The 72,089-nt window shown below is 32.7% G+C and overlaps 1 protein-coding gene across 1 annotated transcript; it reads right to left on the bottom strand.

Annotated features, from left to right (window-relative positions):
• Positions 1 to 33,928: 33,928 nt before the first annotated feature.
• LOC124913199 (brefeldin A-inhibited guanine nucleotide-exchange protein 5-like) lies at positions 33,929 to 56,074 on the bottom strand. Its single transcript, XM_047453801.1, has 33 exons — positions 55,919 to 56,074; positions 55,638 to 55,713; positions 54,560 to 54,749; positions 54,317 to 54,438; positions 54,186 to 54,244; positions 47,817 to 47,874; positions 47,659 to 47,743; positions 47,349 to 47,549; positions 47,159 to 47,217; positions 47,000 to 47,069; positions 46,843 to 46,911; positions 45,986 to 46,108; positions 45,831 to 45,884; positions 45,652 to 45,740; positions 45,412 to 45,508; positions 45,192 to 45,290; positions 44,889 to 45,086; positions 44,665 to 44,775; positions 44,410 to 44,594; positions 43,353 to 43,979; positions 42,608 to 43,025; positions 42,072 to 42,311; positions 41,874 to 41,997; positions 41,636 to 41,784; positions 40,517 to 40,873; positions 39,328 to 39,494; positions 39,020 to 39,255; positions 38,755 to 38,936; positions 37,278 to 37,394; positions 36,616 to 36,752; positions 36,186 to 36,522; positions 34,208 to 34,303; positions 33,929 to 34,099 (listed from the first exon to the last, which is right to left on the bottom strand). Exons 1-33 carry the CDS (start codon positions 56,028 to 56,030, stop codon positions 34,031 to 34,033), a joined length of 5,313 nt encoding a protein of 1,770 aa, XP_047309757.1. The 5' UTR covers positions 56,031 to 56,074; the 3' UTR covers positions 33,929 to 34,030.
• Positions 56,075 to 72,089: the final 16,015 nt, after the last annotated feature.

Here is a 72,089-nt window from a genome sequence, read left to right as displayed (position 1 = left end):
TTGTATACAAGCTAGTTATTACTTGAGCTATTTGCTACAAAACAAGTTTCCATAAAGAGTTGTTCTTCCTGGTATGCAACTTGAGCCACATTTTTTGCTGAAGTTACTTGAGTCACATCCTTCTGTTGCATATTATTTTTACAAATCTTCTGATGATGCCCCATCATATGACACTTCTCACACTACATACCTGGACTTCTCTAGCATCTAAAAGGTGCATGACCTTTCTTCTTACAATACTTACAAGGAGGAAATCTAGTGTAGAACCTCTATTTGTGCTTGGAGAATTTGAACATGCACTTTTCCTTCTTGTTTTTCTAGTTCTTCTTCCATTTTTACTTTGTCTTGATTGCACTTTTACTGGAAATGCTCCTTCTACAAATCATTCATTCCTCATCAATCTTTTATGTTCTTGTTCCTACAAGGCACTCAAGATTTCTACAAGACTGACTTTTGACAGGTCTTTAGTGTTCTCTAATGATGAATTGGTAGCCTCAAACCTTTCGGGAACAGTTACCAGCACCTTTTGAACCAATCTAAAATTAGGAAATTCAGTGCCAATTAATTTTACCTTGTTGACAATTCTAAGTAATCTATTAAAGTACTCCTTAATGGTCTCTGAATCCTTCATCTTCACCATCTCGAATTCCCTAATTAAATTAAGGACTTACATCTACTTAACCTTTTCATTTCCTTCATACTATTTTTTGAGAAAATTCCAAACTTTAAATGCTAACTTTTTGGTCATTATCCTGATGAAAATCTCAGTTAACACAACAGCAAATTAGAGTAGCCCTTGTCTTTGAATTCCTTGTCTTCTTCTCCTTGTGAATCTTTACATGTTCCAGTGTTGGGTTAGCTTGTAATTCTGGCACTAGATACTCCTCCTCAACAATTTCCTAGAGATCATTTGCCTCTAGATGAGTCTCCATTTGGGAAGCCCAAACATTATAATTGTTACCATTGAACACGTGTGGTGCTAATGATGTAAAGGGTATATATGAATCCGTGGAAAAAGATAGATGTCGTGGTAGATTTTTCTCACTCACAGGTCTCTTTAGAAGATAGGTCTAATACCAATTGGTTGGTTATTTGAACTAAGAATGTCTTTTAGCGTAGAAGAAGAGATGGAAGAGAAAACATAATAGTTTTTCATTAAGAAATCATTTAAATAATGACTAGATGATGGAGTTAAAAAATAGAGAAATACATGGACATGATCTCCTAAAAACTTTCCTAGAAATCACCTATTACACCATAAACTAAAACTGAAATGTTAAAAATAAGGAAAAATAACAACAGTTTCAAGCAAACTTCAACAAGCGACTTTCAAATGAGACAGTTAGAGACGAGAAATTTGAGTTTCTTAAATTTAATAAAACTTTTGAAATGGTTTTAGAGTTTAGGGTTTGAGTTTCTTAAATTTAATAGAATTTTTTTATGATTCTAGTGACTTTAATTTTGTTGTGACATCCCGATTGATTTGGACTACAATCATTTTTTCTGTGACCAAGTTTTATTTCCCTTATTTCTTGATATTTTCAATTGTCATTTATGAGGGCCTTAATGGTTTTTGGAGACATTTAAGCGTTCACTCCTACTATTTTTTTTATAATTATAAGAAATATGTAATAAATGAGACCTTTAAGACTAACAATTAAAACAATACTAAAATATGAGTGTTGAAAGTTGCATCAAACACACCCGAATCACAACCAAATTAATCATTTGGGAAACAACAATAACATATAAGTCAAAATGCTTACTAACAAACAACATAAAAAAAAAAACTAGTGGTAACTGATACTAATTAAAATCGTTGTGATCATTTGAGGTTGTTTATTTTTCTTTTTGGCTTCAAATTGTTTCATGTTTTCATAGTTTGCAGGAGTGGTATCAATTCTTGAGATAAGATAGACTTGTATATATTCTCTTTGATTTATCAAGAGTTAGTTTTCATTTTCATGTTTGTGATTTTTTTTTTATGTATTGTGTGTATACTAATTTGAAACATTTATTCACGTAGTCGAGATCTATTGACAATTTAAATTTTCAAAAAATCCAAGGAGTAAATCAGTAAGAAAATAGTGAAATCTAACACTAAACACACATTATTAGAACACCTTCGATATGGGCTAATTTAGCTAAAAATCAGTAAAAACAAAATAGTCACATTCAAGGAACAAGGCAATTAAAACTTAGATCCGCCCTGGGCATCATGCTATATATCACATTCAATATTATTCCCATGTGGACTATCATGATCCATCAATATCTTGCTTCCTATTTGGTCATATCTGTATACACAATTATGTACATAATCCTAGTCTTTTGACTGGTAAATCCATTTGCCATGTGCAACATTTTGTATTTCAATAGATATAGGTTTGACATTAAAATAAAGAGTTTTTTTCATCTATAACCATCACCAATGTTTGTAATATACAATTGTTTCAATTAACTTTATAGATTTATGATATTAGATCATTTTATTTAAGTGGTCACACCCTTAAAAATTATACTCATGATTCACAATACCTATATAAACTAGCAATGGTTCCATGAGTGAAGCACCGTCGTGTTCTGACAATAAGATCTGATTTCACGATTTTTTGCATCACCATTGAGAACATCATCCGTCGTCACGAGAAAGAAATTTAGCATGTAGTAGGGAGTAATAAGATAATTATATTAAAAAAGAAGAAGCATAAATACATGTTTTAAAGAGAAACGCACAAACTTCATATATAGTGAAGTGAATTTTGAAAGGGGAGCAAGACCAGATCATGATTTAGCGACTAAGAGCCGAAATTTCAATCTTGAACACTAATGTAAGCTCTCTTTTTTAATAGTTTGATGGATCTTTTAGGATTCAAATTTTAATTTTGCAATGATTTTCCTTAATCTAGTTTATGTGAACCAAGAAGAGAAGATAATGGCACTTCATAATAAAGAGGAGGAACTAACCTCATATTGTATATATATTGAAAATAGAGCTTAACCAAAGCTAACTTCTATTTAGCAAAAGCTAAAAAGAAAAAGAAGCTAACTTTTATTATCTCCTTTTCTTTGTTTATATTTTATGAATAAATGGTCACTTGTAAAATTCCTCAAACACAACACAAAGAGGCAAAACAAAAACACCCAAAGAAAAAAGACAAGAAAAAAGATGGCAATCAACTATATTAATCAAGAACTAGCTAGTGTAATATAATTAGTCTAAAATACTCCTAAGAGAGGAGATCATTGATAATAAAGGTTACATGTTTCTATTCGAACCAAATATTACAAATAAAATAATAAAATATAATGTCATGCCATTTTTTATAAAAGAATGTCAGACCAAGCTTCTAAGTAACCTTGTTCATGAATCATGACTAGACATCACTTAACCAAATGCTATGTTACTTTACAACTTATCCCAAATCCTGTTCACATAAAGAACAAAGTAAAAATGAGCCACAGACTACGCAGCCTTATCTATATATATATATAATGATGCTTAATTTTTAAAGTATCTGGATTGCCGGGTCGAGAGCTGTGCTTAATTTGGATACTTGGGTCGGATTGTGGGTTGACCCGCCTTTAAATTTAAAACGGTTAAAAATAAAATTAAAAATGCTAGAGATATGTTTCGAACTTGCAACTTAATAAAAACCAGTACAACTTTTTACCAACTAGGCTACTAAAGACTTTATATTTTAAATTCAACACCAAATTTGATGAACGCGGGACGATTTAACATTAATATAAATTCAATTTTTTAACTAACTAATATATATATATATATATATATATATATATATATATATATATAAATAAAATTAAAAATATTATTCATAATTTTTTTCACGGTTTTTTATATTATTAATCGCGCAAATGCACGAGCTAAATGCTAGTTATAGTAATAATATATACCATTTTCATATAAGTTCGTCATTAGTAAAGATACAACCAACCATGAACATTCCATCTAAAACAAATGATCATGATGAAGTCTTAATATTTCACACAATAATAGTTCATATAATGTCTAGAAAGTCCACATATTTAATCTGTTTGCCCTCATCGCACAAATATTCTCATAAGAACAATCCAAATAATTAAAGGTAAATAATTGATCTACCTTTTTTTTCAAAAATAAATTGTAACATTTCAATTGTCATAGTATTGCTATAATGTAGTGTACCAGATTGTCATTGAAGTGTTTGTTTTTCTAAAAAGAAGTCCAAATTAATATTATTGTAAAGTTTTATTTTGCCTTTATTTCAAGTTAAAACATTTTTAGTGAAAATAAAAAATATGATCTTTGTTTTTTCAGACAAAGAATCTTGCACTTGAGTTAACTTAGTAGGCTGCTAATTATTGTAAAGTCTGCGGATAAGATCAATACTTGGATTTTATACTAAATACCCATATCAATTATTATAATCTTTTAGGATTACAAATCTAATCTTTAATGATTTTGTCAATTGCAATTAGCAGCTGCCACGTAATCATGTGCTAGTGGCCAATTAGCTAACTAAAAGCACCCAACACATCACATGCATTAATCAGTTCAGTGTTTGTCAATTACTATTGCCCCATATTCCATTAACTAGCTAGGTTCACTCCCCAAAAGATAACACTTTATGGATTTGTCTAATGGAGTGAATAATTAATGCTAAATTAAGCATATTGTTGTATGGGACAAATATGGCCAAAATCCATCTCTTTCATAACATAATAATTGATTTTGTGTGCATAATTAAACAACTTTAATTTCTACTTTTATGGTTTAGCTTGTATTTAATATTGAACCAGATATATGACATGCATAATTTTAATTTTTATTAACGTAAAAAGTTAGAATAACCCTTAATTTCAATTTATAGTAAGTGAAGAACCGTCAACCAGCACCACAATAATCCACGTCATTAGACTTATATATAATTTAAATACATGTATATAAATCAGTTTTAAGAAGTGGTTTCAAATGAAACCATCTTGTTACTCTAACCAGAGAAATAAACTTTGTTGATCATTCTCAAAACTAATAAGATATTATATTCATTAATTTGGTATGCATAAAACAACGAGTGAACAATTTTGTTTACATGTGATACATTTCGTATACATAACACAAGAATTTAATGATTGAAGTGGTATGTAGACTATATTTATTTTTATAGAAATTAAAATTTTTAAATAAAAGCTAATCTATTGTAGTAGCTATCAAATACCATAAAAAATGAGTTCCGTTTAGATTTTGTTGGAATACCATTTTTTACATTCATCATGATTTAAAAATATATAATCTATATTTAATTATATATATGTAAACATTACAATGATCTAAAAATTAATTTGATCATGATGCAGGAAACATCTCAATAAATAATAGATAAAATACAATATTATACATTAACTTGGATCATAACTAATAATTAATTCATTTTCAGTTAAGCAACAAAAAATTATACAATAATTTGAATTATGTTTCAAAACATAATTAATATGAATCCTTATACAAAATAAAATAATATATATTATGTATATACCAAACACCAGAGAAATGAGAAAATTTAGGAAGAATTGAGAAAATGGGAAGAGTTTTTTTTTTTTTTTAATAAGAGCACATTGTCACGGCCCATTAGAGTCACGACCCAATTCAGGGGATGTCGAGGCTCATTAAAGTCTTGACCTGATAGTGCGCTAATTTTCTTAGCCCAAGGGGAGGCTCAGTTACCTATGTAGACCTAATGAATCTTCTAATTAAGTAAGAGATTAAAAGATATTATAATTAAGGAAGGGATTTGAAGATATATTCTAATCAAGGAAGGGATTAGAATATATATTCTAATTAAGGAAGAGATTACAATTGATATTCTAAATTAGGTAGGGATATTCTTATTATGGAAGGGATATCCTAAATTAGTGTAATTAAATTATAATTAGAAGGCAATTCCTAATTTAATATCCTATAAATACCCTGAAGGTATTCCATTGTAATTATCAAGTATTCTTTCAATATAATCTTATTCTCAAGAGTTTTCTCTCTCTAAGTCCATTGTATTCTTCTTGCATTGTTTAAAAAGGCTTTCTAAGCTAGAATCAAAGTCGATTTAGCTTAATGCCGCACGGATCGAATTTTAGCCCGTAAAAGTGGTATTAGAGCAAGGTTGTACTTCCGCATTCAAGCTGCTAGAAATGAATTCACGTACTACCGTCACTAAGGTTATGACCGACCAAAATAAAGATAAAGGATCCAAGAGGGATAAGTTTGTCGAGAGAGGTGCTGCCATGGAAGCGCGGGTGACCCGACTTAAATAAGGCATGAGCGATCACCAAGAAGCTCTTGAAGTGTTTAGCACGGTGGCCGATATAGTAACGGCGTTGGATGAGAAAGGTTGACAATTGGAGAATGATTTAATGGGGATTATTAACGGTTCGAATCGTAGCATTCGGGACGAAGTGCTGAGATCGGTTCAAGGGGAGGTTAATGATATCTACTAGAAAGTGTTTGATCCAATCCGAGGAGAAGTCCATGCGATGGTTGAGACCCTCAAGAGGGAGATCTTGGGGACGCTAGAATCGATGGAAAGGAGGATTGGGAGGAATGGAGGGGAACATAGAGGTGCGGTACCTCAACGGATGGATGTTCCTAAGCCAACTCCATTCAAAGGGTTGAGGAGTGCAAGGGAAGTGGAGGACTTCCTTTGGAACATGGAGAGGTATTTTCGGGCATCAAGCATACTTAATGATCACGACAAGTTAGAGACGATATATTTCTTCCTACAATAGATGGTATGTTGTGGTGGAGGAGGTGAGAAGGAGATATTGAACGAGGGACCTTGAGGATAGAAACATGGGAAGACTTCAAGACCGAGCTCAAACGCTAATTCTTTCAAAAGAATGCCGAGTATGGGGCTAGGAAAAGGTTGAATCAACTTGTGCACAAAGGGACCATCAATGAGTATGTGAAGGAGTTCTAGGAGTTGATGCTCGAGTTACCCAATCTAACGGAATAGGAGGCACTATTCGCATTTGTTAACAGCTTAAAGACTTGGGCACAGTTGAAACTGCAAATGCCAATGTGCGGGACGTTTCCAAGGCAATAGCGGTTGCAGAAAGACTGATAGAGCTCAAAGTGTTTGTGGACAGGCCGAAGTTCATCAGGGATGATGAGGAAGAAGGTGGGGGAGACCTCCCACAAGACTAGGAGAAAGGTGGGGGAGACTGTCCATCTAAGAAGGGGAATGCACATAAAAACTCATGGAGGCAAGTCGACGAATCGGGTAAGCCAAGAATTTATTATATTTGTGGTGCTCATAAACACATAAAGTTTATGTGCTCGTTTAAGGGGGAAAAGGTTGCAGCGGTTAAAGGAACTGAGTCCTCTGATAAGGAAGAAGAGACTCAAATAGGATCCTTAAGACTAATCAATGCTGTGAAGGCTAGTATTGCGAAGCCGATAAAGGGAACAAGGAGGGGCTCTTTGTTTGTGGAAGCTTGGATCGGGGGAAAGTGCATCAAGGCACTAGTGGACACAGGGGCTACGCACAACTTCATGCGAGAAGGAGTGGCCAAGGCGTTGGGTCTGGGTCAGCCCAACAAGAAGGACGGTAAAGTCCTTCGATGTAGCCAAGCCGGTGAATGGGGAGTCTAGGAGAGTGCACACCAAGATCGGAGGATAGAATGGGACAGTCTCATTTACCTTAGTCCCAATGGAAGACTACGACATAATGTTGGGACTAGAATGGTGCGATCAGGTACGCGCATAATGCCACATTCCGATTCCTTAATCATTTTAGATCACGGGAAGACTAGCGTGATTCCAACAAGGAGAGAATTAGAGAGAATGTGCATTTTCTCGGCAATGCGGTTTAGTCGAGGTCGCAAATGTGGTAAAGAGACATTTGTCACTTTTGCCAATATGGATGATGGGGACGAGTCAAAAGGAAAAGAAGAAGTACCCAAGTCCAAAGAGGGTGCAAAGTCTTCGAGCGACTCTAGACTAAGAGCACAAAACCATCAGATCTACAAGGTTTGGCCATAGGCAACGTGAGCCAAATTCATTCTGCCTTCACTCGCACCAAGTCTGTGGGAAAGGAAGCAGGTCGTGCTCGGGCATATTCAGAGGGAGACACCAAGAATATGAAGAGAGGGGCAGATCTGAGAGGGCGTGCAATTAAGGAAGGGGACGATGGAAAGGGGGAAGTTGCCCCCGCAACTATTGAAGTCTATGCGGTCTGTGCTCAAGGAGTTTGTGTGCAGATTCAAGGGACCGTTTTCAATCGAGAGACGTGTGTGAAACGTCTCATATCGGTTAAGGTTGGCGACCATAAGTGCACCCGATGTCGTGATGTGCAAGGGGGGAGGAAGATCGCTCAGGGGACACTAGAAAGAAGATCACCATGCACCGGTCTAGGGTCGTGCCGAGGACGGTCACGACTTAGGTGGGGGAGTATGTCACGGCCCATTGGTATGGAGTGCAAATGTTAAGACACGAGGTGCATTCCCAGAATGTTCCAGAATGCAAGTCTATGCAATCTGTGCTCAAGGGCTTGTGCATAGATACGAGGGACCGTGTGGAGAATGTTTCAAGGAAGAGGTTGAATAGTATCAGGCCAAGGTCGAACCGAGGACGGCCACGACTAAGGTGGGGGAGTATGTCACTGCCCATTAGAGACACGACCCAATCCAGGGGATGTCGAGGCTAATTAAAGTCTTGACCTAATAGTGCGCTAATCTTCTTAGCCCAAGGGGAGGCTCAGTTACCTATGTAGGCCCAATAAATCTTCTAATTAAGTAAGAGATTAGAAGATATTATAATTAAGGAAGGTATTGGAAGATATATTCTAATCAAAGAAAGGATTAGAATATATATTCTAATTAAGGAAGAGATTACAAGAGATATTCTAAATTATGTAGGGATATTCTTGCTATGGAAGGGATATCCTAAATTAGTGTAATTAAATTGTAATTAGAAGACAATTCCTAATTTAATACGTGTAAGTCCTATAAATATCCTAAAGGTATTCCATTGTAATTATTAAGTATTCTTTCAATATAATCTTATTATCAAGAGTTTTCTCTCTCTAAGTCCATTGTATTCTTCTTGCATTGTTTAAAAAGGCTTTCTAAGCTAGAATCAGAGTCGATTTAGCTTAGTGTTGCACGGGTCGAATTTTAGCCCGTGACAACACGTCACGTCAACTATCTAAAATATGAAAATAATTGTTCTATAATTTTCCATCTCTTAACAAGGAACAAGGTTACTCGTCTTAAAGTTGATGACAACTTCTGGATTGATGATCATCCGACAATTTATAATCTGGTGTGTTCATTTTTTTAAAATCTTTACTCTAGTGAAACACATGTAAATTGTTCACCGGTTACAAACATTGTGTTAGATATTTTGTCTTGAATAACAGAAAAATATATATACATATGATGTTACAAATAAATAAAAATAAAATAAGATATACGAAGAACAATATCACCGTATTTGATGGTTGATTCGAGGCATGTGTTAAACACATTTCCCTTAAAACAGTTCCACCGTCTCCCCGTGTGCTAGAGCTTGTCACAGATGGCTGTCTCCTAGGGTACAACGAATCTAGTAGTGATTCAGCACCGGAATCACTACACAACGAGCTTGATAAAGTACCTGAACTATCACCGGGTTTCAACGAAAAATATCGAGCGAAGAACTCGAAGAACTCGAAGAACACTCACAAAACAAGAAGAAGACTCTTGGAATTCTAGAGTGAGAAAGAATGAAAATGAAGAAGAAATTTTTGATTAGAGATAAGAGGTCTTATATTGTTGAAAGTTAAACCATTAAATAAAATAATCATTTGATCCAACGGTTGACATTGTCTGCCTCTTCATTACCTTAACGTTTTTCTCTTCATTATAGAGTAATTGTTTGCCAAAACAATTAAGGCATTTACAATTCAATACTAACATTACATGGTTTTCCAATTTGTTAATAATAATATAAATTATCATAACAAATAATAATAATAATAACAAACTCATGTAAGTTACACTACAAATTAACAACATTTTGTTAATTGGTCATCAAGGCATTTTAGATCAATTAATTTAAATTAATTGACTTAAATTATACATTTGGATCGAATTTTACCCTTTAATTCACGTTTGAATTTCATGTGAATTTGATTTGATTTTATTATCCATATTCTAATTTCCATTCATTAATGGAATTTATAGAACTAGTTTAAAAATTCCAACAATCCCCCACATTAATGGAAATTGAAAGATTAACCCGGTGAAGGTTCAACAGTTGAATTCTACATAGGATAGGTAGGTGTAACCCTTTGAACCTTCCCTTGTGAAAGCATATAACTTTACTAGCTGATTAGTAGACTCGATGTCCTTAAACTATTCTGCCTTTTGTGTAAACGATTACACACTTTCACATAGAATTCTCCCTAATACATGTCAAGCTCTCATGGTTGTGTCCATTTTGGCCATGGAACACGCGCCTGGTTCTGTGAGAGGGTCTAGAATTGAGCCGTGCAATTCTTTCGAAGCGGCCCCACTTCTCCCTCACATAGGTGATCTCTTTGCTCACAAAGAATCATTAAAAGCGATATACTTATCCTCGTCAAAATATTATTGTTTTGTTATAGGATTAATCCTCAACAATAACTTTCCAAGTCAGTACAATTAGGTTGTCCCATTGAACCTAGTTCTTGGGATCTCCAGTCTACATAGGTTGGGTTTTCCTTTATACCAACTTATAGTAGGCTAATGTCTCAAAAAACTTCAAATTATCTCTCTATTCAATAATCTTATTAGTGGATCCACAATATTATCTTTTACTTACATAGTCAAATTTGATAACTCCATTAGAGAGTATAATCTAATGACATTATGTCTAAGACGTGTATGTCTAGACTTGTCACTGACTCTAAGTTTGTCCAATTTCTAATTACTATCACAATAATTAGAAATTTATGTTGGTACATTCTTAGTTAACCTTGGAACATCTTCTAATAAGAAGCATAGTCATTCGTACATGCTTATCATTTAATATTTTATGAAAATATTGTTTACTTGGCTAAATAGTAGACAAAATATCTTTGAACTATTCTTCCTTCGTGTAAAGAAGCATAGTCATTCGTACATGCTTATCATTTAATATTTTATGAAAATATTGTTTACTTGGCTAAATAGTAGACAAAATATCTTTGAACGATTATATATTTAACATAAAAATATTTTATTTTTCGACATAAGTCAAAAATATAGATTATAACGTTTAATCTATCCATCATAAGTTTCTTAGAAGATTTCCATACGTATATTACACTTCTAAGTGTAAATATATTCACTTTAAGACGTAAAGTCTTTCATTTAATAATATCAATATATCATTTGATAAAAACATGATATTTCGTTTAGTGCAATTCATATCCTTTATGGATTTAATCATTCTTATCGTAATTTTTAACGATAAAAATATCATACAAAAGACACGTAATGAAATAATTTTCATTGTCTTCAAGATATATATAATTGTCACATCCACTTTTTAATAAAAGTATGATCAAATTTTCATATCATTATTATAAAATTTATTATAAGTCATATCAAGACTTTATAAACTTTCCTTTTCATTTATTTCATAAAATCTTTTTGAAGACATTGATTCTTCAAAATTTTATGAAAATAATGTCAAACTATGACACATTTCTTGATTTCAAAATCCTCAAATCTAAAATATCGATTTGAACACCAACTCAGCAAATATAAACAAGACATTTTCTTGTTATTTTATTTCTTTTTATAAAGTTGCGCAACTTTATCTTTTATAGAGAACATATTTCTCTAACAATAAATTATCTTTATATTTATCATAATATACACAATTATTTTTGTGTTATGATCAATAAAAATATTTGCCCCCACATTCGTGTTGGTACCCTTTTTTAAATCGCACACTTATATGATTTAAATCAATGATTTTCAAATCAATAAATTGTCACACAATTCTTTTACAAATTTCTTTTGTTATACTTATCATACAATGAATAAGATAACTATATCATAAATATTTAATTGAATAAAATATAATTTCTATACAAGAGATTAGAATGTTTATTCATATATAAATCATTCTTCACATAATCTTTACATAAGAAATTAAAATATTTAATCAAATAAAATATTTATTTCAACACTTAATTTCTATAAAAGAAATTAGAATATTTAATCAAATAAATATTCACCATATCACATTATTTCTACAAAAGAAATCATAATGTTTCAAGCATCTTTGGCCGAAGCCGCCTAAACATTTATTTTCGGTTGCACGTTTGCATCCCGCAATATCGGCACGTTTGCCACATTATTCTCAAATCAAACAAGACTTTCCTTGTAATTATTTGATTTCAAAATTATCAAATTAAGTAAGTCTTTATGATACAATTAAACAATGTATATCAAATATATTATATTATACCAAATTTAATATATCCATATATATGATATTATATATTATTGCTTCTTTAATTTTAGTCACCACGACAAAAACAAATATATATATATATAGTCAATAACTTAGAAACATAATCAAATAAATAATATGTCATATATTATTTAATCAAATATATATAAACTTTCATATATATATATATATATATAAAAATACATTTATAAAATACATAATAATTAATTAGAATATTAATTATTACACTTAATTAGAATGTTGATCATTTATCTTTAATCGAATATAAAACTAACTAATTATAAAAATAAATATTCATGTTATCAATTATTCGTTTTTTAATTAATTAGATGACCTTTAACATTCTTTAACAATTCTTTGTCCATCAATGAACACAATTTGTGACAAATTTCAAAATTATCTATTAAAATAAAAATAGATAGAAAATAAATCTTAATTTATATATATAAATTTCTAGATAATCATACTTATTATGAATAACATGAATCATCATATTATTAGCTAATATGCATGATTTATAATAATAATAATCAATTAGCACATAATCAAATTAAATATAACTATAAATATATTTTATATTTTAATCGAAGCACTTACATTGCCATGTTTTGAACAATAATCGACATGAAACGACTATGCATGTTCAAAATAAATCTGAGTATATTGTTCTCACCGAGACAATTTCGACTAACACAGTCGTGTCTCTTTAAATGCATGATTAGAATAAGTTTTAAAACAAATAACTTATTTAATCTCATTATACATATGACCTTCATTTTCTGTCATTATGAATCACATAATTTCTATAAAAGAAATCATTAGAATACCCAATTCATTTCATAATTTCTACATAAGAAATTATAATGATTTCAACTTTTATGATTAAAGTCATTTAGACAAATCATATTATATATTTATATATATATTTTATAAAAATCATTATGAACACATTAATCTCATAATTTTTACACAAGAAAATTATAATGATTTCCACATCAAGACTCAGGTCTGATTTCTACCAAGAAATCATTGACTACTCATTCATCTCATAATTTCTACACAAGAAATTAGAATGATTTCAACATACTGACTTTAACAAGTCTGATTTCTACCAAGAAATCAATGACTACCCATTCATCTCATAATTTCTACACAAGAAATTGAAATGGTTTCAACATCATTGACAATCTCGTTTCAACATCATTGACAATCTCATAATTTCTACACAAGAAATTGGAATGGATTTTAACATCAATGACCATAGTCATTTTAATAAATCTGATTTCTATAAAAAGAAATCAAATCACCTCATCAGTTGGATTCGAACACAGGACCTCCCTTCCATCACGCACCATTGCATCTAAACTTTGAACCCCGCTACACCAATGCACCATTTCATTATTGTACCGCTTTTATGACATTTTGTCTTCTTTTTAGAGACAACTTATACATCATATTTAACTAGACTCTGTCAACAAATGGATATATATACATTTAAAACGATAACTTATTACCAGAATAAAATGTAATATATAAAACAATGTATAAATAAAGATATCATCTCTCTTTATTTATTAAATCATCCTACCATATTCTTATTAATTATATTGCTTAATTAAAAGGAAGGTATATATTATAATTAATTATTTTAAAACTGAAACCATATGTTTCAATTATAATTAATTTTAACACCATAAATTTTATAAAAATTGAAAGCTAACATATTAGTTACTTTCTTATTTTCATTCATTATTATTAATAATTTTAATAACCAAACAAATCTTTAAATAAGACTAGAACAAATTAAATTATTATGTTCTAATTTATTTTCTATATAACATTTGTATAATGAATATACAAATTAATGTTTCTTGAGAAAATTTTCATATCAAAATATATTAGCTTATAAAACTAAGCTTTAAAAGCATAAGAACATATGTGTTAATAAACATATTTATATGCAATAAAAACTTATCTTTATTTGTTGATTCCTTAAGATGAATCTTTTTCATTTTTTTCGAAATGAATATCATCTCTTTCGCAACACCGCGACTCGTATTTCTGAAACATCAAAGACAAAGATTTTCGACGGCAAAAGCTACTAAATAACTTAGCACACGAAACTGTTTTAAGATTGTTAGATATTTTGTCTTGAATAACAGAAAAATATATATACATACGATATTACAAATAAATAAATATAAAATAAGATATACGAAGAACAATATCACCGTATTTGATGGTTGATTCGAGGCATGTGTTAAACACATTTCCCTTAAAACAGTTCCACCGTCTCCCCGTGTGCTAGAGCTTGTCACAGATGGCTGTCTCCCAGGGTACAACGAATCTAGTAGTGATTCAGCACCGGAATCACTACACAACGAGCTTGATAAAGTATCTGAACTATCACCGGGTTTCAACGAAAAATATCGAGCGAAGAACTCGAAGAACACTCACAAAACAAGAAGATGACTCTTGGAATTCTAGAGTGAGAAATAATGAAAATGAAGAAGAAATTTTTGATTAGAGATAAGAGGTCTTATATTGTTGAAAGTTAAACCATTAAATAAAATCATCATTTGATCCAACGGTTGGCATTGTCTGCCTCTTCATTACCTTAACGTTTTTCTCTTCATTATAGAGTAATTGTTTGCCAAAACAATTAAGGCATTTACAATTCAATACTAACATTACATGGTTTTCCAATTTGTTAATAATAATATAAATTATCATAACAAATAATAATAATAATAACAAACTCATGTAAGTTACACTACAAATTAACAACATTTTGTTAATTGGTCATCAAGGCATTTTAGATCAATTAATTTAAATTAATTGATTTAAATTATACATTTGGATCGAATTTCACCCTTTAATTCACGTTTGAATTTCATGTGAATTTGATTTGATTTTATTATCCATATTCTAATTTTCATTCATTAATGGAATTTATAGAACTAGTTTAAAAATTCCAACACATTGTAGTACCATATGTCTCATTTGAAATTAACCAGAAACTCTTTGAAATTTATCACCAGCTGAAATTGAAAGAGCAACCAAAGGTCCAGGTGCTTTTAAAGCACTATGACTTGACGGTTTCTCATTTATTTTCTATTATAAAAGTTGGGAATCTATTAAACTCGATATTTAATAAGATCGACTTATTTTTAAGATTTGGTACCTCCCCAACCTTCGTTAATGATACTAATGTCATTTTTATATCAAAGGTGATTAACGCAAAAAAAAAAAGTATCTCAAATCAGACTCATCGGATTGTGTAATTTTATTTACAAAATTCTAGCGAAAGTCATTGTGATGAGAATGCAATATTTTTTTATTGAAATTATTTTCCCTAAGCAAGAGTTTATTCTTTTGTCAAAAACCGACAAATTCAAGATACCTTTTTTTTTGCTTAAGAGGTTTTGATAATTTTAAAAAAATAAAAGAGGGAAATTCTTATGATGTGACATAAAACTCGATATGTTGAAAACTTATGATCGTGTGGAATGACGCTTTCTAAAAGAATGTTGTCCAAATTGTGTTTGAGTCCTTCTTTTCTTTTTGAATAAAGGAGAGTTAGCATAACACCCCTGCTTAAACTCAAAGCACTTCCAGTTGGAATCAAACCCGTGACCTTTTAGTCTCTTGAGCCGACTCTTACCAGGCTACCTTGGTAGGATGTTTGAGTCCTTATTTTTGTAAGTTTTGTTATGCAATGTGTGACTTCAGTAACTCATAATATTTGTCTTAGTGGTAGAGTGATATTCATATTCAATCCACAACTAGACTCATTATCACCATATCTCTATAATTTGATGTCAAATTGGCTTCTTAATCTTTTTCATGATGCAGGAACTAGAGGCCTCTTTCAGAGTATCAAACTTTTTAGAAATTGTTAAGAAATCAAATTACTCATGTTTGTAGATGATCTGTTTCTGTTCACTAAGGCAACAACCACTAATGTTCATGCTATCATTGAAATTCTTAACAAATATGAGTATGTTTCAGGTCAAAAGATCAATCATAGTAAATCAACGATCCACTTTTCATTGAACTGCCCTAATCACGTTATAAGCAGTTTTAGCTATCTCATTGGAATCACACTTGGTGATGGGAAGTTACCTTAGAATGCCTCTAAATTGGGGAGCATAAAAAAAGGAAATGTTGAAATCCATAGAGGATAGAATTAACTCTAAGATGTCTGGATGGAAAAGATATTCTCATTTAACCGGTGGTGCAATCCATATGTCGTTTTTTAAACTCCCTTTTTGTTTTACTAATAATGTTCAAAAGTCTAATTTCTAACTTTTGGTGGAAAAATAACAAAAATTCAAAAGAGATTTATTGGACTAATTGGAATAATCTTAGTATTAGAAAATCTGAAGGCGATTTTCGTTTTAGAGATCTTGCTAAGTGGAATTTTGCTCTTCTTTGCAAAACCAAAGTTGGCGGTTGGCAAACTCACAACTCTATTTACTGTATGGTGCTGAAAGAAATAAATTATCCAAGTTGCAATATTTGGGAAGCCAAGGCGAGAAAACTTAATGAATGAACGAAATTTTATCACGTCAAACTGTCGTTGACAATTTTGTTTTATGATAAGTATGTTAGTATTCTTGTCTTTAAATTACAATATATATATATATATGATGTTACAAAGAAATTAAATAAAATACGATATATATGAAGAACGGTATCACAAATAAAAGGTTATTCGAGACGTGTATTTAACACAATTCCCTTAAAATAGTTCTATTAACTCCCCTTGTGTTGAGCTTAGCTCGAAGAACAATGAAAAACAAAAAGAAATGACTTTTAGAGTTCTAGAGGGATGATGATATGTATGAATAAGAGATATATCAAGAGTTCGAACATGAGATAAATTAAACTTTCACAATAAATTCATTTATGAATCCAATGATTGATAATTTATTCAACGACTACCAATCATAGACTCTTGGTATTTCTAGACTTTTGACATTCAATTTTATCCATTAATATTAAAATTTAATCAAAATTCACATTTGAATTTGATATTAATTTATATTTATTTGGATTAAATTATATTTAATTTATTTATCCAAATTCTCATTTCCATTTAATTAATGGAATTAATTTAAAATTCTAACAATCCTCACATTAATATAAATTGAAAGATTAACCTAGTGAAAAGTTCAACAATTAAATTATACATAGGATAAATATGTGTAACCCTTTGAACCTTCCCTTATGAAAGTATTACTTTCCTAGACGATTAGTAGACTCGATGTGTTTGAACTATTTTTTTATTTGTATAAACGATTACAAACTTTCACATAAAATTTTTCCTGATACATGTTAAGCTCTCATGGTTGTCTTTTTTGACCATGAAACATGCGCCTAGTTCTGAGAGAGGGTCTAAAATTGAGTCCTACAATTCCTTCGAAGCGACCTCACTTATTCCTCACATAAGTGATCTTTTTGCTCAAAAAGAATCATTAAAATCGATATACTTATCATCATCAATATATATATATATATTTCATTATAGGATTAATCCTTAACAATAATCTTCCAAGTTAGTACAATTAGGTTGTCCCATTGAACTTACTTCTTCGGATCTCTAGTCTGCGTAGGCTGGGTTTTCTTCATATCAACTTATAATATGCTCATGTCTTAAAAGACTTGTAAACTAACTCACTATTCAATAACTTGGTTAGTGGATCTACAATGTTATCTTTAACTTACATAGTTGTAAGCACTAAACATCTCCATACCCAATTTATAAAATTAAAATAATTATTTTGATTTATTTTTGAATAAATAAAATCAATATAATTAATCCTAAGGTCAAAAATCAATTAAACAATTAATTAGATTAATTATTTTAATAATTAAAACATAATTAATTAAGAAAAATGGTCAAAACAAAATAAATAAAATTATTTAGGATAAATTTTTACTCATTTATCTTAAGATAATTTAAAAAAAAAAAATCAAGGGATTAAAATAAATAATTTATGATGAAATGAGGTACCAATTTCATCCTTCAAAATTATATATTTAATCCTAAAATATGCAAAAATAAATAAAATAAATTGGTAAAATACTTTCTATATTTATTTTGATATTTTGTGTATTTAAAAAGATCAAAATTAAAGTTAAAAGGGTGCAAGAAAAATCAATTTCAAACAAACCCTTAAGGATTTAATAAAAATATATATATAATCCTGTGTAGCAAAAATTGTGAAATTTGGAAACAGCAAGGACTAAAGCCATCGGATGAGCGCTGAATTATCATTCAACGCTCCCAGGCTGACTGTGTAGCCCACTACTATGGAGGGAACGCGCGCCCACACCTAATCAACTAACGCGGACGTTAGCGTCGTCCATCAAAATGCAACGTAATGCCCATGTTTTGAAGGACCGCTGACGGAACTCCCTGCGAACACTAAAATGTGCCCGAAACGACGTCGTTTCGACCGCCACCATCGTCTCCAACACAGCGCCGGATGGATAACGATCCGCATCCATCTTTGATTTTTCAAAGGTGAAATTTCGGCATTTCTAGACGGATTGACTCCGTTCAAAATATGAAATGATCACCCTACCACGGTGATCATATCCCCTACATCTATAGGCACAGTCAATGCCTATATCATCAAGTTGATCCAAGAACAACCAAAACGCCATTAATGACTTTTGGATGATTTGATCCACATGAAGTCTCCACCGACTCGGGGATGCTATAAATAGCTCCCCATAATCATTCCAAAGGCGAAAGATAACATCTCAAGCTCGAAATCAATGAAATCTCAAAATCCGCCATTGAAGCTCAAAGCTTCAAATTTTTCGATTTTTCTATTTAAAGCTCTAAATCTTGGATCCAGGCATCTCAAAAGCTTCCATATGATCTAAAGAGTGTTCTTCAATCCTTGGTAAGATTCCAATCATCCTTTAATTCATACTTTCAGTTTGAAATTGAAATTTATATTCCAGTTTTTATAAGCTTGTATGTTTTCTGGTGTATGAATTTGATGATTGAAAATCGATCTTATGATTGTTTATGAACTTTCTGTGAAATCCAGAATCGATCAAACGATCTTAATAAGAATAACCCAATTTTGTTTTTGAAAAATCAAAAAAATGGGTTTGTTGTTCTTGGGATAATTCTCTTGAATCACAGGCCATAAAACTTCCCAACATTATTGTAATGATGTTAGGCAATTGTTTTAGATCATGTTTGATCCATCTAAATCACATTTTATCAAAATCAAAATTTTCAAAATAATTGAAATTTTGAGTACTTGATTTGGTCAAAACGAACAGCCAATGTTCTTGTTTTGGTACCAATCAAATATATGAGATATAAGAAAGATATTAGATAGCTCCTTTCTCCTTAAAAACAATTTTAAAATAAAAAATATAATGTTTGATCACAAACTATTTTGAACGATTTAATCATCATCTAGGTCGATTGATACCTTGAGATGATGATCAACATATTCCTAGGAGCTTTGTGAAGCTACCCAAGCTCTTGGATCGAAGAATTCAAGGCTCCATCAAAATTACAAAACCTGAAATTTTGATGTTCTTGAGGACCGAGATATCCAACCGAAAAATCTTAACCTATGATAGAGAGGTCCGACCGTTGTTCTTCAGCTAGGACCGAGAGGTCCGATTGAGGATTTTTATATTCGACCGAGACATCAGACCTAGGAACGAGAACTTCCGAACCTAAAACCGATGACTTTCACCCATAATCGAGAGGTCCAACCGAGAATTCCTGTACCTAGGACCGATGAACTTAACCTAGAGCTAACCCAAAACTGGTGGTTTCTATACCCCAACAAATAATCCCTGCCAAGGACCGAAAGTCCTTAGCTCCTTGACTGAGGCTTCTTAGTCCGGACCGATGAGTTTGATCGAGAGTCCCCGACCGATAAAAATGAACCTAAGGCTTAGGACTCCCGGTCCTAAGGCATGTTTGGTTCTCATTTTCAAAATCCAAAATTATTTTTATAATTTTCGAACCTTAAACCATTTTCTTAAATCCCAAAAAATTAGAAAATTCTTTGAAAATATTTTTGGGATATTTCCACAAAATATTTCGATAAAGGCTCGTTCGGGATTTAAGTTTAAACCTTAATTCCTTTTAACAGCTGATGTTCTTCAAGTATTTCCTCCCTAAGTCAATGTCATCAACAACAAGTACTAGTATTTAAATATTGATGTTACAATATTTTAAATAACACACAAACCTTATGCATGCTTAGGATCAGAATAATCGATAAAACAAAACGTTATACAAGTGATTTTCAAAAGACAAATTTATAAGTAGAGACCATTTTTAAAATGGGTACGGATGATGAAGCACAAAATCTTTCCTGAGTATCACCAAACTACGAACTAAAAGAAACTATGGCCAATACATTTATATACGTACGCCATATTTTATTGATTTTCAAAAATCAATTGGCGACTCTATTTCAAAACAAATAATATTTTTAAGCCCGAATTAATTATTTTTAATTAATTCCAAAGATGTTAGAAATTATTTAACAAAATTTTAAAAATAATGTTTTATTTTAAAAGAAATTTTTTGACATGCAAACCGATGTTGAAATTCTCGAACCTCAAGCTCTCTACGGAAATCAAAACTAAAGGGTTTTCCCGGGGGTTACAAATTTCTAACGACTCTACTAGGGATTAAATGTTTAACTCAAAAATATAAACTTGACTTTAAAACATTTGTATCACGTTTTTAACTTAATATGCTTGTTTTGAAAAGTGCAACACTTAAGAGACGTATAGGTTTTACCCTATTTAAATCTTTTACATACAAAGGGTACACCACCCTATTCTTATTTGCAAAGAAGTACACGCTAAGGATCGGTACTTCTACACTTATGTGCAAAGATTGTAAACGAGAAATGACAACTTGTTATAAACCGAGTGATGTTGTGAGAGAAAAAACTAGAATGCACGGGATCGACCCCACCTTTTGGTGATGAGCCGTCCAATGGAAAGTAAGCATTGTGGAGGTGGGGAGAAATTCTGAATTGAGTTGATATTCCTTGGTTTATGGAGGGGGTTTTACCCCTCCACTATTGGCGAATGATACTCTTTTATGATTCTCTTTAGAATAAAAACATGGATACTATCACCAAGTCAGTTGTTCGTCATGCTTAGATAACCAAAACATTATCACTACAACCCTTATGTAACTACTATATATGTATTATGTGTATGTATGTATAGTCTAAGTGAACATCTCAAACATGTTCCTTCTTTTAAAAAAAAAATCATTTTTGTAAATATTTTGAATTCCAAATCTCAGATAATGTCCATGCTAACGGATGTTGAGCTAATACCATGGATAGAAAGTTTAAGCGAAAATGAGTTGAACCATGTCATTTACGGACTAATCGCCATCATGAGGTTCACAAACTTTAAAATTAACATCACCTTAATGATGAAAATGCAAAGGAGGTGGAGCCATATAGGACGGGTTTATTGTGTGGGAGAAAGGTCTATGTGCCCAATGATAGAAGAATTCTGAGCTATCTTGATGATGGAAAAAAATAATGTTCTGCATCTGAAACCATTTGTAGAATCAATGTCCCTAAGGAAGCTCTTGCAATAGGAATACGGATATACGAAAACAACATCTGAAACAATCATCCAAAAGAATGTCATCGATTTCTAAAAATGAAGAAAGATGAAAATCAAGAATGGATAAGTTCTCCTAACTATAGGATCCTCCCACATGATGAAGACGGTTTTATTGGCCCATTTCTTCATGACTCCAGCGGATGACAAGCCATCCTCCAAAATCATGGAGTTAGAATACTACATGCGTAGGGAAACAAAGACCCCTCAAGTATCATCTTGGCTAAAACGTTGATGGGTTTGAACAACTCGTTCTTTACCTTTACCGTGAGCAAAAGAGGCTCACATCTGATCCTCTACATTTGGCTTCTCGACAAACTAGGACGTCTATTTCCAGTATGTCCTAGAGACATATTATCCCCTTCTCTTAAATACTGAAGGATGAAGAAGGCTTCTCCCGAACCCCTCGTGGAAAATGATGATGACATCACGAATTTTCTCTCATGGTATCCCATCAAGAAAATGGCATACATGATGAATGATGAACCCATGATAATTCTTATGGGCTTAGAATGGGTTACCTCCTATTACACTCATGATCACTACAAATAGTTTGGTCATGACTTCATGCCCCTTACACGGGAAATGTCATCATTATAGACAGACCAATCGATCACAAGGCCTATGTGATATACCTTGAGAAATGGCACAAAGCATCTTAGATAGGTATTCCGAAAGAGAGAAAGAATTACATGAGTGTCATTCTTGAAGAATACGATAGGGTGAAGAAAAATGAAGAGGATGAAGCTTCTAGTGTGGGAACATGCGACAGTAGGACTACAAGCTTGTGACCTCCGTCAACAATTTTTTTCCCTTTTAGACTCTCTCTGTAAAATATCAACAAGAGACCTATGTCTGTAACAAACTTAATGAGTATGCTTATATAATAACTCTATGTTTTCTTTTTGAATAACAATGGAGATGATCACTCTCCAGGATTCATATTATATGCATATGCATTGCATTGTACTTTGCTACAACTATAAATCGTCACCTCTTTATTTTTGCAACAATCCATGACTATGACATCCGATACGACCCCTAGAAAGAGAGATCCCAAAACTAGATGTTTTATACGCCACTAGATTGCCGAAAACTCACAGTACCTGAAATGGTCTTTGTGACCAAATTCAGGGAAATAAAAGCATCTTTGCAACATGTAATGGAACAAATCGCGTTGATCACATCTTCTTTAGCTAATCAGCAAATTCCGTTTACATCCCAAAACATACCTTCTTATTCTTGATTTCCTAACTAGGAAATCCCGGTTATGTTTACCCTATTATCCCTCGTTCTACTAGTCAACAAGCTCAAGAAGAAGTCTCTCTCTAGAAGACTCCGAAGAGGATGTCGACCTAACTACACAGGCACAATATGAGGTGGTAATTAATCCCTGGGATCACAAGAAAAATAAATTTTAACAACTGTCCAATTACAGCTAACGGAATATGAACGTCAGATGGATCAAGTTCAAGCCCAACTAAATAAGATAGCTAATGGAAAAAGCACTAATGATCACTATAAATGGAAAGATGCTATGAAAGATACCGAACGAGGAATTATTCCTTTAGGCGTCAAGCTTCCAGCCATATCCATGTACATCAGAAAAGCGACCCATCAGTCTTTTTCAAAATGTACACTTCTGCAATGACCCAGTTGTGACTTGAAGAACCAACTATTATCTATTTATTCTCCAAGTATCTCGATGACTGTTTTACGCTTGTATCACCAACAAAAAATAGTTTATCTACAAAGCATAGAGGAACTAACTGCAGCGTTCATAAAATGATTCTCAATGCATCTCAACCTCGATCGACCAGAAAAGATGTTAAAAATATCAAACAAGGAGAAAATGAGAAATATTATATGTTTATCGAAATATGGAAAGATGTCACTGAGAAAATCGATTCCCTCCTAAGAGAACAACGACATATCGATATGATCTTGGAAAGTATTAACAGACGATATTCTATTGTATTAGTCATCAAAAACTTAGAAATATGAAGGAATTGCTAAAAGAAATGGTAATAACCTCGATGACGTTATCGAGAAAGAAGGGAGAGAGGGAAAAGTTGTCAAAGCTATCCCACCTCTAAGTCGTTTCCCAAGAAAGGAAAAGACATAAATACACCAGGTAACCACTTCCTAGCAAGAGAAATCACCTCAAAAGACGAGTCCAAGTAAGCCTCCACATCCTAAGGTAAGTACAACCATCCCTACCAAGGCTACACCCCTAAAGGCACTTAGACCTCCTAAAGTCTTTTAAGATCTATGAATACCTTTGAGTCAAGTGATGAAGATTCTCCAAGAAAATAATCTTAGGAAATCCTCTCCCAAAGAACAAATATACAATTCTTGGGAAAGTATAAGAACGCTTGTTGCGAGTATCACCAAGCAAAGGGCCACGCTACCGACAGTTGTAGCGCCCTCAAACAACTATTTCATGACTTGATCGATCAAAACATCGCCAATCTAGAAATAGAAAATAATTTGTTACCGGATCACCAAGTCAACATGCTCGCAATCGATAAAGCATCCTTTAACACCAACCAAAAATCAACATGATTGATCCCTAGCCTAAAAAGAAGTCTAAAACCTGTTCTGGTAAAACTTTTTAGTGGTGGAAGTCAAAAACGACTGCCCACATCTATGCCCTTATAGATATAGCGACGACACATAGTGGAACGGATTTTCAACATAGTTTCATGAAAACCACACCAGCCAATGTATGTTCCACATCCCAACTCCATGTAAGAACTAGAAGGGAAAACAAGCCCAGAGCTATTAACCTAGGAGACAGCCTCCTAAGTCAACTAAAAATGACAAATGTTTACATCTCTATCTGGGAAATCCTTATGTACTCTATCGAGCACATGAAAGCAGTCTTCAATGATTTAAGCATGGATAATGTCTCAACTAATACTACTCATGAAGAACTAGTAGGGATCATATCCACTAGTTCGCAACATAATATGATCGGCTTTGAAGACAAGAATCTTCCATCAGCCAAATCAAACTGACCCTCTACATTTATATGTTGCATCGGTTGCCAGCAGAATGGATACAATCATTATGAATTTCATCTAGGGTAACTCTAACTCATCTAAAATCACTCATTTGGTGAGATGGGACACAACGAAACTTGAAGTTGTTGACGGCAGACTCGGAATCAATGACTTCTCCCTTTTCAACACTTCGCTCCTCTATAAATGGTGGTGGAGATTCCTCAAAAAAAACATAAGTCTATGGTAGAAAGCAATCATCGTCAAGTACGGACTTCAGGATAACGAATGGATTCCTCTTTCTGGGAGAAAGTTTATGGGTAAAAGCCTATGGGGGCGTATCTATAAAACATGGAAGAAGCTTCATCCCCTTCTCATTTTTACAGTTGGTAATGGTAAGAAAATTGATTTTTGGAATGATCTGTGGCACCCTAGTGGAAAATTGTAAGACACTTATCGGGATCTTTTTGAGATCTCTAATAAAAAAGAGGCTAAAGTGGCTGACTATTTTCGTCTCACATCTAACCAAATTATTTGGAGAATTCCTTTAAATATACGACTTTCTACCGAAGAGGGGGGGAGAAGAGTTCTCCTCATAGATGCTCTTACCAACGTTTCGATTGACCTAGAGACTGATGACAAGTTTTCTCTGTATGGCTCTATTGATTTTAAAACTAGCTACATTTATCATGCGTCTCTCCAAAATACTCAATCCCAGTTTCCTTGGAAAGAGGTGTAGAAATCAAAAATTCCATCAAAAATCTCATTTTTGGTTGGGAAGCTATTAATGGAGAAGTCTTGACAACTAACAAACTGAAAAATAAAGGATTTCATCTCGCTAGCAGATGCAAAATTTGTTTGAAGAACGAAGAATCCATTGATCACATTTTTCTACATTGTGACCTTGCCAAGAGCCCGTGGGCTCTTCTGTAGAACCTTCTTTAATTTCATTGGGATACACCATCATAATTCGCTAATTTCTGAGTCAAATAGATTGAATTGTATTCTTGCAACAAAATTGTGGATGATTGGAAACAAATCCCCCTCATCATGTGGTGGATAATCTGGAAAGAAAGAAATATAAGAGTTTTCGAAAGGAAAAGTTATGGATATGAGTGTCTCAAAGGATTTATGTTACACGCGTTCGCCTCAATCCGAAAAAGAAGGGCTTGTACGGAATGATAATTTTTTGATCTTATTGGCATTTAATATTATTATGTTGATTTCTTATTTCTTATTTTTTTTTACTTCCCTTTGTAACGTTTGAACACATCTTGCGTTCTTTAAAGTAAAAGTTGACCTTTTTCAAAAAAAAATCTATGCAAATGGAGGGAATGAATGTTCTGATGGTCTTAGTAGACAATGGATTCTCTCTCAACATATGTCCTTGAGGACTCTTGAGAAGATAGGTGTATTTAGAGACAAGATCATACCATCTGATTTGTGCGTCAGATGTTTCGACAGCTCTCCTCGTGAGATGATTGGTTTCCTTAAGTGCACCGTCCGAGTGGCCGACATATCTTTTCAAATTGACTTTTGTGTCATCAACATACAACCTTACTATAACTTGATCTTAAGAAGACCATGGCTTCATCAAGCCAATGCTTTATCCTCTACACTACACCAAAAGCTCAAGTTCATCGCAATGACCAAGTTATCACAATCAATGACAAAACTAACATTACAGCAGTTATTGGGTCTACCCATATTGACGCCCATAAGGTTGAACTAAGCACGTTCGATATATGTTCAATCCTATCAAAAGGTATAGACTCATCCGAACACCCTAACTTTAGTATGTTTAGTCTCTCCTCCATTAAAATAATGCATAGAATGGAATATTTCATTGGCATGGGCTTAGGCCCAAGCGCCAATGGCATGCCATCATTTCCACAACCATGTTGTAATATGGATCGACAAGGTGTAGTATACATCCCTATAGGATTCAACAAAATCCGCAAGGAAAAGATATTCAAACGACACATAGTTGTTCCACTAACCTTGAATGGACAGTTCATCTATGAGGGACAAAGCACCATATGCTCCGACTTTCCTGAACCCTTCACTAATCCATATTTATAAAGACGTTTTCCAGGTCTCAAAATATTTTTAAATTTTCCTCATAATCTTAACCCTTTTATTTGCATGATTAGGAAAAGAACAGACTAATCGCGCGACGCTCTAGAGAACTTGGCTCGGATTCTCAAGACAGTTGATCCAGCTCAAAAATCTATTCCTCTTGGTTCCCAAGAAACCGATTCCCTTTCATTTGTCGATATTGTGATCGGTGAAAGTAGAACTCTTTCTACTCTCATGTGTAGAGAGATGTTAAATATTGTACATTGTAAAAAATCTAAGAACAATGATCTTATTGGATCATCTTTTCTTAAATGTAATAAACCCTAATATAACACAAGAAGTAGACTTCGAATCTATGAGTAAAAATGAACTTTTCTTTTACTCTAACTTGAACTTCGAAACTAAACACTTCTTAGAATCTGAGTATGAGATTGTCTTTGCAGATGAAAAGACAATCGAAATCAATTTAAACATGACCGACGATCCTTAGATCGTACTGATCGGCCAAAGTTTAAGTCCACAAGAGCGTCTAGAGTTAGTTGAGCTATTAAAAACCAATAAAGACGTTTTTTTCTGGTCATACAAGGACATGACATGCATTAATCCAATAATAAGACCCTAAACTAAGATGTGACTGATCCAATCCTAAAAATTAAAATTAGTCATGTTAGGATTTGTGGTGTGAAAATGTACTTTTTGTCAAATGTTTTTCACCAAAGTGCATTCGATTAAGGCAAGACAATTTTTTATGGTTAGTTTGATATTTTGTGCATTATGAGCCATTTTGAAAATTTCTGTTATCGAGATTAATTTTCGTTGCAATTGATTCTTTCACAGCTCTCCACATTAATTTTTTTTTTAATTTTTGGAACACATTTTAAATCCCAAATACCTTTTCAAATTTGGTTTTGATTTTGACTAAGTTCGATGAAAAAATTTGAGATTTCTACTAAATAACTTATTTTCACATTATATGTTCCTTTTTTGGTGTGTGGCCAAACCAAAATATCTTATGTGTCTTCCTCACTCAACGTAATTGATCAAATTTGATTTGGCAATATTAATGTAAATAAAACTATTTAATAGTTCTTTATCCCATGTCTTAGTTCCTTGAATGAAAAGATTTTTTTATAAATGGTTGTGTATAATTATTTGAATTTTGGAGTGTATTACCCGATGAAAGTCACTATTGTTTCCAAATTTTAATATTTTTACGTGAAATGATTTTTCATTTTTTATTTATTGTAAGAATTGACTTACCCCACATCAAACTTTTCTATATCCATGAGAAGTTTGCCTTGTTAATTGATTTCTAAAAAGTTTTTATTGAGAAATAAATGACTTTAAGTGTTTTGGCCCATAGTGATTCAAGTTCATTGTCAATCTCCAAGTTTATAAACTTTGTTCATATTTTGGATATCCTTAAGACTAATTCCCCACATTACATTTTATTTTAATCATAATTTTTTATTTAACCTAGTGAATACACTTAGTTTCTCTTTTAGTTTTCTACCAGAATTGATTAATCAAAGTTGTAATTCATTTAATAATTGAAACTGAGAATTTGTAGATATTTATAGATAATTTGGTAACTTTGAATAATAATTTTGATTGAAAATTATTATTTTTGTTTAAGATAAAAGTTTTGATTTTCATCATCTCACACACCTTTCAATTTTTCTAACAAAATATTAAATATCTTTTTCTTGAATGTTCTCCATTAAAGTGGAATTCTTAGGTAAATACCAACATATGTACTCAAAGGTATATTAAAAAGTTTAGCTAAATTTGGTTAGATTTCATGGGTGTATTAATAGTAAATGTAATTCATGATTGATTCAAATTAAGGAGCTGACATGATGTTTAACAATAGGGAAATGATATAAGGAACGAATTGGGGGAACGAAACCTTAAACGAATCCACCTGGCATGTCACGGAGGAAAGAGAAAAAAATTACATCTTCTCTCTCTAGCAAACCCTCATCGCATTTCCCGCTCATTATCAAACAAAACCCTCATTCTTCTTCTTCTTCCATTTTCTTCACCCTCGGCATGTTGTTTATCATCTTCTACTTCCATTCTTTAGATTCATCTTCATCCTCGCCGTTTAGCTTCTTCTCCTTCCGTTCTTTAGATTCGTCTCCATCCTCGTCGTTTAACTTCTTACTGTTCTTTTATTCGTTTGAATAGATCACTAATTCTGGATATCTACATTTTTTTAGATTCGTCTTCGTCACTGTCCGACCGTCCTTTTAGCTTCTTCTTCTAATGGTATATCTTCTCTGCCATCATAGTTTACTTTTTTCTTTGTTTTATTGTTCTTCTGTTTGTTTCAAGAGATTCGCGTTTTTCTGTTGTTTTGTGATTGTTATGTGTAGGAACTAACAACCGAGGACATAAATAGGTATATCTTTTTGTTATTTATGTAGCTAGACTGTTAATATTCTATTGTTTTCAAGAACATGTATAAAACTGTTAATATTTTTGTTGTCTTGTGTTGTCCTCTATTTTGTTCTATGTTATCCCGTGTCTTAAACTATGATGTCCCGTGTCTTAATCTATGTTGTCCCGTGTAAATATTTAAGTTGCTCGAAATGTTAATATTCTGATGTCATTTGTGTTATTGTAATATATTGTTCCGTGTTTTAAACTATATTTTTTTGCGTTTTCATGCGTTTCATCTAATATGTCTTCCTGTATTTTATTAATATGTTTTCATGTATTACTGTAATATGTTATTCATGAGTTGTCATGTATTTTTTGTGCTGATTTCTCTTTTTTGTCTTATGTAGCCCTATGAATGAACCATCATCACCATGTACCGAAGACAAAATTCTCAAGGTTGGGATGTCATTTATTTCTGAAAATAACCTACCGACAAATGGGAACATGAATAGGTATATCTTTTTGTTGTTTATGTAGTTAAACTGTTAATATTTTGTTGTTTTCAAAAACCTGTGTAAAACTGTTAATATTTTTGTTGGCTTGTGTTGTCCTCTGTTTTATTTTATGTTGTCTCGTGTTTTAAACTATAATATCCCGTGTCTTAAACTATGTTGTCTTGTATTTTTATACGTTGTTGTCATGTGTTGTAAATATTTAAGTTACTCAAAATGTTAATATTCTATTGGCATTTGTATTATTGTAATATGTTGTTCTGTGTTTTAAACTATATTTTTCATGCGTTTTATCCAATATGTTGTCATGTATTACTGTAATATGTTGTTCATGTGTTGTCATGTATTCTTTGTGTTGATTTCTCTTTTTGTATTCTTATGTAGCCCTATGGATGAACCATCATCACAATGTACCGAAGACAAAATTCCAAAGGTTGGGATGTCGTTTGTTTCTGAAAATGACCTTCGAGAATTTTATAGATTGTATGCCCAATCAATGGGTTTTGGAGTCTGAAAGTTGGAACGAGGAATGCTTAATAATATGTTTCCCAAAGATAACTTTGTTTTGGATAATATATTTCTCGTTTTAATTGTTTTTTAACTTCGATTTAATTGAAAAATAAAACGATACAGAAATGTTATATTCATTACTTTATGAATAAAATTTAATAAATCATTATTTTACATTTAGAAAGAAAAGAAGAAACCAGGTTCTTGAAATAGCGTTAGTGTCGAAAATTATAACGGTTCTAGAAACCAATACTACGTTGTTATGTTGTCCTGTATTTATAATGGTGATGTCCTGTGTCTTATACCATGTTGTCTTGTATTTTGTACTATATTGTCCTGTGTTTATTATTATGTTGTCCTGAGTACATAAATGTTATATTTCTACAACAAGTAAATGGTAAGTACAACTTGTTGCTTCACATTAAAACGTTAAGTACAACTTGATGGTTCACAAAAAGTAATGTTTTAATTCTACTAACATAAAACCATTACATTAATGTTTTGGATAATTTGGTTTCGTACAATATTCTGGTCTTGTATTTTAAAAAAATTACATTACCATTAAGAACGTCAGTGGCCCTATAAAGTACGAGGTTGGTTTCGCTTTCCACTCTATTATACTGTCAATAAGTTCGGTGTATACAAAATTGCACCAATTTAAATTCTTTATTTCATCAACATTCGCCAGAGATTTTAAAATCTTGAACCTACAACATAGTTTAAGAGACAGAATAGTATTACACAGGACAATATAGTGTAACACTACTAACAACTCAATGAAATACACATGACAACATATTGTAATATACGGGACAACATATTGTAGTATACGGAACAATATAGTATAATACACAGGACAACATAGTGTAAAACTAAGGTTTACCTGCATGATTTATTCTGATTGGTGGAAAGAAAAACTCAATACCACGTAGATGACAAAATCATGCTTGTAATTGTCATCTGCGGATAGGTTCTGTTTAATAATATTTGGCATGCTTGTTGTTGAAGGAGTTCCTTTATTCGGTTGCCCCACCCATCTTGACCTCCATGCCCTCAGTACTTTTATATATTCCGGTGATTCGGAGTCTTCATATTTCCCTATCGACTCCTCGATTGCAATGTCACCTCGGGGGAGATTCAGAACGTTATAGACATCATCTTCGTCTATTCTTAGTCTCTCCCCATTACTTAATGGCAACCAACTTTTGTTGGGTTTGAAAATCTTCAAGAGGTGAAGTGACAATTTCTTGGGACATTTAGAGACGCTCAATGAGAGCATTGAGCCGAATCCTATATCCCTCACAGTTTGTTTTTGTAGGTCCGTCAGCTCTCGAACAAGATGATATAGTCCTTTTGGGTAGGTCCTTAACGAAAAAGTTTTTGGGCTCCTTTTACCCCGAATCGAATTTCTTCTCGCAGGTTGTATTGTTTTTGATGGAGTTGTGGTCTTGCATTTAGAAGCAGCTTTCGCAAACACTATTAAGGGGAGAGCGAGTAACCTTCCTGTTATATACCACCCCACTAAATCTTCTGTAAAATAATTAAGAAGACACTGGTACTGTAATCAACATAGGACAACATAACTAAAAAATATGACAACATAGTCTAACACACAAGACAACGCAATATTAACAGTTTAAGCTTAATATTTATGAAATGTCTTTCTTCCTATCTTATTTCATAACAGTTGCTTGATTGTTTAAACTGGAGAATACAAAGTGAGGTTGATAATATATTGACTGTGAGTTTTCTTTACTTTTTCATACCTCCGTTATCTTTTCCATTTCCTTCTACCACTCACCTAAATTTCAAAGAGTTTATCCAACAAATAATTTTCATATATTGAACTACGTGATTCTTTTTGAATGGAGTTGGTTTGCGCAAATCATTTGCTTCATAAAATTGTATATAGATATCGACAGTCAATCATATACCAGAAAATAAAGAACTGATTCAATGAAGAATAAACAAGCGCAGATCTCAATCTCATGAATAAAAACAACCATTGTTTATATTCAAATTATCTAAATCTTCAGATCTTTAATTGTTAACCCCAACAAAGTTAACGCTGCAATAGATCCACAATGAACAAGGGACACAGTAAATGAAAATAGTGCAACAACGATAACTTACCTTTCATCTCTATCTGAATTTTTCCTTTTACCTAAAGTTTTATTGTTTTTCTCTGTCATTGTTTGAGCGGATTCTGTTTGAGCAAAATTGATTATTATTTTACCTACATGGCATGCCAGGTGGATTCGCTTAAGGTTTCGTTCCCCCATATTCGTTTCATTTATCATCTCTCTTAACAATATTTGTTAAGATTGCCCATTAATTTTTTTATTTTCTTTCTATTTCTTTGTCAAAAAAATTAATGCATTGTTCTGAAAAAAAAAGAAGATGTGATACTTTTGATCCATTTCTCCCCCACCTTAATTTTTTTAATTTCACCACATTTAGATAGAAAATTTTTTTATAAGGTTTTCTAAGGCTAAAAAAAATAAATTGGGAAAAAGGATTTTGGGAAAGAGGATTTTCCTCTCTGATTCCTCTTAAAGGTTTGAAAATCGACAATGTTTTTCCATTGAGTATTGATATTGTATGAAACTGTTGTTATACATTGATTGCATGATTAACTTGATACATTTGTTGATAATCCAATTTTTTTCATTATCTTTCTCATAAATTCTCATTTTTTAGTATGTCATATGATTTTGTCAGGTCTAGTTTCAGTGTGAATTCATATCTTTTCCCTTTTTCTGAAGTTATGCATGATTTCTTGAACTATAAATAAACTGTCTTGAATTTGTCTCCTTTAACAAACTCACTTAGTTATTCAGAAATCAGTTTATGCATAAGAGGTTCAAGTATGTTTACTATCATTTTTGTTATGATTTTTAAACAAAGTTACAAAGTCTAAGTTACCAAGTCTACCATGCTTGAAGTTTAATTTTGGGAATAAGACAGATGTTTATAGTGTTAATCTTATCTGGCATCACTTATTCAATGAAGAAATTTACTTGGACAATGTCATTCTCTAATGTAAATAATAACAATTATCTTTTTCATCTTTAATCTTTTTTTATGTGATTTCTTATTCAATTTAAAGCTAACAAATTAATTAATACAAATGTGTTAATGTGTTGTGTAAAAAATAAGAGACTTAGTTCTTCTACATCTATCACCCTCTTATTTTCATTCAAAGTGTTATAACAGATAATCTTGAAATTTTTAATTTGTCCATGAATTGTGTCATCTAAAAGAATACAAGAAATTTCAAATAAATCAACATTCTTATTGGAAATGAATCATGTCAAATCCTATACAAAAACGAAGCAACTTAGAAAATCTTCTCTGTCAATTCATAGAGAAACATCAAAACACAAAACTCGAAGAATTTTACTTTAATGACATGTTAACATTGGATTGAACTGCATGCTGAAGAGATCTGCAAGGGCACATCGAACATCCATCTGTCGAATAACAAACAAACAAACAAAAACATAATCAAGTTTTAGATTTACAGTCAATAATTAAAATATAGATAAAAAAAATTGAGATTCAATTGTGTAGTTCTTTACTTGGTCGCAACAGACTAGTTTAGTTATAAAAGGATAGAATCTCCTCAGGTGTCTTCTAAATATGTGATTGTTCATAAAAGACATGCCCTTGAGCACCTAACAAAGAAAACCACAAACAAAAAATAAGTATATTCATAATACTTAATAGCCCATAATTCATATTCATAAAAAAATACCCACAAAATGAAATGAAATGCATAACCAATAAAAACATAAGAGAAAATCTGAAAAGTGGTTGTGATGTAAAATAAATACACGAACAATCAAGTTAACTAGTCTATGTGATGAGAATGGGGATGAATAATGACTCAAGACTCAACGCCTCCATTTAATCTTCTGCGGTGATTTGGCAAATTTTATTTACTAACTTGTTCTTGCATTTCTTATCTTTTATACATTCCTTGATTGATTTGGTTTGTTTTTTTTTTGCTAAATATGTTAACTTCTTTTATTGATGTTCTTCATACTCAAGTTGCTAATCAAATAAAAAAAAGTCAAATAATCTACCCCTTTGAACAACTACTTAATATAAAAATCCCATGAGGATATATAAATAACATCTTTAGGTTTTGCAGGTTATCCCTAATAATTATGATCCATCTTTGACTTTCGATAGATGTTCGAAAGCATCTCTATCTTTTGGTATTATAATTGAAATCACTAGACATTGACTGGAAGCTTTAATATCATGAATGTTATCAGTTCAATATATTTCTTGATGTAGATGATATCTATATAATGAAGTTCTACATGAGTGAATCTATTTTCTATTTACTAATGATCTAGTTGGTGACCCCAGAATGATATTTCACTCATAATCAGGCCGTTGACCCAATCATGATATCGAAGGAGGGACCTTTTCTGAAAAAATGAAAAAACTCTGAATTTCAGAGGAAAAGACTTGGAGAAATTTGAAAGAGACTTGAAAAATAGTAAAATACTACTCAAATTGATTTAATGATGCCATCAAAGTGTTTTGAAAAATATCTTGTTCCAAGCCTTTCCTCACACCAAGTTTTGTCATTGAACATCCCTTCCAAGGTGTTTGGTTAATTTTCCTTTGTTCACAACCCCTCACTGAATATTTCCAACAATGATTTTGGATAGAAGATTGTCAGATATGAATTTGGTATAGGGGAATGATTAAAGGAAGCGATAGATTGGACTTTGAAACTTTAGGAAGCTAGACAACATACGATTTAAATGAAGTATGTTGTTTATATAATGTCTCCCCACAATGATTTAGGGATATTTGAAGAAAGCATTAGAGAGTGGGTTATCTCGAGTGGGTGTTTGTGATGTGTTTCCCACAATATTTCCAAAGGATTATAGAAGAGTTGTGAGAGAATGCTAGAAACCGTATATATCTTAGTGGTGGAAGGGCGTCGATTCCTTCTTTTTCATATTAGGTGTCAACTGTCATTAGTGCAAGATTAATCGTCAATGGCTCCAGGAGGATGGCAATGACCAGATTAGGGCAATTAGTGCTAAATTATGATATTGCCCATTTGGAAACCTCACTTTATGGCATTTATGTTTTTCAATTTCTTTAAGACATACAAAAACACAATATTTTTATACACTCACATTATAGAAATAGATCACAACAATTATTTTGCACGGAGACTTTCCCGTATGATTGGTAAAAATGAACGCCACTTGTGCTCACAAAAATTATCTTTTGTCATGAAAAGTTTACCCTTTCTCAAAATCTTTATTGTGCACAGCAATATGTGAAATAGGAAACTCTTCGTTTCCAAATAGGCTCATAAAACTTACCTCCAAAGACCTTAAAGAATACTGTTTAGAAAGCTTACATACTTCCTGTGTATTGTATGTACTATTTCTACAGTCAATGCAACTTTCGCGTTGTTTTGTGGTTTTAATGAAAATTTCAAAGTTTCAAAACAGAAAATCAAAAAGGACTTGGAGAAGTGCTGAAATATATTGAATTAGATGAAGTGGGTAAAAAACATACCTTCACAATGACTGGAGACCGTAAATCAAGAACCCGATGTATATCCATGTTCGGAGACTCACCAAGACTTGATTGGAAATCAGAAGCTTCCTGCAACACCTGTTCACAAAAAGATACTAGCTTCCCCTCCGCTACCATTTCAAGTTTCTCTCCTCCAGCATCATGATGTAAATTGGAAGAAAAATTAGTTTTGTTTGATGTATCATCTTCCAACAAGCTGACTTCATCATTGAGTTGTTCATCTCTTTTAGCATTAACTTCAGACGTTGCCTTTTGCAAAATGTCCAAATAAATGCATGTACCAGCTAATTCGTGGCGAAGAAGGTTTATAGGTGGCCTGTACTCAAGATTCAACCATCAACCTTTAAGAGTTCGTGCATGTGCCATTGAATGGGGAAATATATAAAAGCGTAGGCAAAACAAAACCGACCTTTCAGCAGGAATATGATGCATTCGCAATCTGAGATTGGCATATGAATTATATGATGATGCAAACTCCAATGCAGCAAATAATATATCCATTAGAGAAACTTTTTGTGATGCAGTCAGCTTGTTCCAGTATTTTCCCTGCATAATTTGGATATGCAAATATTACTGTATGGCTCTTTACTTTATCCACGAGTTACACTACAAGACTAGCAAATGTGAAAAGTCAGTTATCAAACAAGGTTGATATTTGTCTGTTTTGTTATAAAAAATATATATCATGATTGAGAAAACATTTGTTATGTTTGAAAAAATAAACACAATGATGTAGAAAATAATCTAACGTTGATCCAAAAATAATTTGACAGAGAAAACAAATTATATGCCTAAATGAAGCAAATAATTACATTATCATTTGGGTCATGATCTAAAAAATAATTTGCATACCAATAAAGCAACAAACATACACTATAATTATATGACCATGATCTATAAAAATCCTATACCAAATGGAAAAAAAAAAAAATCAATTTCTCACTATCTATAACAAGAGTTGAATGCACATTCAGAAGGGTGGTAACATATCAAATTTTGAAAGCAGAAACCAAATGGTCAAACAGGGGATCAAAAGGGAAAATTCAATCCAAGCAAGAATAAGATCAATACCTGAATACAGTCAATAGCATCGAGGAGTAGTAGCTGTGTAATGCATTTGCTCCTGATGGTGGCCAATATGGGGCTATCCACCTCTTCTTTGATATCTGAATCGACAGTATCAACTATCTGGAATGGTAGAAGTGCAGGAATGAAGAAGAAACATGAGATTGAAGTAAAGCTCCAAAACAGAACTTTCAATCAGTCATTAAGACAACTCTACCTCAAGTCAGAACAGAATTCATGAGTGTATCTTAAACTAGTTAAGTCAGAAGAATGCTACCTTTCTAGGAAACTCTACTCAAATTCACCCTTCAGGTCCTCAATAAGTAAACATGAAAACCCATTCCAAGAACTAGATAAGAGATTTAAATAGATGAGTTTTCTTAACTTTTTTTTCATCAACAAAAAGGTCAGGCATTTTTCAAGAAAATAACCAATCACTGATTAAAATGAACAAAATTAGTGTAAAATTACATCACGAGGGTTCATCTTATTTCCATCATACATCATCCTATGCACTAAACTCAAATTGTTTACCCCAAGTTTTTCACCAAGTATGTAGAACTTATTCATGATGATTCATAGTCAATTGTCTTAATGACTGATTGAAAATTTGGACCTATTTGATTAGCATATTTGATTATATCTTATTCCCTTTAAGTATGGGATATAGATTGTATAAATATAGGTATGTAATCTATTTCTAATTTCTCCCTACCAGTGGCCCGGTAGAAAGAGTCGACTTAAGATACCAAAAGATCACGAGTTCGATTCCTACCGGACATGCTAGTTCTTCTTAATTCACAAAAATAAATAATGCAATTTCTCTCCTTCTGTGGAGGATGATTTGAAAAGACCCCAACAGAATGATGGAAAGCGGGTGGGGAAGACAATGAAAGGATCAAGGGCGTCTTTCTTCATATGTTCACTTTGATCAAAAGATGAAGAATTTGTACAGAGGGGACTATTTTGATTTGATAGGCATCTAATGTCTCTATTATGCTATTGACTTTTCGATTATTATTTCCTTTACATGCACCTCGCGTTCATAAATCGTTTTAATACAGAGTTAACCCTCTTTCATAAAAAATAATATTTCTTCGTAATATTTTCTGAAACATAGAAAAAGTACAACAAATTGGTATGCTGCTGTCCCAGAAGCATACACTATCAATAGCTGATTAATTCTCTTATAATTGTTTTCATTCCAAAAGGCCAGCTGGGCCATTGTCTGTTTTTCTCTATTTTGTCTGCTTCTGGGATGTAGGGTTATGGGGATATTTAAGGAGTAGATAGTCGAATGTGTGTGGTATGATGTATTTTTGTGAAAACAAACACTGTAACCTATCTCATATTCAATCCCAGTCGCATCTATTTCTTCTAGGTTCTCACCCCATTTCTCTGATTCTCATCTCTTTCTTGTATCCTCAATTTTATAAACGTTACATATACCCATTTTCAACAATTAGTCTCACTAATGTATTACCTTTGATGGAGAAGATGGCACTATGAATTCTGAATCACGATCCTTAGGTTTCGTTGTGAAACTTCTAACAAACACACTGTCCATCATATTACCCATGATCTTTTGACCAAATGTTTGGCTCCTTTGAAGGTTTCCACCACCTTCAACAATTTTCAAAGATCCCCCTGAAGGTGATGATTGGCCTGTATAAACAATCAACAATAGATAAAAGAGTTCATGACAGCTTTCATCACCAAATTAATTTTTGTACAATTCGATAAAATACCATCAGAGATCACTGAGTTCATTTCTTGATTGTTGTTTTCCATGACCATTGCATTAGGATCACGTGTAGTGCCATCGTTTTGGCGGTAATCAACCTCCTCATTTATAGGAGAGGCTGACCAGGGATTATCATCTGAAGAGGCTTCCAAATGTTTGGTTAAACCCATAGGGCCGTGGGGCTGTACAATAGCAGAGGTATTAAGCAACTCAACAGGCTGTGTTGTGTATAAGGCATCACTGATGTAAAACAATAAGCATTAACATTAGTACCATTTCCCAATAAAAATGACTGAGAAAAAAAATACAAACCTTATGCTGTCAAGTAATGCATCCCAATCACTATCATTGAACTGGTGCCCTCCAACTTTGATAAGATGCACTAAAGCACCCAATGAAATTGAAACTACTGACTGATCAGCTTTTTTGGCACAATCTAGTAGAAAACCCAATAGAGGAGGCAGCATGAAACAAACTTCCTAGATCAAATAAAAATTGACACCTTTAAGATATTTAATGCACAGAAATAGACAAAAACAAAATTATCAAATTGTTGGAATTAATAGACAGGCCTAAGCTGCATTGTTTTCAATTTTAACATCGAAGTTACAGCGTCTTACTCTAGCTTGCCTTTTGAAAATCCAAGTCCCCGAAACCAGGAAAGTAGGTTATTATTTATTTTGAGACCAGGGATTTTACTAGAGGTGACTAACATAGCATTTCACCGCCATGACCTCCCACTTCATCAAGGTGCCTTCAGTGGGAATCAAACCTAAGACCTCAACCTCTCAATTCAAGACTCTTACTAGCAACCGTGGATGGATGAGGAAAGTAGATTACTTTTAGTCACTTTATTTCAAAAGAAAATGTAGAACTTTGCCTCTCTCTCCTCTTTATCATCTATTTTTAGATGATAAAAAGCAGAAAGTCAAAGTTCTACAGAAAGTATTATTGTTAGTCACTGAATATCTTTGTCACATGAATAAATATATGATATCAACGAAATAATATGCAGGTGATGAGTTTCCTGAAGGCCCATAGTACATTAGTCTCAGATTATAGCTCCTTACAATCATTTTATACAAGTTTCAGGTCACATGAATACCACGATAACAGAAAAAGAAAACCACAGAAATTCAGGCTTAACTGCATAACAACTTGATGGATCTACTCACATGCTTGAGACATATAACATTCATGTAATGTAGATAGAGTTCAATGTTGGTAACAGAAGCTTAGATACAGTTTTTTTCATTGATTTGATCAGTAATTGAACTCTGAATGGGGGATTTGAACCTGTGACCATATTTAGGAAATGAGAAAATGAACTACTAATTGTTAATCTAGTAGTTCATTTTCTCATATTTAGGAAATGAGAAAATGAACTACTAGATTAACAATTATGTGTATGTAAAACTATCTTTCTGGAATCGACGAAGAAGAAAAGAACAAGGAAAGTGAGTGCATAATTAATCTGATTTAAGTCCAACACAGTGCATACCTTGTAAAAAGTGTTGAAAAGATTGCAAAGCAATTGAAGAGAGTGAATGCTAGTTTCACGGAGCCACCCATCCCCAGATTGGACTGGACTTTCTTTTCCAGCATCTCTTATAAGATCAAAAATGGGAAACAGGATTCGATGGAAAATACTCTCCCAGAATGATGATGAGAACTTTCTACCTCTCTCATTTAGCAAGTCGAACAAGACCTCCAGCGCGCAATTGCTGACCTCTTTTCTGGGGTCTGATGTGAGGACTGATAATCCAGCCAACATAGGAAACCAGTAATGCTCAGTCATATCATAAGTTGCATCTACATTGACATCAATGGTCTTCAAATCACCATCTGTTAGTAGTCCCTGTAACATATATATTGTGGAAATAGTCAAACTAGGTTTATTTTATTTTATACTTTAATTTATTTCTAAATATATAAGAATGAATTAGTTGAGATATTTAGAGATTCTGATTTGTCCTAATTAGGAAAATCAGCAGGTATAAATAGATATAGCTTATTAGGAGAATAATATAATCAAAATCTCCCCTTTCTCTCCATTTTAAGAATCCCACATATATAAAACACACAAGTGTAAATTGATTTGTTCATAGTGATTCAGATAAGTACGGACAAAATAAACAGGTAGGCAGAAAAGAGGCTCAATCTTGACTCTAATTTCAATAGATAGGAAGAAAAAAAACAATTTAGCCTGGAAATTATAATAGATCATTCAAGAAGTAAATATACAGTGTAATCAGTAAGAAAGCCATTTGCTTTTCTAGCAAAAGTTATTGTGTCTCATTATACCAGAGAACCTTCTCTTTGAAACAAAATCTCAGGTTACACCATTCACTGATAAAAAGTAGAGAATCATTACAATGAATTAGATTGTTCTTCAAAGGTTATTGTATAATTCAACAAAAAATTGATATTTTCTATAACATAGTCTAGTCTCATGAACAAATCCTGGATAGCATCACCTTATTCTTGATTGGGAATAAAACAGATATATGCATCCCTACAGGTGATGATGTTTGTGACAAGTTCTCGTGGTGAAAAATAATGCAAATAGCAAGTGTTCAAGTTTCAAGTAATGAGTTTTCGCAAGACAAGAAAATTGAACCTCAGCAAAACGGTCCTCGCATATACGGAGAAGAGCAATGGCCTTCAGACTGATCCCGTAGGACCTTTTGTTGTTGGCAAAACCAATAAGACAGTTGACACAATCCAGGAAGCAGTCCCCCGCAATATTGTTGAAGTGTTCCAATATAACTTCACAACCATACATGTTAGCGCTAATAAATGAATGTCAAATAAAGAAAACATATATTGGTTAACTTGTAAAATATGTTGCAACTAACCCTGTTCCACATTCTCAAATGCACTTTCAATGATTCGTTCCAAGTCATCACATGAAGCAGCTGTAAAAACCATAAACACGCTACGCCAGCCGGATTTGATGCTCCCTGCTTTAGATTTTATCATCTGCATACAAGTCGACTAATAGTTTATTCTCTGCTAAACTAACAGTATGCAGACATTTTTTACGTCAGAGTTACCTGAACAATGCAATCAATAATAAGCCTCCGTATTGTTTCATTTTGACTACTTCGCATCAGAATCACAAATGGATTTAGAATATCGTTTTGAAAAGTAAAGTTAGCAAGTTCATCCCTCTCCAGATATTTCATACCAAGTTGCCGCAGAGAATCAATAGCATAAATAGCAACTCCCTCGTCAAGATGGCTTCCAGCATAAATGAAATGAGTAGATAAGACAGACCATATTCTGGCCCATACCTGAGAAGAGAATTGAAGATTTCAACTTAAAAGTTGCATATTTTCAGGAAATATCCGTAGCTGAACATGAATAGAAGAAAAGTTGTGTTCTACTGTTATCAAGAACCAAAATGTAGAAAAGTATAATCTTATCATATCCAGGGCTTATCATTTCTTAATAAGAAACTACCAAGAAAATGTGAGCCAGATTGCGATATAGTTTAATTCATGTTTTACTGGTATCAAGATTCACAAGATAGAAAGCGGTATAATCTTCAGATCTCATAGGGCTAAAATATTTTGTAATGAGGGATTACCATACGGATGCGAGCCATATTGTAGTAGCTGATCTCAACTAGTTTCTGCAAGCTGAAAACACGAGCCGGATGTTGCTTTAATTCCTCAGCTGAAACATTACAAAGAGCTGTGAAGAACTCCACAACCACTTCACTGGGCAATTTAACACTATTCACGAATAGTTGTTCAGCCGGTTTTCCAGCCAATTCTTTCAATGATTGCACAATGACATCTCTAGAGATCTGGTTTGATGCTTGCATGACAGTCATGGTCATAGTGGGAGTGGATACAATAAATTCGAGGCGAGAAATGCACTCCAGAATTGCATGCCAGGTGTCTTGGAGAGTATCAGTTTCTGTTTCACACAACGATAACAAGGTCTGCAGTGCCTCGACGTTTTTACTCTGCATATCTTTAGGTGCATGCAAGAAATTGAATCTGAGAACATTCATGAAAAATCAGTGACAACACAGAATGGATGACCTATTACTTATATTGATAAGATATATGTCAGCTAAAGTAAAATAGGTAATACATATCATGAGAAATGGATAATTTTAAAGAGAGTGACAGGAAAACATTGTTCAACTAGACTGGTAATTTGAAAATTTCAAACATAATGACAGAAATACAATACAAAGTTCTAAACAAGCTTTGAACATATAAAAGTACTCTAGGTGGAATATATATATATATATATATATATATGTGTGTGTGTGTGTGTGTGTGTGCAGCTAGAGAAAAAGAATATTGTAAGATCTTTACCTAATGAGAGATGTTAAAAATGCATAGCGAATGGTATCCATTCCAAGAACATGAGTGATTTGTATCCCCGCTTTGAATCCTTCCATGCAGAGAATGATCTTTGGCTTGTTTTCTCCTTCACCCATAGTCACAGAAAAGGTCGCAAGCAATGGCCATCCTACAGCTTCAACCATTGGCCTAACAATTTCAATTTGATTTAATGTATAAAATACTCCCCTTTTTCCTCCTTGCTTTCGAATTATAGCCTGTGTTTGTTTAGTGATAGCTTCATTCTCAGACTTAAGGTCAGTTGACAATTTTCCCCTTGGAAGAGCCAAATTAAGAATACGGATAAGTTGACCTCTCTCTTCTACATCTGGCTTTTGTCTAGTGGTTTTCCCAACAATGGTCACATCATCTTTCATTTTTATTTCTTCTTTGACAATAGAATGATAGATCTCCTCCAATAGTTCCGTTGGAGCAGAGTCTTCAGTATCATTCGTTGTATTCATGTGTACAAAATCAGCCTTAGACATTTTAGGCCATACCATTGGGTTGTGCGCATCAGTATTCAACATGATAACTGCATAAGCAAGTACATAAGCAGTGTCTGCTTTCTTGAAAAGACCAGGATTGTTTGCACAATACCTGTTATATAACCCATTCAATACTAAATAAACAAAGAAGCAATAATACTAGACAAACATTTTATACATAATACCATTACATGCAAGCCTATAGGTCCTTAACAGTAGTTCACTAGCAATGTTAAATCAATAAATGGAAACTAAACCATCATGCAAGATATGATATATGGGATTCATATCAATTTGTTAAGGGAATAATAAATGAGCCTACACCGTAAGTTGTGTAGACTTCATATTATCCTTTGATAACAATTCTAGTTGTTAAACTTAATATGTATTTAATATGAGACATTCCTAGGTTTTCAAATTCCAAGTTTTTTTTGTATTTATCTTTAAAAGAAAAAGATATCTTATTTGATTTTGTATTGTTGACATATGATCTAGGCATGGGAAAGAATTTACAAATATTTAATGTGCGAGCATGTACTTACCTCTCTGCAAACTTCTCCATTATACGATCTATCTTTTGAGCTTCTCCTGGAAGTCTGAATCCTCTAAGAAACTCACGAACAGCAACATCAAACTTCATCCCAGAGAAATTCATAGAATCAACAAAAGAATGCATGACAGCAATGGGAAATTCCTCGTGTTGGCCCAAGTAATCTCCAATAACAGCCTGTAATACAAATAGATTATAATTTTGTCTTTCAGAAGCAAACAAGATTCACCAAAAATAAATCACACACCTTGTCTAAAGCAGGTGTATTCCTTAAAAATTGGGCGACCGAAACAGGTGTCTTTTCCACCAAATTATTCGATAACAGGTACTCGATACCCTTTCCTGGATGCCTATTGAACTATGATGTTTACAAATTCAATTCATTAGTTTCAACTGTTAATAAGAATAAATAAATACATCTAGAAGGGAATCCCAAGGACTAGTACTTTGAGTATCAATAAAAGCGCTTACCTCTGATATTGCTGCTTGCAGTGTAGATTTGTGAGCCTTAACCTTTTCGAAATTGTTTGGCAAATCCTCCTTGATATCTGTCTCACTGATTTCTGTGGATGAAAGTTCGTCATATGACTGTTGACCTTTTGCCTGTTTTCGAAATTGCCTTTGAGACTTCTCCCAATCAACCAAAGATTTCAGCACATTTACTAGGCACTACAATGAAGAGACATAATTGACCTGCTATTAATATCGTAATTCAGAAGCAAGCAGTAAATGACTTTTTTTGTTTTGGAAAAAGGTATCTAAAGTTGAACTTACTTGAAGTGATGAACTTTTTATTGAGCTCATCTGGGATGCAGTAACAGATTTGGGATCCATGTTTTGAGTCCCTTGAGCTAGCTTTGACAATGTAGTGACCTACATGAAACACCCATGCCAGGAGAAGTATCATAAAAATAACAAATTCAAATTCAGTGGGAGACTTGTGCAAATAAAAGCATTAGAAATAATACAAAATAGAGACAGATTGAGTATCAACCATGCGCTCAAACAGGTTAGGTGCCTCAAGATCACAGTCGTAGTTAACAAACAAGTCAACTAGCATTTGAGAATCCTTGCAAATTTTCTCTAGCACCCTACAAAACAAAGGTCCTGTAAAATTTGCACACTCCAATATCTAATAAACTTTAAAGCTTCTGCATTTATAACTGTGTCACTGCAGTATCATAGTCAGGAGAAGATATACAAATATCCAGACCACAAGACAACGGCGTCATACCCAAGAACAGCCAATTTTTGGTTCAATGGACATTCCATGCTATCCAGTGGACGCAAGACAATCAAGGGAAAGAAAACTCCATTTTCTCCCTGAGTAAGAAATACACAGAAGCAAGATTAAATTAAATAGTTATTCCTACAATATGCAATAACTAGCAATAGAGAAATGTATGATCTTACTTTAAGACTTTCTCTAAATCTCAACAATAACAAAGAGAATATTCCAGTTGCATACTGTGAACAAAGAAATGGAGAAACATTACCAAAGACATCTATGTACAACTTCCAATGAATAAGACCTTAGCAAAGAGAACCAAAATCAGTCAAAAAACAACCTGAAATAAGACTGGCGATTGAGAAACCGATGCCCTCAACAAGGCATATGAGAGATAAGCTTTCACCGAGTCGATAAAATGAAAGTTTATTGTGAATGAATGGCTAACACCTTCTAATAAGCCCTGAAAAAAATATTATAGTAACTCTCAGTGCATCTTATAAAAGTTCCAAGCATTTATAGTATCAAGGATTATTTAAGCAAAGAAAGTATTTCAGAATATAAAATAATTAAGCTTCAAACTACCATTTCTCATCAACCATTGATATTGCCTTCCATGTCTTTTTCCATACTGAAACATTTTATTTTTGTCCATTCGTTTAAATGTATAGAAAAGTTTATTTAGTGCTTTGCTTTCTTGGAAGGACACATCAAGGTAAACAATAAATAGATGTTAGCCATTTATATTAGGTCATAACTCATAAGTGTCTTTTCGAGTTACATGTTTCTATTAGATTTATAGAGCATGTTGAAAACATCACGTCAGCTGAATGATAGGGAGGTTAGCAGTTGATCCAGGTGTTATTGCACTAATAAGTTACAACTGTGATTTCTTTAATCAAGCTTGATGGAGATTGAAGTACATAATCCTACCTCAATATCTCCACCAACAAAAGCACATTAACTTAATTTGTTTAATAAGAAAGTCTGAGCAAAAATAATTGATTATGTTGAACTGGTTTACAATGAATGGAGACTAGATCACATTATCTCTAACTATAGCAGATACCAGTCTGATCAAAGATTGTAGGCATAATATATGTGAATAAAAGAAGAAAAATAATTATCTCGTCAAACAAAAATGAAAATAATAAAAGAACCAGTTGATATATGTGCAGATAAAATGAAGGAAGTAACCTGCAGAAGCTCAAGAGATAAGATGCGAGTCTTCATGGTAATTTCATCCTTGTCTTCCTTCATACCCATCTGACAAATTCCAGTCATGGAAAATATAGTTAGAGTGCATATTAGAAAATTAGGATGGAACAAAAATAAGATGTTATGAAAATAAAACCTTGCAAAGTGTCCGGAATAGAAGTAAAGCATCACGATGGCCAATGTTCATACTCTCAAGGTCAATCCCTCTGACACAACCCCAGGAAAGTACAATAACAAGTCAAACCAGAAAGGACAGAGTGGATGAAATTATGGCACCGCATATGTACTAATGTACCTAGTTACTTTTTCACCATCTTCAAGATGCACAACTTTGTCTAAAGCAGCTTCTAATCCCTGAAACACAAAACATCATATAAATTAACAGAAATTGTAAGAATAAGGTATGGGAAACTTTAGTGAACACAAATTTCTTTCTTTCCAGGCAAGCACAAGTACTACAAGAATGCCGACTAAATATTAAGTACCTTCATATCAGCTCCAACTGCAAGATTCTGAAGTTCTTCAATAGATGCAAGAGAAGTTTCTTTGCGTTGATCCAATGAACTTTCATTCTCCGGCGTTACTTTGTCATTTTGGTGAATCGATGCAGTCTCATCAGTCGTGGAGTTTGAACTACTCTGTGTAACAGGTATATTATGTGAAACAGAACTGTCTGTAGTAGAAACCTGAAGTCCACAAAGAATTTAGTAAATATTTAGAAAGTCCAAGAAGATAATATTTTGTCATCTTCTGTTTCCTGTATTACTAAGCCAAATGAGGTTTTCAATTCCTTACCAAATCAGATTCCATTCGCCTGAACACGATGCTGATCATCTGGGTCAACATTGCCTTTGAGGTTGCTTGGTTCACAAGGCTCTTACTGAAAACTCAAACCAGAGTCATTAGCACAAGTATAAATTAAGAAGCAAAATGTTAGAAAATTTAATCATTACCTGTTAAGAGCAATATTATAACATACTCTGATCACTCCCAACAATGACTCTCCATGAACTGCAATCGATATAAAACCAATGGAAGGCTAAATTATCTGAATTTTCTTGTATGTAGCTCATTTTTTTTAAATGGTCCATGAAATATTATAAAATGAGAGTCGTTTAAGTATAACGAAAAAAAGCATCAGAAAAATTAAAATTTATGAAAGACAGTCAAAGGAGAAAAACAAAGACCCTAGGCCACATATACTAAGAGATTAACGTGCACGAAGATCTTCAAGAAGGGTGATGAGCTCCCAACCGATTTCATGGGCTTTCCAAAATGAATCTCAAATAGCGTCATAATAATGGCGATATAAATGATACGCATCGGTCGAATACAATCACTGAAAGTACAATGATTCATTTACAGCCAAATAGTCTACTAAAAGATAATAGGAATAGTAACTCAATGTTTCAGGCCTGCCATATCTGCTACCTCGATTCAAACCTCCTAACAACTATAGAGAGACTGAGACATCACCCACTGAGTCTCGGTAGTTGTTGAGAGATTTGGATCGATACGGCAAATATGGCGGGCCTAAATCGTTGGGTTACTTTCTATTTATGCAGATTATATTTGTACTATTGATTGTTCTATTGTTTATAAAAGAAAATAATATCAGTCATAGTCTCCTTGATTTCATTATGCTTGATTTATGTCATTTGATTAATTTTCCCAATGTCTTCAATTAATTTCGAAAATAATATCGGATTCTTTCCTTAAATATGTAGTTGACTCTTTAGCATTTCTATACTAAATATGTTAGGATCATACATTGGAGTTCAATACTACAAAATTTCATTTGAGGAAAACAAGTCTAACTAGTCTTAGTTTCATTAGAAGTTTGTTATTCCTAATCAGGTAGTATTTTGACACTCGGTAGGAGAAAACTCATATATCTCTCAATACTTAGCCAAATCTTACTAGATTTGTAAATAGGCTCTATAAATAAAGTACAAAGAGCTTATTAGGCTGCACATTGCAATCACCTAGTTTACACACCGAATTGAGTGAAAATAGTGGGAGATTAACACAAGTCTACCTGAGAGTTTCCCATTGTAAGATTGTGCACTCAATTCAGAGAAAATAGTGAGAGATAAACACAAGTCTACCTGAGAGTTTTCCATTGTGAGATTGTGCATTGTTATGCTTGTAACAACAATTGTTTCTAGTGGAAAAAGCCAAAGTCCAGCCTTGGCAATTGGACGTTGGCAATTTGTCAAGCCACTATAATTATTTGGTTTCCAAGTTTCATTTCTACTCGAAGTTCTAGATCCTTTGGTCTCAGGTACTTTTGCACTTTAATATATTGCTACATCTAAATTCATTTAAAGGATTTTGGCTTGGGATTGAAATTGAAATTCCGTGACTTATTTCCTCAACAACTGGTATCAGAGCTCTTGGAAGAAAAACTACAAATGAGGATTAGATTCTTGGAGCAATCTTTGAGTACTTGGAACAATTTTTTACAATGATTGACAATGTTGAGTTGTACCAGGTCTCTTTACATAATACGCGGTGAGACGTCAATTCCATCAAATTATCCATCTACAGCTTTTCATTTTTCATTCTGTTTCAAATAAAAATGTTGAATCATGGTATGGCGTTATTGATTAAGATCGTCCTAATTTTGTTTATCTTTCCAAATTATTTCCCGAATTGTTTATGAATACAAAAGTTGATTTGTTTCAAAGTGAAGTTTGTTAGTACGCTAAACATTCTCGTGTACATTTTCTCGTTTAACATACAAAGCTTCAAAACCATTTGTATTGTTTCATAGTGATGTTTAGGTCCCTCGAGAAAGACCCTAATCACTATGAAACAATGTTTGTTACTTAGTGATGTTTAAAGGTTGGTTCATTTCGTTTATCAATGATCATTTTGTTTACAAACTCTTTCTTTTGCAAATTCAGCACGACATTATGATAAAATCGCCCAGCCTTTTTTGTCAAATCTCAGCTAGAGACATTGTAGCTGAATAGACTGTTTGCTCCTCCTTTAGTGGATCTAGCTCAAAACGTTTTCCATTCTTACTGACTTTGAACACATCCATCCCATCTGCATATTTGATTATGCACTATTTTCCCTCAAAGAACATCTGTAAACCTCTTTTGAGTAGTTGACCAACACTTGATAAATTTTGATTGATGTCGGGCACAAATAACACATCTTTAATCAACTTAGTATCTGAGGAACTGCCTACCGCTACAGTTCATTTTCCCTTGACTGCAATGTACTCTCCATTGCCAATTTTGACTTTAGAGTTGAATAATGTGTCAAGTTCCTTGAATAGGTCTCGATCAAATGTCATGTGGTTGGTGCAGCCAGTGTCCACAAGTCAGTTATTACTTGAACTATTTGTTGCCAAACAAGTTGCCACAAAGAGCTGCTCCTCCTGATCTACAACTTGAGCCACATTTTTTTGCTGAAGGTTCACTTAGTCACATCAGATTACTTTTGCAAATCTTTTAGTGATGCCCCATCATATGACACTTCTCACACTGCACATTTGGCCTTCTCCAGCATCTAAAAGGTGAATGAACTTTTCTTCTCAAAGTACTTACAAGGAGGAAAATATGCTTTAGAACCTCTACTTGTGCTTGGAGAATTTAAACTTGCACTTTCCTTCTTGTATTTCCAGTTCTTCTTCCCTTTTCACTTTGACTTGATTGCACTTTTTCCCATGCTCCTTCTTCAAACCCCTCATTCCTCATCAATCTTCTTTGTTCTTGTGTCGGTAAGGCACTCAAGATTTCCGCAAAATTGACTTTTGACAGGTCCTTACTGTTCTCTAATTAGGTAATGGTAGCCTCAAACCTTTCAGGAGCAGTTACCAGCACCTTTTGAACCAATGTAGAATCAGGAATTTCAGTGCCAAGCAATCTTACCTTGTTGACAATTGTGAATAATTTGTTAGAGTACTCCTTTATTGTCTCTGAATCCTTCATCTTCACCATCTCGAATTCCCTAATTAAATTGAGGACCTGCATCCCCTTAATCTTTTCATTTCCTTCATACTCTCTTTAGAGAAAATTCCAGACCTTAAATGCTGACTTTATGGTCATTATCCTGATGAAAATTCCAGCATTTGTCTTCGACTTCTTTGTCTTCGTCTCATTGTGATTCTTTATCTCTGTCAATGTTGGGTTAGCTTGTAATTCCGCCACTACATACTTCTTCTCAACAGCTTCCCAGAGATCATTTACCTCCAGATGAGCCTCCATTCGAGCAGTCCAGACATGGTAATTGTTACCATTGAACACCAGTTGTGCTAATGATGTAAAGGGTATATCTGAATCAATGGGAAAAGATAGATACCGTGGTGGGTTTCTCTCACTCACAGGTTCCTCAAGAAGATAGCTCTGATACCAATTTGTTGGTTATTTTAAACTAAGAATGCTTTCTTAAAGTAGAAAAAGAGATGGAAGGGAAAACATAATTGTTTTTCATTAAACTGAAATCATTTAAATATAACTAAAGGACTAGATAGTGTAGCTAAAAAAATAGGGAAATACATGGATATGATCTACTATAAACTCTCCTAAAACCATCCACTACATCATAAACTATGAAATGCTAAAAATAAAGGGAAATAACATTAATTCCAAGCAAACTTCAACACATCAATATTGTGAATAACTGGTATTCTTTCAAATTCTCCCCGTGAAAATAAGAAGATGGATAGTATGGTTGATTTTCGAAAAAAGTAAAAGTCTATCATGGTGTATGTTATGCCCCTTTTGAAATGGTGAATATCTGATGAATAATGAAGATGCATTTCAATAATTAAGCTTGCTTCCATTGTGAGAATGAATGTGAACAAAGCACCATAGACTTTGAAAAGTAGGGCAACAGACAGTCTTTGTATGAGGGAATGAACAAATAGGGCTTTGGAATCGAAAGACTCTGTATGGAATGTGATCTCTATGGAATGCGAGGTAGGTGGCGGTAAACACGACGTCTTCCCAAAATAATTTTGGAACATTTGAGGAGAATAGGAGAGATCGTGTAATTTCAAGGAGATGTTGGTTCTAACATTCGGCAACTCTGTTTTGTTGAGGTGTGTCGACACATGAATTAAGATGAGTGATATCTTTGATGAGATACATACATTTATAGTTTGGACAAAGAACTCTTATAAAATAAACATCTTAATGTGTGTGATACAAGAGAAGAAATGAAAGTTAGGTGTGTAGTATCGATTTTTATGGCTAGAATTGATTATTAAAATATGGGTTTGAATCATATGATGTAGTATATGTTGAAAAAATCTCATTAACAACAGATTTTTCTTAATATGAAACAACCAAGTTAGACAGATATGGTCATCGGAAAAAAATGAACCAATGTTGGTCATTAAGTGTCTTTAGTCTCGAGGGACTCAGGACCCAAACATCACTATGAAATAACACAAACGATTTTGAAGCTTTATATGATAAACATGGAAACGGAACTAGAGAATATTTAAATCATAAACAACTCAAGAAAAAGTTTGGAAAGATACAGGATGACCCTATTCATAATGCAACAGTACGACTCGACACTGTCAATCATAGAACTCATATTTTGAAATCATAAAGATTGGAAAATTTAGCATAACAGTTCAAATCAGTATTAACAAAAAGATTAAAATCAATTTGTGGAACCTAAAACATTGTCTTGAAATATAACTTGGGTGGATGATAAACCTAGTATTTCAATCGAGCAACAGTTAGGAATTCTAATACCGGAAATGTCTTTACCCGTCATATGATCGGAGGACCCCGGGTCTACTAAATTACCAGACTTTTATTTAATAAACTGAAATGCGTACCTTGGGAGCTTTCTCCAAACAGACCCTTGCCTTCTTGATCAGAATAAGGTCTATGTTTGTGGAACCAAACATGGCTAAAGAAGAAGAGTTATGATTTACTCCCATTGTAGAGCTTTGACTGATTAGGGTAGAAGCACCAACTGAGAACAAAATTTGAGAAAGGCAGTCTAACATAGCATCGATTTCCAATCAGTAATAGCCACAGCAGGCAGACGATCTTCGATTCTTACAAAGTGCGTCTCTGCGATTTGAGAATGGGAATTTTCGATTTGTGATAAAAACGAGAACTGTTAGTCTGCTTTGATAGGAAGCTTTTGTGCGCGCGCGCGAAAGAGAGAGAAAGATGGTCTCTGGAGGCTAGATTCTCGTGGGAAAGGAACCCAATGTTGAGGAACTAGAAGACAGACAGACAGAAGATGTTTGCATGAAGATGACTACCGGAAAAGAATACGTCGGTGATCGGAAAAGTGAAGATGACAACCGGCAAAGAATACTTGTATTATTTATTAATTATTTTTTTTATGTATAATTCTTAATTATATTAAATGATAATTAAAATTTTATAATATGATATATAAAAGTATATAATATGGAAATTTGATGAAATGACTTTAAATGGTCTCAAGGAAAATGAGCAATCCTTTCTCAATTTTCGGACGAAAATACTTCGTCGCGTCACGTGACAGAACCCAATTCGTCGAGTGTTTCGTTGCGTGACGAGTATGTCGTCGCGAGACGCGATCACCATCGCGACGAATTAGAATTTTGTCGCGTCACACAGCGATGAATGACGCGACGGTGTATTTTCGTCATAACACAGAGAAATCGATCATTTCCGCAAATTTTATTGGTCGTTTGTCATTTTCCTCATTGTTAGGGTCATTTAATCAAATTTCTCAATATAAAAAGACATTTTGTTTCTTTTATTAAGATAGTTAATTATTTTTAGAATATTTTTTTTTATATTATTGTTTATAAATACTTGTTTTATTAATTAAATTTTTTACTATTTTATTCCACTCTAATGAATATTAAACACTAGTAAAGATTGACAATAACACTTTAATAACACTTTTCTACCTCAGAGATTTGGTGGTTTTAACTATTTCCGGCTCTTAGTAAATTAAAAAAAAAACAAATTATCATAAAATTATATATATATATATATATATATATATTAATATTAGTGTAATATTGAAAACATTTTTATATTATTAGATAGAAATAAACTTAAATTTTTATAAAATATAAAAAATAAATAAATATATTTGTAATGTTTGTTTATTGGTGTTTGTGTTTGAGAATGAGATTCATGACCGTTCAGGACGAGATATTTCGAATGAGAACGCAAACTATATTTCGCATATTAGCAGGGTATATTTTTCACAATCTGATTATAATTGCCATATTAGCAGGGTATATATAATATATTTCATTTTAAACATAAGAAATATATTTCACAAATTCAGCTCAATGATGCAAGCACAATAAGTTGAAACTAATTTTGACTTACCTCTAAACTTTGATGATGCTACAGATGTCAAAAGTACCTTCAATACTTGTATAATAGTACTGTTTATCAATATGCCATAAATAATTAGTTAACATTCTCATAGAAACTGAAATCAGAGTAAACAAAAATACCTGTCTGATGATGAATTATCCACACAACTACAGACCATGTTTAGAATATCTGTAAGCATTGGTGCATTTTTACCTCCATCTAATCCAGGATCACCTTCTAAATGATCATATGCAATAAGTTTCTGCAATCACAAGATATTAATAATACAGATTAGTATTTTGCTTGAGATAATTGCAGAACCCAAGTAGACACTAATAAGAATCACAACTACAAACTTATCTTAAATGAAAACAAACACATACATGAAGACAATCCAAAGCAAATTCTAAAACTTTAACATTTTTAGTCTCAAATGCTAATCTGAGAGGATTCAAAACAAGCTCTGCTGCAGGTCCTTCCAATGTATTCCCAGCATTAGCTAAGATTGATGTTATGTTAGACGCCTTCTTTGCATGCTCTGTCTCATCAGCCGAATGAGATCCCTCTTGCGAACTATGAAGAGAATAACAAACAGACGGAATTAGAGTATAATAGATGTATGTCGAATGCTGAAATGAGTAACTGGCTTATATAGAGAGGAAACATCATCCATTCAACCGGGTCATACATAATACTCGTCGTGATAATAGAATAACAAACAGACGGAATTAGAGTATAATAGATGTATGTCGAATGCTGAAATGAGTAACTGGCTTATATAGAAAGGAAACATCATCCATTCAACCGGGTCATACATAATACTCGTCGTGATAATAGAATAACAAACAGACGGAATTAGAGTATAATAGATGTATGTCGAATGCTGAAATGAGTAACTGGCTTATATAGAAAGGAAACATCATCCATTCAACCAGGTCATACATAATATTCGTCGTGAGAATAGAATAACAAACAGACGGAATTAGAGTATAATAGATGTATGTCGAATGATGAAATGAGTAACTGGCTTATATAGAAAGGAAACATCAACCATTCAACCAGGTCATACATAATACTCGTCGTGATAATAGAAAAACAAACAGACGGAATTAGAGTATAATAGATGTATGTCGAATGATGAAATGAGTAACTGGCTTATATAGAAAGGAAACATCATCCATTCAACCGGGTCATACATAATACTCGTGGTGATAATAGAATAACAAACAGACGGAATTAGAGTATAATAGATGTACGTCAAATGATGAAATGAGTAACTGGCTTATATAGAAAGGAAACATCATCCATTCAACCGGGTCATACATAATACTTGTCATGATAATAGAATAACAACATCCAAAAACAAACAAATGCCACTAAATTGATGTTTCAGCAAATGCATTTCAATGCAGCAGAACAGAATAAAGACTTGAAAACAATGGAATTTACTAAGATACATACCTCTGTTCTCCAGGTAAGGTGGAGGTTTTATCTGTATCAATAGCCACTGATTGCAGATTTTGTTCATTTGTGATGTCTGAACAAAGGAAAAGAAACCATAAGAATTATTGCATGCCAAATGAACATTTTGCCTGAAGAATGTGCAACATATGAGAAAGTTTCATGATTCATCTGTTTCGAATAATTGAATCAGAAAGATGATTTGTTTCTTTTCCAATCCTTCCATCAATTATTTCTCTAAACAAAGTAAGTCGAGAAGAGATAGATTGATAGATATAGACCTGTATAAGTCCGGATAGCTGTTTGGAGAGCGCCATACTTTTTGTTGGCACACTCTTTGAGCATCGATTCAAATGCTCGTGTAACAAATCCACCGGCGGCTCCGCCAGCCATGTTTGATGCGAACGAGATTTGATCACGATGAGGACGGACGAGTTTTACGTCTGCTTAGAAAATTGGACGATGAGAGAGCTTACAATGCATGAAATCGCATCAGACAGATGATCATTATAGATCAAGTACCTGAAACAGAAGATCGAGAAGAAGATCATTCTCGATTACGATAAGTTTAGCTTCCAAGATGCATAATTCGCTCCAGATTACGACAATTTCAAACATATGACATCCAACATCATTTCTTTTTCTCTAGCATTCTTTTCTCTATTTATTAATTTATATATATTAATTTATAAATTAAGAAAGATTAATTATTATAAAAAATTATATTCTTCTTTCACTATTATCTAATATACAGTGTATATTTAGAAAATATATTTTAATATAGAATTTTAAAACAATTAACTATTAAAATGAATAATATTATCTATGCTAAAATTGTGTATTTAACTTTTTATTATTTATTATTAATTATTCTTTAACATTTATTTCAATTACACATCATAAGAAACTAATGAGAAACTCATTTAATTAAACCCGTTGAATACACCTCATCATAAACTATGAACACTTTCCCTTCTAAAATAAACCATTGTCTGATGTATTGGTGAAAATATAGATTTTAATAGGGAAATTTGACGAAATAACCTCATGACTGACTTATTCTAAAGAATAACAGAGAAAGTAAATTTTGTAAAATTGACTTTTTGTCCTTAACAAAAGATTAATATATTCTCAAATTAAAAAACCATTCTCTTTTCTTTCTCTTCATTCTCTACGATCACTTTTCTACGGGAACCACATTTCTCTCTTATTCTTCCTCAACGCAACAAGGCCCCTAGCAACGAGTCGTTCAAGAAAACGACGCCAAAACGTCTTCTTTTCTGCTTCCCTCTCCCCGAATCTGTTATCCCCCCACGACTGTAGCATCCCGAATCTAGCCCCTGTCGATGGATAAGTTTTATATTGATATTGTTATATCTGAAAACAGTTGATATTGATTGTTATAGCTGCTGTAAATGCATTTAGTGCAAGCGCAAACGAAAAAAACATTTTGCGCAAGCGAATAAACATTTTGCGCAAACGATAATGTATTTTGCACAAGCGAAAATGTATTTTGCGCCTACGAATTGGAGCTGATTTTCCTCATCAACATCTAATGGATTATTGTTCCTGAAAAATTATAGTCAAGGCTTTCAATATATGCTGGAATTGAGTCTGCAATGCCCTATCCATAAGACTAAGGTTATTAAACTTCTCTTTTATCTTTGACAAACAGGTGCAGGTGGATTTTCATGAAACACGACCAGGAAAGTTCTCAATAACGGATTTGGTTTTTCTTTTGCTTTTGGTTGGTGCCATCTGCAAAGAAACATTATGTTAGACTAATGAAAATACTTAAGAAAGCAAATAAGACATTTTTCGTCTGCGAATATGCATTTTTCGTCTGCGAAAATGTATTTTTCGTTTGCGAATATGCATTTTTCGTCTACGAAAATGAAATTTCAATTGCGCAGATAAAAATGCATTTGCACAAATGAAATTTCATTTTCGCAGACAAAATATGCATCATCGTAGACGAAAAATGCATCTTCGCAGACACAAATGCATCTTCGTAGACGTAATATACATATTTCACCCTAAAACCCTTTCAAACACCATTCTGCATTCACAAAAATAATTTTTCCACCCTAAACCCTAAACTTAAACTCTAAACCTCTAAAATCCTAAAACAATTTCTTCCATTCAGCATGCATGCAAGAGGAAAATGGCGGAAAATGAGAAAAACCCACATGAAATGATGAAGACGGCGTTCTGACGTTGCCTTAGGGATAAGGATGACAATTTGAAACCGCCTCGTGAAAACCGATCCGAATTGCACCGTTTGAGACAGTTTTTCCCCGAAACCGAACCAGGATGGGGCGGGGATGGTATTTGTGTTCCCCGCCCCAACCCGCTCCGATTTCACCCCGTATTCACCCGATTCTGTCTCGAATACCATAAACATAATTAAATATATTAAATCACCAATATATTTATTTATTTACTATTTTTTATAAGAATATTAAATTTATTTCTTTATAATAATATAAAACTTTAATATATTACAATATATATTATATTAAAAAAATCGTTTATATAATTTTATTGTATAATTTTTATTTATTTATTTTAAATAAAAATTATTAACGGTGCCCCGCGGGATTCCCCGAAACCGAAAAAAACCGAACGGGGCGGGGATGGTATTAAAAAAATCCTCATAATTAAAACGGGGAGGGGATGGTAATTGTATTCCCCGTCCCGAACCGCCCCATTGACATCCCTACTTAGGGAGTTGATCGATCGGGGAGTTGCTTTGTTGGTTCGTTGATCGGCCTGGTTCGTCGGGGGAGAAGAAGAGAGAAAGAAGGATACCAATGGTCGGGGAGAAAAAGAAGAGAAATGAAATGTGGGGAGGGAAAATGGGGAAAAAAGATATTTTATTTGGAGGGTATATTGGTCTTTTGCCAGGGACAAAAGGTCAATTTTGCAAAACTTATTTCTCTCCTGTTATTTTTGGGAATAACCATGTTATCAGAGTTATTTTGTCAAATTTCCCTTTTAAGAGGACTGCATGACACATAAATCGACATTAAATGGTACCCACAAGGGCCACAACCTTGATAGTTACTTAAAAAAATGAGATAACAAATTAACCATTTAACCGGGCGTAGAATTTGTCGCATAACGGGCTTGAACCCAGGTTCTTAGGGTGAGAATATCCACCTCTTGTTGTCGCTAAGCTAGAAGAGAGGATCTTGATAGTTATTTTAAAATTATCCATCACATGTGCTTTCCGTGTGGTGTAGAAGTTACACACAAAGAGGTCCGACAGACCAATCACAGGGGAAACCTAAAACAATTCCAAACATTAGGTGAGCACAACAATAAAATCAAATTTAATACTAGAATCATGCATCTATTTTTCTTGCAAATTTTGGAGTCATGAATCACAAATTATAGACACTATAAGTAGGTCAAAGTGATGAAATTAAACCAAATAACCCAAGTCAAAATATTTTTATGAAAAAAAGTTCACGTAGCCGTATGTACTTGTACAACTAGTTCACTTAGACGTATGTACTAATAAAAACTCATTTAAACATACATACTATCAAAAATTGACTCATTTAGTCTTTTTTAGTAACCATAATTAAATTTTATTTTTAAATTTATATTTATATTTTTATTAATAAAATATTAATATATTTTCTCTCTCCATCCTTTACATTAATTAAACGGGTAATTTATTTCATTCTTTAAATTTTTATTATTTTTATATTAGTTTTTATTTATTTATTTCATCTTAATTTTTTTTTATCAGTTTTTATTTCTAATAAATCTTAAATTCTCATTTTTTTTAAACTTTAAGAATTTATATGAATTTTATGTTTTACTGTAATATTTTTTTAATTTTTTTTCTTATTTAATTTAATATAAATAAAAATAAAATTAATAATTTTTTATTTAATTTTTGTTGATGACTTATAGTAACAATAAGTAACATTATTTTGTCTAATATTTGATTATTACTTTTTTGGTATTTGATGAATGAGTTGCTATTATTATCTAAATATTAATTTATTTATTTTTATGTTAAAATTTTTTTATTGTTGAAAGTATAAGTCATTGTTATATTAATTATATTAAGATCAAATAATTTTAAAATAATTAATAATCAATGTTAATATAAGAAAAAAAATCTCTGGGTAAGCCTTTTATTTATGTTGTTCACCTTCAACGTGCCCGGAGAAGGATGCTGCTCTGCTCGGTCGACACGTAGGTTTTCTCGGTCATTCGTTGACCCCAACCAATTATACATGGAGCCTTGGTTATTCTAGGAACCCAATCAACATCTGTTGGTCGTTCATCCAAGCCACCAGTGAATGTTATGTCATTTGTTGGACCCACTCCCACCTGATTTTATTTCAACCAATCCATAACTAAAACAAAATAGACTGAAGCCTATATTTGATTAAAAGAGAGACTAAATTCCCACAAGAAATCAACATTCAGCAAAGAACAATGAAAATGACTAAGAAAAATGTAATCCTTAATTAGCTAACAATTCAAAATTAATTGGATTTCAATTCGTTTAGGTCATTCCCCTAAACTATTAGGATCATTATAACCTAATTATATAATGTATACATCATCACAATTATCATGACAAGTAACAAACCGATTATTCACACTTTTTATGAATTCTCCCTAACTTTATCTTTATGCATTCGTTGATATGTCCACTATAACTTATCCTAATCAATTAATTCTACAATATATTTGAGCCTCTATCGGAAAAATTCAATAAAATTCTTCCAAACGATTTTATGTAGATTCAACCAATTAGGTTCAAACACTCACACACTAAACATGTTCAACAAAAGAACAATTATCAAAGATCAATGAACAATGTGTTGGAATCTCCCACTAAAACTTAAATCATAATCTATAATGCCCTAGATCCATACCCTTGTTCATGATATATGAAAGACAATAGCGGAATACATACCTGAATCCTTTGACATGATGATTTAGGAAATGGTCTTCCAAAAGTGCAGAAATCTTAATTCTTTAATTCTCCGATGATGATGGGGATTCAGAGAGAGAAAGCGTGATATTTCTTAGATATCCTTAAAGTCACGACTTTATTCTTCTTTATATATTTTCTGCCTTTTGGGGACCATAACCGCTTTAATAATAAATTATGCTTATTTCTAATTTGCCCCTCATCAAATTAGAAATATCGCAAGGTATCCATAATTTATTATTAATGACAAAAATGTCCTTAAGTCAAAATCTTAGATAACCTTAGATCACATAATATTGACTTATTTTATTCAATGACCATATATATCCATTTAAATATATAAATGTCTCATTAAATTCTAACAATCTCCCACTGGACATATATATATTAAAAATGAATAATATACCCTTATTGTGCACAATATTGTCATTGTTCTAAGAACATTAACAATCTCGTCCATTAGTCACATTAACATAGGATCAATGCGGTCTTCGTTGTATCAATCACAATTAAACCTTCAATGGTCACAAATATCAATATGACAAAATGACATAGATCAATCATGAATCTGTGGCATTAAAAAATTACATGTAAGGTGATCTATTCATGTCAATTTTCAACTGGTCCTACCTTAACTTTATTGAAATCATACTTTAACTTTATTGTACAAAATGCAATAAACTGAATAATACTTTATCTGATTAGAGACTGAATTACATAAATATCCATAAAACAAACTAAAAGACAACTGAATTTATAAACTCTCATTTAACCTAGAGATCATCCATCTCTAAAACACCCATGTTAGTAGTGTGTTCATGAAAGACATTAGGTGGCAAACCCCTTGCCAGGGGGTCAACTACCATAGAGTGTGTACCCAAGTGTTCTATGGAAATTTCACCACTTTGTACCCTTTTCTTCACAACTAGGAACTTGTTGTCAATGTGTTTTGACTTTGTCGAGCTTCTATTATTGTTATAATATAATACAGTTGAATTATTGTCATAAAATAACTTAAGGGGTCTTTCAATCCTTCTAAAATACGCATCTCAGTAACAGAATTCTTTAGCCATATTGCTTGATTTGATGCCTCATAACATGCTATAAACTCTGGTTCCATGGTGGAGGAAGTTGTAAGTCCCTGTTTGGAACTCTTCTAAGAGATCGCTCCACCAGCCAACAAGAATACATAGTCTGAAGTGGATCTTAAACTATCTTGGCATCCCGCAAAATCAGAGTCAGAATACCCAATTATTTCAAAATTATCCGATCTCCGATATGTGAGTATATAACTTCTAGTTCTCTTTAGATATATCATAACCCTTTTAGCTGCCTTCTAGTGATCCAAACCTGAGTTGCTCAAATATCTTCCTAATACGCCAACTATGTACGCAATGTCTGAACGCATACAAACTTGAGCATACATTAAACTTCCAACTGTCGAAGCATATGGAATTTTTTGCATTTCTTGAATTTCCAAATTTCCTTTAGAGAATTGTTGAAGACTAAATTTGTCTCCCTTAGCGACGGAGGTGTTTCCTAATTTACTATCTTGCATGCCATATCTCTTAAGTACTTTATCGATATAACTCATTTATGACAATCCAAGAAATCCTCGAGAACAATCTCGATGTATTTGGATCCCTAATACAAATGAGGTCTCACCAAGATCTTTCATCTCGAAATTTCTCGATAGAAAAGTCTTAGTTTGGTGCAATAAGCCTATATCATTTAAGGCAAGAAAAATGTCATCATAAAATTAGATATATATGTTTACTCCCACTGAATTTGTGATACATACAATCATCAATTAAATTCCCTCCAAAACCAAATGAGAGAATTACCTCATGAAATTATGATACCACTAACGAGACGCTTGTTTAAACCCATAGATGAATTTCTTTAATTTGAAAACCATATTCTTTGAATCTCCTAATATAAAGTTTTTCGGTTGCATTATATAAATTTTTTCATCAATTTCTCCATTGAGAAATGTTGTCTTTACATCCATCTAATGTAGCTCCATATCAAAATGTGACACAAGTGCCATGATTGTTTTAAAAGAGTCTTTAGTAAAAACCGGAGAAAAAGTCTCTTTATAGTCAATCCCGTATTTTTGAGTAAAACATTTTACCACAAGACGAGCTTTATACTTTTCCACATTACCTTTAGAATCCCCTTTGGTTTTAAAAATTCATTTACAACCACCACGTTTCATCCCTTCTAGTAATGGGACAAGTTTCCAAACTTTATTGTCTTGCATAGATTTATACTCTTCATTCATTGCATAAATCCACTTTATTTAATTAGAACTATCTATGGCTTGATGAAAGTTGATTGGATCATCTTCCATAATGCCAAGATTATCCTAATGTTCTTGAAGAAATACATATTTATCCGACATAGTACTTCTCCTTACTCTTGTAGATCGCCGCAATGGCACTTGTTCCTCAATAATACTTTCTTCTTGAGGTTGTTGAGTTTGTACCTCTAGAAGATCAACATCATCTTGATTTTCTGAAATTATTCCAATGTTTTCAATGACCATACAAGAATCTGAATCATTGTCCATACAAATTGGAATAGGAATCAACTCCTCATTAACCAAATTAGAAGTTGACTCTTCCTCAAAGACAAAATCCTTTATTTGATTCTTCCTCCCAAACTCAACATTCTCAAAGAATACAGGTGTACCTGTATCGAAAATGAACTTTAAATTTGGATCATAAAATTTATAGCCCCTTGATCGTTCAGAATAGTCAATAAAGTAACTACTAACTGTTTTAGGGTCCAATTTATCTATATGAGGCTTATAAGACCTTGCCTCCACTAGACATCCTCAAACATGAAAATACTTTAGACTGAGTTTTTGCCCTGACCAAAGCTCATAAGGGGTTTTATTTGTTGCTTTTATTGGCACTCTATTCAAAATATATGTTGCAGTCTTTAGTGCTTCACCCCAGAGTGACTTTGATAAGGATGAATGACTAACCATACTCCTTACCATATCCCGTAAAGTGTGGTTTCGTCTTTCTACTACACCATTCATGCTTGGAGAGCCCGACATGGTGTATTGTGAAACGATACCACACTCCTCTAGGTATTTAGCAAAAGGCCCTGGACGTTGTTCACCTGAACCGTCATTTCGACCGTAGTATTCACCACCATGATCGGATTTTACTTTCTTTATTTTTTTATTTAGTTGATTTTCAACTTCAACCTTAAATGATTTGAACACATCCAATGTTTGAGCCTTTTCTTGAATAATAAAAATGTATGCATATTTAGATAAATCGTCTGTGAATGATACGAAATAGTGTTGACCATTCTAAGACGGAATCAGAAACGACCCGCATACGTATGTATCAACTCAAGGACTTCTTTTTCCCAAAAAAAAACTCAAGGACTTCTATAACTCTATACGCATTCAATTTTCTATCTTTGGTTTGTTTTCTTTTAACACATTCAATACAGACTTTAAAGTTAGTAAAATCAATGGAATTTAGAATCTCATCTGACACAAGACATTCAACTCTATTTCTTGAGATGTGACCTAAGCGTTTGTGCCATAATGTGCTTGAATTATTATTATTTAGCTTTCACTTAGTACCTCTTGATTCCACATTTAAGATTTCATTATATGAAACAATTGTATCAAGTAAATAAAGATTGTCATAATGCATTAGTGAACTAGTTCCAACATCCGATGTACCAATAGATAACTTAAATTGACCATTTTTAAACAAACCAGAATAACCATGTTTGTCCAAATAAAGAATAAAAACCAAATTTCGTTTAAATGAAGGTACAATAAAAGTATCATTTAAGTCTAAATAGGAACCAGAACTAGGCAATAATCTAAAGTGGCATATCGCTTCAACTTCTACCGATTTTCCATCGCCCACAAAGATATGTCTTTCAGCATCACTTGGCTTTCGGTAGCTCAGGCAACCCTGTTTTAAAATACTGATGTTAGTAGTAGCACCGGAGTCTAACCACCAAGTATTCTCATGTACTAATGCTAAATTAACTTCAGAATAAACCAGATTAAGAAATGTACCTTTCCGTTCACGCCATGCATGATACTTAGTACAATCTTTTTTTAGATGTCCAACCTTATTGCAAAAGAAACAGTCATTGTCATTGTTATTCTTTTTCTTTGTATTTGGACCCGAAGCAGCATCCATATTTTTTTCTTCCCTTTATCCTTAGAGGTGTTTGCTAGATGAGCACTTTCTGTCCTTTCTTTCTTTAATCTCTCTTCCTCTTGATCACAATGAGAAATTAGTTCATTTAAGTTCCATGTTTCTTTCTGACAGTTAAAACTGACCTTAAAGTGGTTGAATTGAACCGGGAGAGAAATCAGAATGAGATGCACAAGTAAATCCTCATGCAAATCAATCTATAATGCCTTAAGTTTTGATGCAAGATTATACATCTCCATGATGTACTCTCTTATATTACCATTGCCCTTATACCTCATTAAAATCAAGCTTTTAATAATAATTCTTGTTTCTGCCTTATCGCTTTTAATAAAGCACTTTCTATTTCTGCAAGGTAATTTTTAACATTGGTGGTGTCCTCAAACATAGCACCCCTGAACACCTCCGGAATTGCACGTTTTATGATCAAAAGACACATGCGGTTAGAGCGATCTCATTTCTCAAATTTAGCCTTCTCTTCAGAAGAGCTAAAAGTCAAAGGAGTAGTGGGTTGCTCTGTCCGTATCGCAAGGTCCATGTCCATGCAACCGAGAACTATCTGAATATTCTCCTTCCAGTCCTTAAAAGTGGAACCATTAAGAACTGTGATTGAACTTAAGTTGACATGAATATTTGCAACATTAGCTGAAAAGAGAAAATAATTTAAACTATAACTAACTTGCTCAATTCTTTAATTTTCAATCAAATTTAAAGTAATCAACATATTCCATCCAAAATATCTAGTGCACCATCAAATTTATGTCTTTGGACAATATAATTTAATTGCTAGTGATATTTTGTTGCAATAATCAAACACTAATAATAATGAATGACGGATAACAAACCATTCTTTGGATTGATTTGATATTCTCATGTAAATTCCTTAAAATTATTACGTGTTTATTATCACAGGTAATTGTGAACTTCGTTCAACTAGTAATCTTCCTTTGGGCCGATTAGATAGTCACATGAAAATTCACCATTACAAACTTTCAAAATTCAAGATTTAAAAAAATTAAATTAAAGAGGTCAAAATCATAATTTAATTTATTTAATTTAAATAATGAACAATATGTTGAATTATAAAATAAGATTAAAACTGGAATCATACTAAAAAAAATTAAAAAAGAGTTTAACTCTTTCTTTTATTAATTTAACCAAATAAATTTATTTATATGTATATTTACTTAAACTTAACCGTATTAAAATAAAAATAAAATTTTATTTTCTTTAAAAAACTTATTTTTCAATAAAATAATATTATTTCCTATTAAATAATATTATTTCTTAAAATAATATTTCACTGAAACCTCCTTTTATTAAAATTAATGAAATAAAATTATTTCCTTCAAATATATTGAAATAAAAATTATCATTTCCGGGTTGATTACAAATTAATGAGATAAAATTATTTCCTTCAAAAATAATGAAATAGAAATTATCATTTCCAAATTATCAAATTAGGCTTTCAAGTTTACCAAATTATGCAAATCATTAATTATGATCCTAAATCCAAAACAATCCCTAAATTCAAAAGGAAAACAAATATTCCTAAATTCATGTAAAGGAGGAAGTCTTTTTAAATTCAAGAACAAGGAGAAGGCTCTAATACCAATTGTTGGAGATTTTATAATCTCCCACTAAAGCTTAAATCTTAAACTATAATTCCCTAGATCCATACCCTTGCTCATGATATATGAAAGAAAATTGCAGAATACATACCTGAATTCTTTGACATGATGATTTAGGAAATGGTCTTCCAAAAGTGCAGAAATCTTAATTCTTTAGTTCTCCGATGATGGGGATTCAGAGAGAGAGAAAGCGTGATATTTTCTTAGATATCCTTAAGTCACGACTTTTTTTTTCTTTATATATTTTCTGCCTTTTGGGGACCATAACCGCTTTAATAATAAATTATGCTTATTTCTAATTTGGCCCCTCATCAAATTAGAAATAACGCAAGGTATCCACAATTTATTATTCATGACAAAAATGTCTTTGAGTCAAAATTTTAAATAACCTTATATCACATAATATTGACTTATTATATTCAATGACCATATATATCCATTTAAATATATAATTGTCCCATTAAATTCTAACAAAATGGTCAATGGTCAATAATCAATTAAAGAGCAAGATACACCAAAAAAATCAAGAATCGAAGTCTTATTCACAAATCATGTTTCAATTAATTGGAGGACTTACATGTACTCAAGAGTGCCTTTAATAGACTCTAGGTAGCTCCCTAAGGCGTTAGGACTTAGGACCAAACTTTCTAGCTCCTAAGATGATTTCTAAGTTTCCAGTGAGGAGCTCTCGGTCGTCAATGGTAGTTTTGTCTATACTCGATCTCTCTCTCATAATATACTATATTTGGTCAACCCCGCTCAATGATAATGAGCTCGGGTTAAATAAGGGAGCATATGGGTAGTTCTAACAGTTATAAAAAATAATTGGAACTTCCTGCTAAGTCTCTTTTGTCTCAACGACAATGAATGACAGGTCAAGATTATTTATGTTGCGTAGCTATGCTTCGTGTGGTGATTTTATTTGGTGACTCGCGTTTAGGCATGACAAATTTCCGGTTTTCGGGGGACTCGAACCGGACCCGAAGTTGCCCCGAAAAATCGGGGTCCATGATTAACCCGAACTCGACCGGTTCTGACCCGATGGGTACCCAACCCGACCCAGACCCGAATTTTAGATTAGAAGTTCATAATTTTTTTATATTTTTTTAAATCTATTTAGTTTTTTATCCATTTAATAATTTAATATTGATTTTCACCTTTTTAAAGTATTTTTTTACCCCTTTTAAAATAAGATAAACAAAAATTAATTTTAAACAATCATATACACAAATTTAAAGAAAACTAATATATGTTATTGGTAGAGTCAACTAGAATTCATAATTTCAACACATAAACTAGTTGCTCAACACTTATATAATCAATTTTTTTTCAATCTATTTAGAAAAGTTCAACAATAATATAAAAGATATGTTTCCACTATTTTGGCACAAAATTACTTATTTAAATAATATATAAATATAACATACAATTTAAGTCTCGTTTTCACACCAATAGATCCAAAATCAATTTTAGCAAACAAAATACTATATCTAACCCAAATAAAATATAGATCTCCAAAATATATCAAATTCAAAATACTAGATCTAACGAAAACAAAATAATAGATCTCTAAAATATATCAAATTAAAAATACTAGATCTAACCCAAGCAAAATAATAGATCTCTAAAATATATCAAATTCAAAATACATTTTCCTCAAAAATATATCAAATTCTTGAAATCTTCATTCCACAATCCTCTCCTCAACGTCATCTACATCTGTAAAAATTCAAAAATATTTAGCTAAAAACATTTACAAATTATGATCGCAAATGATAAAATTATACCTAAATCTTTATGACAATCTAGGTCCAAATCTATATATGCGTCCATGAACAATGTTTCATTTGGAGGTTCACCTGCACATTATTAATAAAAAATGAATAATAATAAGAAAATAGAATAAGAACTTTATTGTTTTTCAAAATATTATTAACAATACCTAATAACCAACTTTTTTCACACATAAGAGCCTCCACTATCTCCACGTTAAGCCTACTCCGATGAGGACCAACAATTCTACCACTGCTATTAAACGTAGACTCTAAAGCAGCTATTGACACTAGAATTGCCAACAAATCTCTTACAATTACTCATAACGTGGCATATTTAAAGTTTACATTCCAATAAGCGATAACATCAATATTCATGGTTGTCAGGAGCAATTTTTCCTCCAAATACATATCTAGCTCAGATTTCATTTGTGTGCTCATATATTCATCGCTCTCATAAAAGCTAGTAAAGTCTGCAGGATAGATAGTACTCATTGATCGGAGAATACTTGTGTCACTCGTGGTTAGTGGGGCATTTAAAATATCTTTTGTGTATTCTTTCAACAGATGATAAAACTTTTTATGCACTTCAACTAACTTTGTTTTCAATTTTTTGGGGTAGAAACGTGTAAAATAATATTGAACCAACTTCAATTTACTCTTCGAAACTAGAATACAAGCAACATCCATCAAGATATGTGTATCTAACGAATATTTGTCAAACTTTGACATCATTAAAATTTTCATATCTTGGATCTTTACATTGGGAGACTCTATCCAAGTAGCGAATGTTAGTTTAATCTCACATATTTTTGCAAAACATATATTGGACGTAGGATATTTTGTTGAAGAAAACAACTCAATCGCATTGAAAATAGTTCAAGTCTTTCACATATTTCTTTGGCAAGATCCCATTCATTATCGGTTGGCTCGTGTTTGTATTGTTTATCCCGAAGAGAGCATTGACAAAAAACCAACTTATATCGCAAAGTAGTTCTTAGCATGAAAAAAGTTGAATTCCATCATGTTGGACAATCAAGAGATAATTTATTACCCATGTGAATTCCAAGTGTCCTTGCATTATTTTCAAATTCCTCTATCCTTCTAGGCGAAACCAACCAATACATAACACTATCACGCACTTTCTCAATTGACGACTTAATCTAAACTAACCCATCTTTCATAATCAAATTCAAAATATGAGCACAACAATGCATATGAACATATTCACCGTTAGATTATAAATGACTTTTGTGCAACCTACGCACCACATCTTGAACCATTACATCATTTGTAGAGAAATTGTCAACGTTGATAGTTGACAATTTGAAGTCCAAATACCATTGCAACAATTCGTTAACACATTGGCTAAAGTTTCGTTTTTATGTGAACATGGTACGTAGATAAATCTCAATAAAAAATTTGCAACACCCATTTATCGTCGATAAAATGTTCTGTCACAACCATATACCCTTTCCGTTAGTATGTGCAAGTCCACATTTCAGTGGTGATAGCTATTCTTGATTCATTTCTTTCTAGCAAAAGCTTCACTCTAACTTTTTCAGCCTCATAAATCTTTAACACATCTTTTTTTTGTGGTGTTTCTCGAAGGAAATCACATCGGTTTTGACAAACATATTCAAGTAAATCTCTAAACTTGATGTGTTCTACCATAAAAAGTGGATAGTCATGAAAAAGATCATCATTGCAACATGTCTTCGAAATTCTTCATCAGTAAATGAATCAGCCTCAACAACTTGTTTTTCCTTCAACAAATCTACGTTTTGCACTTTCTTGGATCTTCCATGATGTTTAAACATATGAGAAGTTCCATTGATCGAAGAACCACCCAAATATTTACTACAATAATTATATTTGGCTTTAGGAATCCCTTCAATACCCTCCTTAGTGAAATGCTCCCAAATCGTACTTCTATATTTTTTTGGAGTAGCATTTTCATTAATCTCCTCTCTTTTATTTTTAACACGATTCAAGTGTTCCCTAACGGATTCTGTTATGTTATCAAAATAATCTAGGAACTCTTTCGTAGTGACTTCCCTTACAGTTTCTTTAGTTTGACTCATTTGACTAAAAAAATTAATTAACAAATACGTCAAGTGGACAATCTTGATCATACACTCTAATTATTCAAAAAATAATACTAATTTAAACTGACAAACCTACAAGTATAGTAAACAAAGACAAGTTTGGATGTATATTAAAATCACAAATACAAGTGATTCTATTCTACTCTCTTACTCTCAAACTCACAAAGTTTAGAATGAATTGTCATGAACTTTGGTTATAAATACATTTCATAATGTATATCCACTTAAAGTACTAGAAATTTAGGTTGTTATCCAACACAATTTATCTTATGAGATTGTTTGAGGTGACTAAATATATTTTGTGGAAGATTAGAAGCCAAATAAAATGTTTTTGAAAAAGAGGATAGCCCTAAGAACAACTAGTAGATCTACTACAGATGTAGGAGACACCTTATTACATTTACCCTTATATCCAGTTAACTAGCATTTCACTGTACTCATTCTTTATCTGAGTTGTGGTAGAACAAACTGCACTTTTTTTCATAATGACATTTTTTTCTGCGTTTTCACTAATTATCCATTTTTACCGCCTTCTAAAATCAAAGCATTTATTGACAAATTCATTCAATATCCACCACAAGATATCGCAATACCACTTTCTAGATTTTGGTGGGAGTATGGAAAGGTTGTAAATTCATCATTTATAGGTTGGAAGTGACCTCATATTGTCAGATAATACTATGGAAGATGATAGTCTATTTCCTAAATAAGATGTTCTGCAAATTTTACGATTGATGCAAATAAAAAAGACGTTCTTCAAACCCATTCATTTAAGGAAGGAGGAGAATCATTTGCAGTGAAGAATCAACTTTTAACTTATATTGTCAGTTATATAAGAAACTTAAGGAAAAGGTTCAAACAATGTTTTCTAAAAACCAACGTTTAACTTATATTGTTAATTCTTGGACAAGGTCTAGAGAAGCTGTCAAATATCATATTAGTCTATTAAGACCTGCCGGATGCAAATCCGGTTTAGGATATGACAAAGCTATCCCAGATAAGTCAAGTGAAAAGTTAAACTCGGCAACAGGGAGTTTAACTGATAATGGAACTGATCCAAGCTGTGAGGATCTAACCTTAAAGGATGAGATTATTTATATTCCGCCAAATGTAAGCTAGTTGAAACCTAGAAAGGAAGAAACCAGCATGTCTGGTATATCAAAACCTGACAAGAAGTCAAGGATTTTAAAACAAAAATCATCCTCTAAAGTTAAGGGATCAACTACTAGTAGGAAGACGTCTACTAAGCCTAAATCATACGCACTAATCACAAAATAAAATGGGAAGTCCATCAGAATAACTCAAATATGGATTCCTAAGGGACTAATTGACCGAGGACCCAAGTGAATATGGGTACCAAAAGCTGTAAATATATTTTTATGTATGTGATACAGGACAGCTGCATGGAGGAAACTTGGAGCACACTCTTTTGAGAACATGCTTCAGTAGATCAACAAGTGGCATAGTTGCCACTCCCATGGACTAAGTTTTTCTTCCTTAAAATTATTTTTGGGTCTTGAGGACCTCAAATCATTTATTTATTTGTTTTAAATATGAATGAATTGAGGGGGAAATTTAATGTTTAAAATGTCCAGACAGATGCACGCCGACGAAAGATTTAATCGGTCTAATAGACGAGGTCGTCTAAAAGGAAATCAAGAACTTAGACGATTATTTTTCTTATGCAGTCTGTGCTTCTAAGTTGGATAATTGTCTTGGTTTATAACCTACGCAGGTTAGACGTCTGAAAGATAAGCGTAGTTAGACGTTCAC

This window comes from Impatiens glandulifera, chromosome 8 (genome assembly GCF_907164915.1).
Source record: "Impatiens glandulifera chromosome 8, dImpGla2.1, whole genome shotgun sequence".
Classification (NCBI taxonomy): domain Eukaryota; kingdom Viridiplantae; phylum Streptophyta; class Magnoliopsida; order Ericales; family Balsaminaceae; genus Impatiens; species Impatiens glandulifera.
The sequence above is the reverse complement of the archived record's forward strand: the minus strand, read 5'-3'. Positions and strand labels throughout refer to the sequence as shown.

Bases quoted from the DNA above. Each gene is read 5' to 3' on its own strand.
- LOC124913199 (XM_047453801.1), bottom strand. From the start codon at position 56,030: ATGGCTGGCGGAGCCGCCGGTGGATTTGTTACACGAGCATTTGAATCG. The intron at 41,998-42,071 runs GTAACTCTGACG...ACTTGTATGCAG, and splicing joins TTATTGATTGCATTGTTCAG to ATGATAAAATCTAAAGCAGG. The intron at 38,937-39,019 runs GTATTTTATCGA...TTGTTTATACAG, and splicing joins GAACTCAGTGATCTCTGATG to GCCAATCATCACCTTCAGGG.